Source organism: Drosophila miranda, assembly GCF_003369915.1.
Source record: "Drosophila miranda strain MSH22 chromosome Y unlocalized genomic scaffold, D.miranda_PacBio2.1 Contig_Y1_pilon, whole genome shotgun sequence".
NCBI classification, from domain to species: Eukaryota; Metazoa; Arthropoda; class Insecta; order Diptera; family Drosophilidae; genus Drosophila; species Drosophila miranda.
The window spans coordinates 3,645,323-3,717,411 of NW_022881603.1; the positions used below are offsets into that span (position 1 = coordinate 3,645,323).

Consider the following 72,089-nt stretch of genomic DNA (forward strand, 5'->3'; position numbering starts at 1 on the left):
ACCCCCGCACCCGTGCATAATTGAATAACGAAGGTGAAAATTGAAAATTGAAATGTTAACAAATTGAATTTGCACTGCTCGACTCTTTGTCCGTATCTGTCTTTCTGTGAATTAAATTTCTGTTCGGTTCGTTTCGGTTCAGCGCGCAAGTTGCTTAACGAGCCAGTGAAAGTCCATCCACAAGTCCAAGAAAAAGTACGTGCCACAACAAATTTTCTAATTGGATTAGAAGTCAACAAACTCGCAGCCAAGACCAAGACCAAGCCCAAGACAAGGGCTTCCCGTTGCCGAGTCGGGTAAGCGTAATGAACTTCAAGTTCAGCTCCAAGTCCAGGTCCAAGTGGGTCTCAACTGACAATCAAGTGGCCATGTTAGTAGAACAATGGACCGATGGGCGTCTAATTGTTACGGGGTGGAGATGGAGGCGGAGTTGCTGCTTCTGCTTCAATGAAGGTCATGGTAATGAGTCAGGAAGGTGTCATGTGATATGAATGCCTAATTTGGCCTGCTTCCTGCTTGGCTTTGAAATCAGAATCCAGCCAAGGATACTGCGAGTACAATAGGATAATTGACGGGGTTCTGACTTGCGTAAAAGGCGTTGAATGGGAATTAATGTTTAAAACAATAAAACTGGCAGGAGTCGGAAACTAAGTTTAGCTAAGGGTTAGACTTTGGCAACAGCACGGAATGGTCGAAAATTCGTTTTATTGAGTAAGGGCTACTGGAATGGGGTCTTCAGAATTCGTTGCATCGTAAGCGATATCTATATATGTATAAGAAAAATGTTAATAACATACAGCTTTGCCATTCTTTAAAATTCTATGATAAGTTCAGTTAAGGTAAATAGTAATACAACTCTAAAAGCGCTCTAAAACTCACTTTCTTTGAAATTCCATCACGACAACAAATTAAACATAAAACAAATTAAATATAGTATCCCGTAATTACCTCCTTTATTAGCATTTATAATCACCTGACTTATCTGTGTCAGAGTTTCTCCTAGATCTGGACGAGCCCCCAGACGATCCCCAGACAATGGCCCCAGGCGGCTCTCGGTATTCCCACTTCTATCGTTACCACTTACCAAACTACAACGACAACTATCCGTTGGAACTACAATTTATTTTAATTTGGCCACTCTGCTTGGCAACTTTTCAACCGAATGGCGGGACAGGGGAGGGCTCTGGCACGCCCACACTCGGCCGATAAGCCCTGGAATTATGCAAATGCAAGACGTACTCGTGTACTCGTGGAAAAATAATAGAAGATAAGAGATTAGAGAAGAGAAGAGGTCTCTTGAAGCTTATCACCCCGAGGCGTCACCTAATAATGAATACTAATTCGCTCATTAGGGTGGCGATGACATTGTCGGGAAAACATTATTTCCACTTAGCTGGGGGAGGGGTGTGGGCTTGCTACCTGCTTGAAGCAAAAGTTGGGCATGCCACACACATGAATTATTAAATTTAATTAAGTGAATGTGACACTGTCGGTTAGAGGAATGAATCCGAAAAACCTCGAGCTGCTACGCCTTCACCTCTCCACACACACTCGTATTATATGAGACTTTACGAGGTTCCTCTGCTGCTGCTGGCAGGAGATAATTAAGAATTTAATTATTTACACGTCCCCGCCCCTCGCAGATACACACAGCACTGTTTGTTAACTATGATACACACACTCACAGATACGGACACATATTAATACTTATGCAAACTGAAGGCTTTCCGCTTGATTTGATGGCAGAGACAGGAAGTGAGTAGGGGTGGAGGTTGGGCATTCAATATTCATAATTCTTCATGAAAGCTCTACCCAGGGTGAGGGGGAGTGTTTGTACTTCTTCTGGGGATTCTGCATAGGGCTTGGGGTGAAGTTTTCAATGGCTTTGCACTGCACTTTTCATTGTGTTCCGAAATGTGCCCCTGGGCTCACGGTTTATTTGTTTGCCTGTTTGTCAGTGTCAACGTCTCCTAATTGAGGGTGTTGAATCGAACCAGTCCCCAATCCAGAGTCCTCTCTCCAGTGCCATTCATTGTGTGCTTTATACGCATTGCCATTTAATTATGTACACATTTACTTTATCCCACACCCCCAAGACCATGTCCCCTTTGAGTGCTGTGCACACATCCAGTGATCACAGTTTTTCTGCTGAATTTCCAATCTGGTGGCATCATCGAATGTGCAACAGCCCCGGACAACGGACAATGCCGCCTTTCACTTTCGCTTAATGACAAACAAAAAACACACGAGTCTATAGACAAGATACAACCTAGTTTACCTGGGCCTGTCAACACGTTGTTTGACAAATGGGCAAACAATATGGCAAGAAATGTTGATTTAATAGCTGTCATTGCATTTCGCTTAATTCCAACTAATTTCCACCCCAAAACTAGGCAACAGAAAATAAATATCTGAGGAACTCAAGCTATTATAGGAAATGCGAACTTTCCTAATCTGATCCTAGCCGTATGTCTATATGAACATCTGGTGCTGTTTTGACCTATGAAACAGCACCCCTAAGCCAAATCCCTCAAAAATCTGGCTGCTCAGCATGAAATAGGATGTAGGATCTTAAGGAAATAAGTCAAATAAGTCTTTCTACTTCCTAATGGAACATTCTGATTGGCATGAACTGGGCATTTCCGTGGAAATGTCAACAGAGGCCACAAAATTAATGGAAAACGAGGGGGAAAGTTGTGAGTTGCTGCGGAGACCGCAACTCTACATTTATACCCGATACTTAGTCAGTATGGCTCTCCTCCGGCAGACGCCGCTAATAATAAACGACACGACAAAGAGTGCGTGCGAGAGAGACAGAAAATCAGTCTGAGCGTGACGTCGCCGCTGCGTGGCCACTGCAAATTGATTTCTTGCTTTTGGCTACAAAAATGATCCGATCTCTTCCAGATTCAGCAATCTGATAGATATGGTCATTATCTATGATTCTGCGTTTTTAGTTTACTCGAATGTGCAATATTGTGGATGCAACAGATTTTCGTCCTTTGTGGGGGCGGAAGGGGGTGGGGCGAAATTCTGAGATCTAACAGAAGTGCGGATACCAAATTTGGTTACTATAGCCTTAATAGTCTCTGAGATTTGTGGATGCCCCAGATTTTCGTCCTTTGCGGGGGCGGAAGGGGGTGTGGCGAAATTTGGACACGAAACGGTCAAGGTCCGATATCACAGGAGTGTGGATACCAAATTTGGTTGCTCTGGCTCTAATAGGTTCTGAGATCCTTGAACTCATATTTTGCAATTGGCAAAACCGACCATGAAACCTGTGTGTTAGCGAGAGACAGAGCGAGAAAGAATGAAATTGTTTTTTTGATTCTGGCTATAATAATTTTACGATCTGGTTGAGATTTTACACTCTAGAACATATAGTCATCTTCTACGATTCTGCGTTTTTGGTTTTATCGTATCTTTAAAAATGTGGATGCCACAGATTTTCGTCCTTTGTGGGGGCGGAAGTGGGCGGGGCGAAGTTTTGAAATATTTTTGTAGCAGTGACTTATCACAGAAGTCTGGATCCAAAACAACGTTGCTCTAGCTCTTATAGTCTTTGAGCACTAGGCGCTGAAGGGGACGGACAGACAGACAGACGGACGGACGGACAGACAGACAGCGCTCAATCGACTCGGCTATTGATGCTGATCAAGAATATATATACTGTAAGGGGTCGGAAACGATTCCTTCTGGACGGTACACACATCCACTTTTACCACAAATTTAATATACCCCAATACTCATTTTGAGTATCGGGTATAATAAAAACACATTTCGATATATTTACTTTTGTCCCGATATTATTTTCTGAATTGATTGAAACTCAGCTAATTTAATCAATTGGCATTTAATTTCAATAACTTTAATCTGAAAACCCATTTAAAGGAGCAAAAGTTGGCTTTTCCGTACTTTTTGGTATTTTTATAGTCATGTTTTCCTTTATGAATCCTTCCTTAATGTTATGATGATTCTTGATATAAGTTTTTCCCTGATGTCCTTTAATAAACCTTCTTGGTTGATTGTCAAGAAAATAGTGATTTATGGGAGAGTGTCAGGTGAAAAAGTAAAATAAAACATGGAAAAATCGTATTTCGCGATCCGTACGTTCTCGACCGGTACTTAATACAAGTCAAAAAAACCAATAGAGATAATTAATTGTGTAAATACTTGATAGAAACCCACATTAATCATCTTTTAACGCAAATTACTTGCTTTAGAATACTTTGTTGTTACGCCGATTTTTCCATTTTACTGGGTTAGGAAAAAATCATTATGAAATCTAAAAATTTGATGAAGCTAAACATAGACCTTATAAAATTCTATCGAATCGACTAAAAAACTTGGGAAAATGGTTGTTTTCTATCTTTTGTGTGTGTATAATATACTACCCATTCAGCATTTTATTTAATTTCATTACCTTAAGGAGTCGATTCGCGGGATAGTTGAGGGATTAAATGAGTAGATTCGATAGTGTATTTTTTGAACAAATTGTACATATTTTAAGTGTTAAGCTGTTTGAATAGCTGTTGAAGTTTTAAATAAAAAACTTGTTATATATGCAATAATATACATACATATGAACTATTTATTGGTAAACAAAAGCGAACGATAGATCGACTATGGCTATGAAGATCAGCTCAAGATTAATAGCAACGACTGATGGGCCCTATGCAGCAAAGCTTTCAAGAGATCGAGAGAGAGTGAGAGCGATAGAAGGAGAGCGTGGGGCTGCTGCTTCCGAGCACGAACGATGGAAAGAACGCGAGAGAAGAGATTTAATGCTGTAACTGCAGAAACGAAGAAGGCGGGATAAAGAACCGAAAGAACGGCCGCTGTCGTGCGTAAGCATCTGTGGTGAAAAAAGTTTATGTACTTATCGCGATTAAAATAGTGAACTAAAATAATAATATCAGGCTGGGAGACCAGACAGTACGAATTTTAAGTATTTCACTCATCAACACACCGTGCTAGCGATACTCCATATCCCTGTTGAGCATGGTAACATCACAACCATTTCCAAGTCGAAATATCTTGCTCATCTGCCGCTGACAGCAGTTGGGGCAGCGCCAAATGTCTGTCAAATTAAAAACACAAACCTGTGTTGCGTCTCCGTCCCCGTTCGTGGCAACAACAATGCCATAAACAACAAAGGCAAATGTTGCAACACACTCCTCATGGGGGAAGCCGCTCCCGCTCCCAGGCAAGGCGACAGGTGCAGACGTGCGAGGGTTGGGTTGTGGTGGGAGGAAGGGGAACTGGGTGAATGTGCCGTTAGAAGCGCAGCAACAGTCGATGGTCCCCCAGTTACACATCCGACCCGACCCTCTCCCAGAGCCAGAGACAGGCCCAGTCCCAATCCGAGAACCAAAGACAAACAATCGTAGTCAAATACGAAGGGAGTCAAAGGACCGGAGCGGCATGGGTGGAGCGGTACAGGGTACAGCGTACAGGGTGTGTGCCACCAGGGGGAAGCAAGAAAATATTTACAATCAAGTCGATTAACAAAAGGAAACCTTGTGACGCGCACTTTGAGCTTTTTATACCCGATACTCGAAATGAGTATTGGGGTATATTAGATTTGTGGTAAAAGTGGATGTGTGTAACGTCCAGAAGGAATCGTTTCCGACCCCTTACAGTATATATATTCCTGATCAGCATCAATAGCCGAGTCGATTGAGCCCTGTCTATCTGTCCGTCTGTCCGTCCGTCCGTCCGTCCGTCCGTCCGTCTGTCCGTCCCCTTCAGCGCCTAGTGCTCAAAGACTATAAAAGCTAGAGCAACGATGTTTTGGATCCAGACTTCTGTGATATGTCATTGCTATAAAAATATTTCAAAACTTCGCCCCGCCCACTTCCGCCCCACAAAGGACGAAAATCTGTGGCATCCACATTTTTAAAGATACGATAAAACCAAAAACGCAGAATCGTAGAAGATAACTATGTGTTTTAGAGTGTAAAATCTCAACCAGATCGTATAATTATTATAGCCAGAATCAAGAAAACAATTTCATTCTTTCTCGCTCTGTCTCTGTGATATCGGACCTTGACCGTTTCGAGTCCAAATTTCGCCACACCCCTTCCGCCCCCGCAAAGGACGAAAATCTGGGGCATCCACAAATCTCAGAGACTATTAAGGTTATAGTAACCAAATTTGGTATCCGCACTTCTGTTAGATCTCACTATAAAACGTATATCTCAGAATTTCGCAGATTCGAGAAAACTAAAAACGCAGAATCATAGATAATGACCATATCTATCAGATTGCTGAATCTGGATCAGATAGCCTATAGGAACAAATCAATTTGCAGTGGCTACGCAGCGCCCGACGTCACGCTCAGACTGATTTTCTGTCTCTCTCGCACGCACTCTTTGTCGTGTCGTTTAATATTAGCGGCGTCTGTCGGAGGAGAGCCATACTGACTAAGTATCGGGTATAACTGTAGAGTTGCGGTGTCCGCAGCAACTCACAACGTTCCCCCTCGTTTCTCTGTATTTTTTTGCGCCTTTCTTCTTTTGGCCCTCTCCCGCTGTTTGGGTTCTCCTCCGCTTCTTCTTCTTCTTGTTTTATTTTTTCCTTTTTTAATTAAAAATCAGTAAACTCACGTAGTCTCCCCATGGTACGAGAGTCTCCATCCCTCTCTGCGTAGCCCATTCAACGGCCGACTGTCATCAACGCCATTTGGCAAATCAACGTAATCATTGCATTGCCACACCGCCTCCACCGCTCCACACTCTCTCTCGCTTCTCTCACTCTCCGCTGCCGCTATTGTCTTTTCCTTTCGTACAAAAATATTTTTCATAAATATTACGAAGCTCCTCGCCCCTCATCGCCTTCTGTGGGGCAACACTTCAGACTGTTTGCCACATTTCCCCGCCAGCTACAACAATTCATAAGCAGCAGGAGCAACAGCAGGAGTGACAGCAGGAGCGGCGGGGACGTCATCATTAGGGAAAAATTTGCCGCCTACACAGCTCCTGTTTCAAGTTGTGTGTGTATGTGTGGGTGAATTGTGGAATCTCCTGCTGCTTTCTCCTCGTTCCTTGCCCCTCCAGCATCCGCCTGCTCTGTGCTTATTGTCTTAAGAGGAAGTCGGCAGGAGGATTGGCGGATTGGAGGAGGAGCTGCCACTGAGATTGGCAAGCGGATTGGGGGTACGCATCTCTCTTTCTTTTTTTTCATATAAATGCTCCCTGTTGTTGCTGCTCGGGCGGATGTAATGGAAGTATTGCATGAAGGGACTTACAGTGGTTGGAAAAAGAACCGCACAGGAAACAAGTTAAGCCAGAATGAAATTTTGATATTTACTGGAAAGTAACTGCAATGCAACTCGAAACATGGAATATAAGAAGTGCATTATGAGATGATAATGAGTGGAAAAATCATATTTTTTTCTGTCAAGATTTCTGGTTGCTTCGTTCCACTGTACCCGCACCGTTGAGCGTGCAATTGAACATTACTCTGGCCGCGTTCTATGGCCATCCGCCCTATTCGAGTACTTACGCCTAATCCTTTCTCTTTCTCTTTCCCTTCGCATACTCGTATTTTCCTACATATATATTTTGCAATTTTTCACTTTACGACTTTCACGTTCACGTTGTTTATGCAAATAGGAAAGGAATTATGAAAACGCGATTGTCAACAGCAGCAGCCTCGCTCCTCCCTCGCACACTCTCAACTTGTTGTCATGGTCCCGCTGAGATACAGTTATGATTATGACAGGGCGCCATGTTGGAAAAACACTAAGAACAACTACAAGAATCCAGCTACCCCCAGGCGCAGAGGCGACACTCCCCCCACCAAGCAGACACGTGCTGCGTACAAGCCGCACAACCGTTTGTGTTATCTCGCTTTTTTACAAAGTGTAAATTGTTTTAATACTTTTAGTGCTTTATAGCGCCATCTTGCATCGCGCAGTGGCGTCAGCTGTGCCAAACGGAGCTCCCATTCCATCCGCATCCGCATACCCATCCCCATCCCGCAACCAGCCCTTGCAACTTTCGACTAACACGTGTACGGTGGCGCGTTCAAATCTCAACTTTTACGACCTCTGCAACGAGCCCCACTGGGGGCTGGAGGATATTATCCTCGTTGTTTTACTAGAGTTACAGTTTTACGAGGGGACTACGTCCTGCTCCTCCTGCTGCTATGGCTGAACGATGACGTTGACTTTTACCTGTTGGCCATTGCCACGGAGGGAGTTCTGCTCTGCTCTGCTCTGTGCAGCTCTGCACGTTCCCTGGCAACTCTGGCAGCTGCCAACTACATTCGCTGACATTTCTACGACTGTGGACTGCGTGTCGCACTTTTAATCAAAATTGTTTCATGAGGCGGATGGGGCATCTCGTGGCAATTAAAATACTTTGGCACTCTCTTTGTTTGTCTTGTACGCCTTTTTCCATTTTCCATTGGCCGTTTCATGTTTAATGTTTTCTGTCGTCCTCTCAATTAGTTGCAACACTTTTGGGCAATTTCGTCCATCACTCTTTTCGCTGGCAGCACACAAAGAGGGAACAAATATTTGACACGAAATGCGGAAAATTAATTTATTTGTTCTTGAATCTCATTACAGTTGGCAAAACCATTTGTTCGGAAGCGACTCACGAAATGGCAACGCTGTTGGGAAAGTTCTAAGAGTAAGTTTCAAAGTTGTTTATTACCTCTTGCTAAATGTTTTAAAAATGCAATTAGTTGTATGAATTAGTTAAAGTTGTGGCAACTTAAGATGCAAATAATAATAAACAATATTTGAGTAGAACAACATTTGTTCTATTATTAAAATGCATACAAAAAACCCTTTGATTGGCCTGTTTCCTTGCGCAACTTCTTAATTTGTCTCATCCTTTCCATTGGATATTTCCCAATGGCATGTAAGGAAGCGATCCTGGGCTGGGGTACATATCTCAGTCTACTCCAGGGTCGAAATTACAGTAATATTTATAATTTGCCGGGACTCCGTATTTCGGACCGACGATGGGGGACGGGGCAGCAGTTCCGCGGACGGGAGCGATCGTAGCGTGGGACGGGGCCGTTGGTTTCACCGAGAGCACTCCGGGTATCGCCGAATAGCGCCTTCAGGACCCCACCGAACTCAGAATCAATACGAAGATCTTTACTATGCGATAATTCCGACAGGTGTCACCAAGAGTACCTAGGCTATCGCCCGACAGTACTTACGGGACCCCGCCGGCTTGAGAGTTACTATGAAGCGGAAAGGGGGACTATGCTATGCGGAAATACCGACAAGTATCGCCGAGAGTACCTAGGCTATCGCCGGACGGTACTAACGGGACCCTGTCGGCCTAAGAATTACTACGACGCGGAAAGGGGGTTTTTGCTATGCGGAAATACCGACAAGTATCGCCGAGGGTACCTAGGCTATCGCCGGACGGTACTTACGGGTACTTTATCATACAGGGGATCAGGGGAGACACCAACAGGCGTCACCGGGGGCGCTTAGACGATCGTCGGATAGCGGCCTCGGGACCCAGCGGGGTCACAAACTACGGGAGGGAATCATGCGGAGGGAACGCCGACAGGTGTCACCGAGAACGCCTAGGCAATCGCCGGACAGCCTCAGAACTCTCCCGATCCAGCGCCAGCGTGGGCGGCCAGCGTCGTCATTCTTGCGGCGGCAGAGGGCTGGCGCCGTCGTTCGGCGTCTATGCTGCGCCGGTGACTTTTGTCTCTCTTTTTCGCTGCTGGCGCGTCGTTACTTCGCTTTAGTTTTCCGCGTTTCTCTTCTGCCGTTGCTGCTGTGGGCTTACTGTTTCGGCGCTTCGTTGCTGCGTCGACGCTGGCGGCTTATCTTTTCGGCGCTTCTCGTCTTCGGCCGTCGCTGAATTGATGCTGTTGGCTACCGTTTCGGCTCTTGGTGTATTCCTCTCTCTCTTTGGCTTCCGCTGCGTTGTTGTTGTTGGGTTTTGTTTCTTGGTGTATTCCTCCCCGTTGCTGTGTCGGTGCCGTTGGATTTCGATGTTGGTGTATTCCTCTCCCTCTTTGGCTGCTACTGCGTCGTTGTCGTTGGGTTTCTGTTTTCTTCGTGTATTCCTCACCGTCTTTGGCTGCTGCTGCGTCGTTGGCGTTGGGTTTCTGCTTTCTCGGTGTATTCCTCGCCGTTGCTGCGTCGATGCCGTTGGTTTTCGGTCCTTGGTGTATTCCTCTCTCTCTTTGGCTGCTGCTGCGTCGTTGTTGTTGGGTTTTGTTCTGAAAAGCCAGTGGCGTCCGCCGTGATCGCGACTTGCCCCCCCTTTAAAGAAGATAATAAGCTACGTGGGGCTTAGAGACCCCTCGGGCCGTATAATATATAAAAATAATACCATGTAGCCTTCGTGGCCTTCCCCCTTCCCCCTTAACCTAAAACTGAAAAGTTAATGCTTAAACCTAGAAAACGAAGAAGAGTCAAAATCTTAATTCAAATAACGTAGGTCCCTCCAATGGGAAAATGCCGGCGAGTTGATGGGCGGAAAAATGTGGGTGGAGCGTACGCTCCCTCACACCCCCTCCATACTTCGGTGGTGCCGAAGAGTGACGGTGACGGCCCGGCTGCGGGTAATTTTGATGCGAAAGCAAGTGCCGTCATGGACCTCCAGTCGCCGGACTCCCAGTCGGTAGGCGCGATCGCGTAAGAATACGGTGATGTTGGATATGAGGTCCCGGGGCAACCGCCGACCTGGCCCGTTGGTCCGCCATTCGGGGGGAGCCCCTGACCATTCCGGGTCGTCCTTCACCGCGGCTACCGTAGGGTGGAGTCGGAGGATCTGCAGCAGGTCGGCCATCTCGCCATACTCCAGCGGGAGGCTCTCTTCGGAGTCGAAGTCAACTACTCCCTCATCGGGACGTTGTGGGGGTAGTCCTGCGTGGGCGGCTACGAGGGGAGGCGGGACGTTATCTGACCCCGATGGGTTGGCTGGTGCCCACTGCTGGCTCGCCTGGGGCGCGAAGCCCAGGCTCATGAGGGACCTGGAATCGGACCCTCCGTCGTCGCGTTGGGGTCCTACTTCTTCCCCCGTATCGCTTGTGTGGGACACGTCGGAGTAGTGTGGTCCAGCAGCGTCCCCGGATTCGTCCTCGTCGTGTACTGCTGGAGGGGTGGCTGCCCGACCTTGACCGGCCAGGTTCCACTCGGCCCAAAGGGGCGAGTCCCATTCGTTCCCGCGAGCCAGTGGGTGTCGGTTCCCTTCGTCCTGCAGCGTGGACGCCAGGCTTTGAGCGTCGCGTATTATCGTCTCGTGCTCGTCGGTGTCCGTGGTCGCGTTGTCGTCGTCGATGGCAGCCCCATAACTCCCGAACCAACGGCGATTCAGGGCGGCGACGTCGTGATTGGGCGCCGAGCGGACACCTGCGGTTGCGAAGCGGCCATCGGGCTCTACTTCCTCGGCGTCGGTCCCCGGGCCCTGGGTTTGTTGGTCGATCCACCCTTGGATGGCTGCCGCGCGCCGGCACCATGGCATCCTGTCCTGTTGTCGAAGTGTCGCGTCTCCGACCCGCCTCAGCTGGGCTTGACGGGAGGCGGATGGCCCATTGGGGTCGACGATCCAGCCGCGAGTCCGGTGTGTCGTTGATTCGTCGGCAGGTGCCGGGACTTCAGGCTGCTGGTCTCCGCTAGGGTGTCGCGTCGTATCACCATTTGCCCCTAGGGGCCGAGCTTGCCTTCCGTCTCTTAGACGCTTCATGTCTTCAGTCGATTCTAGGGAGAAAATGCCTGTCGGTTAGAACCTGCCTGTCTTAACTAGAAGTATTAATACCCTCCCCCTATCCTGCTTGAGCGGTGCGAGTAAGAAGATGTTTACATTGGGTGTAGTACTTATCTAATCCCATAAGGGGATGTATACGTAGCTTACGGTTTCGTGGGTCGCGCCCCTTACGGGGCGAGGACGTTACGGTAGCGCGCTACCGCAAGTGGCCCTTGCGAAGTCGGCAGGTCATTCGGGTCTCTCCAGCGTCGTCGGGTTCTCCTCGGGGTGGTCCACTCCGTGGAACGCCTTTAAGTCGGCTAAACTCGCAGTTTTTCTTCGTTTGCCTTGATGAAACTGTAGTCGAGGTTCACGGTGACTGGGTTAGTCGAGTCTGATCTTTGAAAAGGGTTGGGTTGTCCACCGGCCGCGGCATCGGCTAACGGGGCGAGTTGGTAATTCGTTGGGGGGTGAGGTGCGAGTTGGTCCACCTTGACCCGACCATGTCCTTCGGGGCAGTGGTCTTCCAGGCGTAGCGGGTCGTGGTGTAGAGCGATGCTGGTTTCCCGTGGGGTCGTTCGCTCTGATTGAGCCGCACTGCAGTGCATTTCTGATTTGGCTCGCGTCGATCGTGTTATATTTTTAGCGCCGCCGGATCTGTCTCGGTCGGGGCTTAGATGCGTTGTCCTTGTATTGCTGCGGGGTCTGGCGTGGTCGAGGCTGCGATGCGTTGTCCTTGTATTGCTGCTGAGTCTGGCGTGGTCGAAACTTAGAAACGTTGTCCTGATGTTACTGCTGGTTCTGGCGTGGTCGTGGCTTAGCTCCGTTGTCTTGGTAGGGATACTCTGGGTGGTTTTCGAGGCAGACGGACTGGCCCTGGGTGTGTCCAGCGGTGTCGCAGTCGTCTCCGTCGAATCTTTGTTGCTTTGGGTGTTCTTCGAGGCGGACGGACTGGCCCTGGGTGTGTCCAGCGGTGTCGCAGTCGTCTCCGTCGAATCTTCGTTGCTCTGGGTGTTTTTCGAGGCGGACGGACTGGCCCTGGGTGTGTCCAGCGGTGTCACAGTCGTCTCCGTCGAATCTTCGTTGCTCTGGGTGTTTTTCGAGGCGGACGGACTGGCTCTGGGTGTGTCCAGCGGTGTCGCAGTCGTCTCCGTCGTAGCTTCGTTGATGATTCTGGCGTGGTCGTATCGAATCGTGGGTTGGGTTCGGGTGGCGTTGCTGGGTCTGGCGTGTTCGAGATTCTGGTGCGTTGTCATGGTTACGTTGATGGGTCTGGCGGGTTCGAGATTCCGGTGCGTTGTCACTGGTACATTGCTGGGTCTGGCGTGGTTGGGATTCTGGTGCGTTTTCACTGGTACATTGCTGGGTCTGGCGTGGTTGGGATTCTGGTGCGTTGTCACTGGTACATTGCTGGGTCTGGCGTGGTCGAGGTTCGGGTGCGTCGGATTCGTCCGGTGGGTCGCTGTTGGATTGGTCGAGTGGGTAGGAGCAGCGGATGCAGTCGCGGGACTTTCGTCATTAAAAGTAACCATGCGGGGCCGAGTCGAGGATGATGTGGGGATCGGGTTGGTTTCCCGGATCGCCCGCTGGGTCAACTGCAAGTCCGCATTGTATTATGGCCTGGACGCCGCAAAGGAAATCGAGCACCAGTATGATGTCGTCCCCTACCATGGGTAAGACTAATAGAATCACCCGCGTTTCCTGTTGATCCAGACGTACCTTGACCGAAACTGCTTGCGTCACCTCCTTTGCTGTACCGTCCGCCATGAAGTTGCTCCCGTGTCGAGGGTAGCTGTGAGCGGTACTCCTTCGATGGTTACTAGCGCGGCGATCCTGCCTCCTTCCAAACTTAAGGGATGAGTTACTCCTGGGGGCCCTGGAGGTATGTCTCCGATCGGTTCCCTGACGAGCGGAGACTCGGCCAGTTTCCCGACTCGGATAGCCTACAGCAGTCGATCGTCCGGATGCCGCGGCGGCCACACTCCCAACAGAATAGCACTCGCCGATTCCTGCATGAACTGCTGAAATGACCTTCCTCCCCGCAATTACGGCAGGCCCGGCGTGTGTTCACCGGCCGGTCTCCATCCTGGGTCACTACGCGGCTTGCCGTCTCGGCGCTCCGGGAGGGCCCGGTGTCGTCTGGAGGAGCATGCTGTGGGGTGGATAATCCGGGTCCTTGGTATGATGGCGTTCTGGCTTTCGTATTTGGGCGGTCGTTAGCTGGGTGGGTTTGTTCGCGGTCCCGCGTTGTCTCGTACGCTACTATCAATTGGGTCAGTTCTCGCAACGTCTCGAACTCATGTCTACGGGTGAACAGTTGGTATTCCGGCCAAAGGTTCTCGTAGATCCTGTCCAGCTCCCTGTCTGGAGTATACTGAGCTCGTTGCATCATGAGTCGGAGGTCGATCAAGTAGTCCTGAAAGGCTTCTCGGGGTCGTTGGCGACGGGAGCGGATCGTATCTTCCAAGCGCTGAAAGTATCGTAGGAAGAACTCCAAGAACTCCTTCCGGAACTCGGTCCATGGCTTGCCTTGCATCTGGAACGTCCTAAACCATCCTTCTGCCTTGCCAGTTAGTAGCCCGGAGATGGCTCGTGGCAGTTGTGCTGGGCTTCCGCCATATGAGTCGACCCTTTCTTCCAACCGTTCGATGAATGCCAGCGCATCCGAGTGTCCGTCGAACTTCAGACCCCAATTGCGCAGCGGGTCAATTGCGCCAGGGCGGCGAAGGAAATTTCTTCACTTCCGGGTCGCGAAGTTCCGGCTTCCTCGGGGAAGCGGTGCTGGTGGGGATTGTCACCATGTCGCCAGTCAGTCGCGGTCAGCTGCGCGCGGGAACTCGGGAATTATGATAGATAGAGGCTGCTCCGCACAGATCCCTTCCTTCCGCTCTCGCTGACTCGGTCCCGGCGACGGGGACGTGTTCCTCGGGCTTCTCGGGCTGGGCGCGCTGTCAAAGACCATTCCGAGCTCTTTGATCCGTTTTTCGATCGCAGCCGGATGCTCACCGCGCGAGATAAAGGCCGAGATCCGGCTGCGCAGTTCGTCCACTGTCCCGGTTTCACCGAGGCCGAATTCGGCGGCGATGGCCTGCAATTCGTCCTTGCGCCGATACGAAATCCACTGTACCCCCATGTCGAAGCACGGTGGTCGAACTGGCACTTCGAGGTCTTTCGCGTTTCCGACGGTAGTATCACGTATTGAGCCTCCGGTAGAATCTTTTCTTAGGTCACGCAATGAAAACCGGAGTCCTTGTGGCTAGTAACGGAAGCAAGCGTATGTACGGTTAACACGGTTGTCCAGTGGAGGCGTCCTTGGCGTCCTTGCTGCTTGGGGTCCTGGTCGATAGTCCTTGCTATCGTTGTCCTTGGAATTATCCTTGTGGTCCTGGTCGTGCTGGGTTCGTTGATTTAAGCGTTGGATCTCGTCCCGTGTTGATGGCTGAACGCTGACTGATCACTTTGAAGGCTGGGCGTTTACTCTCGGCTATCGTTTTGTAGCCGGGCTTTGAATGATCACCCTGAAGACCGGGCATTGAATGCTCGCGCTGAGGGCCGGGCATTGACTCTTCTCGCTGAGGGCCGGGCGTTGACTATCCTCTTCTGGGTCTGAGTACGAAATATATAGCCGGGCTGGTTGGTCTTCTACCGCTGCTCGCCGCGTACGTGTCACTCTCTCTCTAGCGATTTCTGCCCAGCTTCGGCTCGGTTCTCTTTCTCTGCCGCCTCGCCGCGGCGCTCTCCTCCTCATGTGGGCGCAGCGGCCACGTGCTGACGCTATTGCTCGGGAGGTTAGGGAAGCCAGCCTCGGCTGTACGTGAATAATGGGCGACCTCACGTGCGGTTTTTTTACATAGATATACAGCTATTCTTGTCCTAATGATTCCGACTGGCCGTGCTTGCGCATGGTACAGTCCCTATTCCCCCTGCTACTCTTTCTTCTGATCGACTGTTCCACTTAGCGCCCCAAAACATAACGGAATCCCGGAGTCCCTGCTCGGGCGCCATCTGCAAGGAAGCGATCCTGGGCTGGGGTACATATCTCAGTCTACTCCAGGGTCGAAATTACAGTAATATTTATAATTTGCCGGGACTCCGTATTTCGGACCGACGATGGGGGACGGGGCAGCAGTCCCGTGGACGGGAGCGATCGTAGCGTGGGACGGGGCCGTTGGTTTCACCGAGAGCACTCCGGTTATCGCCGAATAGCGCCTTCAGGACCCCACCGAACTCAGAATCAATACGGAGGTCTTTACTATGCGATAATACCGACAGGTGTCGCCGAGAGTACCTAGGCTATCGCCGGACAGTACTTACGGGACCCCGCCGGCTTGAGAGTTACTACGAAGCGGAAAGGGGGACTATGCTATGCGGAAATACCGACAAGTATCGCCGAGAGTGCCTAGGCTATCGCCGGACGGCACTTACGGGACCCTGTCGGCCTAAGAATTACTACGACGCGGAAAGGGGAACTTTGCTATGCGGGAATACCGACAAGTATCGCCGAGAGTACCTAGGCTATCGCCGGACGGTACTTACGGGACCCTGTCGGCCTAAGAATTACTACGACGCGGAAAGGGGGTTTTTGCTATGCGGAAATACCGACAAGTATCGCCGAGAGTACCTAGGCTATCACCGGACGGTACTTACGGGACCCTGTCGGCCTAAGAAATACTACGACGCGGAAAGGGGAACTTTGCTGTGCGGGAATACCGACAAGTATCGCCGAGAGTGCCTAGGCTTTCGCCGGACGGTACTTACGGGACCCTGTCGGCCTAAGAATTACTACGACGCGGAAAGGGGAACTTTGCTATGCGGAAATACCGACAAGTATCGCCGAGGGTACCTAGGCTATCGCCGGACGGTACTTACGGGACCCTGTCGGCCTAAGAATTACTACGGGGGTCGGAGATATCGACAGGCATCGCCGAGAATGCCTAGGCAATCGCCGGATAGCACTTACGGGACGCTGTCGAACTAAGAATTACTACGAGGGTCGGGGATACCGGCAAGCATCGCTGAGAGTGCCTAGGCAATCGCCGGATAGCACTTACGGGACACTATCGGGCTAAACATTACTGCGAAAATCGCCGAGAGGGCTTAGGCAATCGCCGGACAGCCCCTTCGGGACCCAGGGAACTACGGGGATCAGGCGAGACACCAACAGGCGTCACCGGGGGCGCTTAGACGATCGTCGGATAGCGGCCTCGGGACCCTGCGGGGTCACAAACTACGTGTTTTTACCTTTTCTAAGCCACTCGAATTTTTCCGCGAACACGTCCGACTCCTACGACTGCTCCTAATCGACTTTTTGATCCACGTTTTTCTTCTCCAGCCTCAGAACTCTCGCGATCCAGCGCCAGCGTGGGCGGCCAGCGTCGTCATTCTTGCGGCGGCAGAGGGCTGGCGCCGTCGTTCGGCGTCTATGCTGCGCCGGTGACTTTTGTCTCTCTTTTTCGCTGCTGGCGCGTCGTTACTTCGCTTTAGTTTTCCGCGTTTCTCTTCTGCCATTGCTGCTGTGGGCTTACTGTTTCGGCGCTTCGTTGCTGCGTCGACGCTGGCGGCTTATCTTTTCGGCGCTTCTCGCCTTCGGCCGTCGCTGAATTGATGTTGTTGGGTACCGTTTCGACTCTTGGTGTATTCCTCTCTCTCTTTGGCTTCCGCTGCGTTGTTGTTGTTGGGTTTTGTTTCTTGGTGTATTCCTCCCCGTTGCTGTGTCGGTGCCGTTGGATTTCGATGTTGGTGTATTCCTCTCCCTCTTTGGCTGCTACTGCGTCGTTGTCGTTGGGTTTCTGTTTTCTTCGTGTATTCCTCACCGTCTTTGGCTGCTGCTGCGTCGTTGTCGTTGGGTTTCTGCTCTCTCGGTGTATTCCTCGCCGTTGCTGCGTCGATGCCGTTGGTTTTCGGTACTTGGTGTATTCCTCTCTCTCTTTGGCTGCTGCTGCGTCGTTGTTGTTGGGTTTTGTTCTGAAAAGCCAGTGGCGTCCGCCGTGATCGCGACTTGTCCCCCCTTTAAAGAAGATAATAAGCTACGTGGGGCTTAGAGACCCCTCGGGCCGTATAATATATAAAAATAATACCATGTAGCCTTCGTGGCCTTCCCCCTTCCCCCTTAACTTAAAACTGAAAAGTCAATGCTTAAACCTACAAAACGAAAAAAAGTCAAAATCTTAATTCAAATAACGTAGGTCCGGGTCCCTCCAATGGGAAAATGCCGGCGAGTTGATGGGCGGAAAAATGTGGGTGGAGCGTACGCTCCCTCACAGGCAAAACCAAGATGGGGGCCTATACCTGATTGCCACATTTTCACTTAGCCACCAGCATAATAACCGGCTATGAGGCCGCCTGCTAATGTGGCAACAAACCGCCCAAAGGCCACACGTTCCACTCAGTTCCGCTTAGGCCATGCGCCATCATTCGTCAGATTCCACCCTCCTGTGGCTGTCCGGAGTCGGGTTGCTGCTTGAAATGGGTCAATCACTAAGCGGCCTGAAATGTGTCAAATGGCCTGAAGACAACCAAACAATCAGCGAGGCAGGCAACCAGTAGCCGCTGCAGTTGCATCCACAACTCAGAAATCTGCCACTGCGGAGACTGGCTAATAAAAGTGCTTAGAACATGGCTCGAGTCGAGTTGACTCGACTCGACTCAGGCGACAGGCGGCTCCTGTGCTATCTGCACTTGCTACAGCCAAGTCCACCAGAGAGTGAGAGAGAGAGGAAGAGAGAGAGAGAGTTAGCTGAGGTGGGTTCGTGGTGAGTTTGACCTGCACCAACCTGGCCAGAGCCAGAGCCAGCGCCAAGCCCGGTTCTTCGCGGCTGTTTTGGCCAGGCCAGCAACTTTCTACTCGTGCGGCCAACTCCGAGGCGATCTTCAGTTGTTTGAGCGGCCTCGAAGCGAGCGGTTCGAGTGGTGCTACGATATATTTTTCATATACAATATACGATATACGATATAGAGAGCGCGATCTATCGCTGTGGATCAGACATCACGTCGATTGATTCTCACCGATTCGCGAGTGCACGTAATTGGAGCAAGCGGATTGCCCGTTAATTGCTGGCGACAGTAATTGTCGTCCGCTGCATACCAGTTGCGCTTTCTGCTTAAGGTGTTCCCTCGTACTGTTAATGTGTCAATTGATTGATTTGCTTTGTGCTTGACGCGTGCCTAATTCGATATTCGACTGGAAGAGCCTCTAGCCACCGGAAACCCTCCTACGAAATGATACCTAAGCTGTCGAAGAAGCGCTGGTGGAAGATCTGTCTGCCGCAGGGACACCAGGATCAGTCCAAGAACTATCGCGAGATAGTCATGATCAGCGAGTGCGCCTCGGTGCTGGCCACAACCATCTCTAGTGGCAGCACCACCACCACGGCCAGCAGCGGCAGCCCCACCCGCAACCAGAGCTGCGACAGCCTGTCCAAGAGCTCCCTGGCGGATCCGAGCAAGTTCTTCCCGCGAAATATGCCCAGCATTCGAAGGAGTCGCCGCCGTGGTGTGTCCGCAGAGAGGGAGAGAGTGGCCAGCCGGGAGAGGGCCGCCAGCAGAGAGATACCAGATCCTGTTCAGCCCGCATTGGCCCAGCAGCCGCACAAGAGCACTCAGCAGTCCCGCCTCTGCACAGTCACCAAGCTCTCACCCCGGAAGCCGCCCAAGTCTAACAGCTCCAAGAACCGCGGACCCTGCTCGCCGGTAACCAAGTGCGTGGTAAAGGCGGCCGTGCGGACAAAGACCAAACCGAGGCCAAAGCTCACACTAGCCCCTTATCAGATAGCCCTCGAACTGCCCAATGAGTCGCCAGCCCCGAGCCTGGCCATGGCAGTGGCCCAGAGCCACTCGAACTCGCAATCACACTCGAAGCATGCGAGCCAGAGCCAGAAGCTGCCCAGCAGCGACGAGCAGTTCCACTCCTCGGGAATCTCCTGCAACGGCGAGACAGACGATGACGTGGAGGTGGCCATGCTGACGGGCAGCCTGAGTCCCGCGCAGCTGTCCAAGATGCAGCAGGGTCTGCCCAACCGATCCTTGGCCATGTCTTTGCCGGTTAGTGATTTGCGCAATCTGAATCTGTGTCGAAACCGCAACGCGCTTTGGCTAAACAACAAGGACACGGATCAGCTAATCAAAGCGGACAGGAAGGATACGTTCTGTTATTTCAATAAGGCCAATGCCGACGATATCCAGCTAAGCGATATTGAAGAACAATTGGCCAGGTTTGATGGCAACTCAAAGAGGCCGCCACAGCCACAGTCACAGCCGCCAGCGACAGCCACGGCCACCGCCACAGTCGCAGTCACAGTCAGAGCAGCAGCAGCAGCCAAAATGTAAGTTTCTTTTTGGCCTATCTAAATGGCCATAACTCTTGGCGATAGGAGGGGGGGAAAACTAATTTGAAATCTATTTGATTATCTTTACATTTTTCGGTTTTAAGAGGCCATCAAATCGGGGATTAGTTGGAGAGTGGGAACCACTTTATGACCCGATTTAATGGCTCCTTAATAGCTTTATATGCGTCAAGTTCTGAGTCCGAATTGAGCAACAGTAGAGGGCTTTTGTTTCTAATAACTCCAAACGCATATTTGATGGCTTTTCCAATCAAATAATTTGGGCAAAAGTTACGAGAAAAGTTCAGATGAAGCAGGAAATGACATGCTGATATTCGCTTTGCAGATTGCAGGTTCTGTAATGGAGGCTAAAATCTCTTACGCAACTCTAGATTGCCTTTCAATAATTAGAGCTGAATGTTTCCCTGAAAACTGATTCGTTTCTAGGAAACGCCCATAAAATTTCTCACTCAATGAGTGATTGTCAAGTGCTCGGCAGTTGGGGAAACTCTTTTCCATCTGAGACATCCTGTAAGCATTATACGCGTATACCTTTCTGAGGGCACTAAAAATACTCATACAGGGTATAATCCGCAACAGATCAGTAGACTCTTTATAGCCAGGCATCTCAGTTTCAGTTGTGTTGAAAGTAAAGACTGTGCAGGTCAGCGACAGGGAGATCTTGGAGATATAATCCCCCTTAAGAGGCTCTTCAGCTCTGTCAGCTGGAGGCGACTCTTTGGACTCGCTATGAAGGTGTTATTAATGTCCAACTATTTGCAAAACTGACACCGAAAAGTTATTTATCAAGTTGCTGGCCAGCACGTGCTCTTCCAACCTCCTTCTGGCTGCTCCGCCTCCCTGTTGCACCTTTGTCAAGTTTTGTTAACTGGCAAATGAATTGCATGCAGCTAAGTGGCAACAGCAGTTGGCCGTTTTCCTTCGGGCCTTAAGCAAAGTTGGCAAAACTTCAGGTCCAGTGGCCGTGGCCAGCCCCCAGTTACAGTACGCCCCTCTCTTCCATGTCACATTGTGTTTGTCTCCTGGCCTGGAAGGAGACGCAGGCTGGGATCCGCGATCCGCACTCTCATAAATTCCATGTGTCGTCTCCATAAATTGAGTTCTTTTCCTGCCGCATGACTGAGTGCCCTTCATCGATAAGGTTTTTGGTATCTCGCAGATCTCGTGTATCTTTTAGCTCACATCGCTGGATGCTGCTCCATCTTCATTTGCATCGCGAGGACTTCTGTTCATATATCTGCACAAACTGTTAATTAGATTTCCAAAGTTAATCACTTCTTTTTTTTCTTGTTTCTTGGTGGTTGGCTTTCTGGCTGCGAGTCATAAAAATATTGATGGAAAGTGTGCGGCATAAATTCCTGCCCAGAAACTGGCTCGGTAATCGGAGCCGACTCCAGTTCTTGTCGGTTGTGTGGTTGGGCCCTTGCCCTTGCATCCACATGACCCATCAGCAATCAGTTGGGGCTATTAAGTTTCCAGTTTGAATAAACCAAAATCAATATTGACTGGCGGCTACTTAAAGCGTAATTAAGCGCATGGCCATGGTCCCCGAGAATACTTTGCATAGGCATCCGCTCTACAGCCCCAAGTCCCCCTTCGGGGCCTGGACAATGAAATAAATAAATAGAGTCTGTCGGCGTCGGCGGCGGCCTTCTCTTTGGGTTAGCCTCCTCTCGTGGAGACTGGCTTATTGAAGTTGGCAAAAAGAAGGCCCGGGTGGTCTCAGGCTCCGGTCCACCCATGGCTTATCGGTTTACGATTTGCTTTGATTTCAAAATGAGCTACGCATTTGATTTTAATTGCATTCGATGTGCACTGTAGTCGCAGATGAAGCGAAAGCGCTCCAGCATCAGCCTGGCCTCAGCTCTTTCCGCCATGATATATGGCATTTTAATTGAAATGGCAAAAAGGCCGACAAACTGAACGAGGAAGGGGTCCGAGTTTAACTGATTTGCAGACATATCAAGTAACGCCCCTTTAATATTCCTTTGCGGCTGCTCCTCTCGCTGCCGCTCTAAAAGTTTTCTTCTTTAAAATATTTTCTAATTAATTTTTTCACGGGGCGTATGAGCAATTTCTTTAGCTGTCAGCGGATGAAACAATCAAAAGCTGCTCTCACGAAGCCAGAAAGTGACACAATCTTTGCAGCAAGCGTTGTATAACCCAGAAAAAAGGCATCATAACTATCCAACTCTAGAAGACACTTGTACCTTTGTCTCAAAGGTTCTGGCAAGTCAGAACTACTCGTAAACTCAACACCCAATCGGGAATCCATAAAACGCATTAACAGAATACAAAATTTACAAGTAAATTGGATTGAAGAAGGGGAGAAGAGGAGACAGACAAGTTGATTGATTTTGTCCCAACTTGGGGGAAATTCAATTTATGTATAATCGAAAAAAAACGCAATAAAAAACTGAAAGACGAAAGAGAAAGAAAAGGCATTGTAGCGAGGAGAAAATGTGTTTATAAAATAAAATCGAAAACCGCAAATAAAGTTAGCCTATGGGTGGCTAGAGGGTGGGGCGGGACAAACGGCGGGGGAAGGCAAATTGAAGGGCGTTGTTTTGGAAGCTTATTATATTGCCAGTTCCCTCACGGCTTGATTATGATTATCTTCGCTTTGGGACTGGGCTTGATCCCAGCATACATCCATATACATAGTGTGCGCGTAGAAGCAATTTAAAGGCCATAAGTCAGAAGCAGAGGCGGAGGCGGAGGCAGTGGCAGTGGCAGAGGTCGCTGAGGCTGCAAAGCGAAGTTAAGCATTCTAGCCACGATCAGGATTCGGCATTGGGCGATAACCAGTTTGGCTCTCTGCCCAGTTTAATTTTCGTAATTTATGTTTAATTGAAAATGGAGGAGTGAGCAGCCGAATGTAATTAATTTAATGGCCATCGTTTTGTCCATTCAAAAGAGGTGGGCAGGCAGACAGAGAAACATTTTTGTGTGCTGTCATGCCACTCACTTAGTCGGAGTGTTGCCAAATTGTGGCAACTCCGATTACCAAAATATGTAATGGCAGAGCTCTAGGCTTCTGCCCACACACCGCACTTGATGTGTCATTTTGTGCTTGGTCAGAAAACCCCCAAAAATGTATTTAGAAATTGCCATCAATCAGGCGGGCGTCGGACTTAATGAGAATCAAATGTAAATTTAGCAAACTGGCACAAATGTCACTCGGAAGCTTGATGCTTGTGAAAGTGCTGGCTCGCCCGCACAGGTCTCTGTCAAGTTGATAATCGTGATTTTCTTGTAATATTTTAGCCACTCGAGAAGAGTCGAGTCGAGCTGAGATTTCCGCAAATTAATTTACCCCAGCAGTCCCCAGCTCCAGTCGCAGCTTCAGCACTGCACTCTGCGGAGAAAGCCGGACCGAAATGCATTTGGATTTGGTTATTCATGGCCCAATCCCCGATCGCAATTTAGCTAAGAAAACACGTGTTGCCTGCTGTAGACAGCAGACCTCCTCCACCTACGGCAGCACTCATAGATCGCAGATCCCAGATCCCAGTTCGGATAGTCCGGGAGAGAGGACGTGAGTGGGGTCAATTCAAACACAATCGTCAACATCAATCTTCAAGCCGAACCGAACTAAAGTGGAGTCATTCCCATATGTCTCGACGCCTACGCGACTCGAAAGCGTTAATGAGACGCCGCTGGGCCGCGTTTCTAGGGTCGGTGTTGGGTTCTGTGCCCTAGCAATTCGACTTGATAAATTGGAGCCCGGGCTGCCGCTTGCAGCCGCCTCTAACGGTTCTCTTTTGCTCTGTGCAGACGCTCTAACAAGATCCTGTTCGCAGTCTTGGCGAGTCTTCCTTTCAGGCTTCATTAGCAGTTGGCCGCAGTACTCTTAAATAGTAAAAGTTGGGTTGGGGCTCGGCTGTAGCATTTTCCCTCTCGGGTGAACAGCAGCAGCAGCACCGGGAACGGGACTGGCACTGGGACTGGCACTGGCACTGGATAGTGGCTTCCTGGTTGCACCCAAATGCATTAGTCTAATGCGAGCTGCACTGCTCTGGCTCTGGTCGCAGAGTCAGTCGGTCTGCCTGTCTATCGGTCCGTCCGGCTGCTGTGTCAAGACACTTGGACACTCAGGCCAAACATTTGATGACTTAATTGCGCATTTTAGCAGATACACATGAATGCAGGCAGCCGCAGGCGGAGCCTGCACTGAGAGAAGTCAGGAAAATAAGTGCCCGTTCCATTTATATGTCACTGTCACTCCAGTTTTGTAATGGGACAAGTTAGGAACTGCCTCAATCATTAGAGTGTGTACTCCATTGGCATCTTCATTTAATTTTCTTAAGGTGTAATTTGTTTCAAGTGCTTATGAATAGAACGGGAGCCTGAGAGTTTTTACTGACATGTGCAGGTCGCTCTTATTCTTTGGTAGATTCTTTATATAACTCTGTTTCAAGTGCATCATTGATTTCGCTCAGTGTGGCCTTGTGTCTTGTTGTCTAAGGAGGTTCTCCCGTGATGCAACACACAACTTTATTTTGACAGGCGGCGATTAGACGACGACGGGGATGTTGCCGTTTCCTAGCAGCAAAGACTATACAATACCAAGATGTTGCATGAGCGACCAAAAAGCTGTTCTATGGCGGGTCCTAACATTAGGACCCAAAAGGCACGAGGGAGCGCGCGGGGTTTCAATTCCCTTTTCGCCTGTACTTCGTCTCTACCGCGACCCCGCTGCCCATCGGTTTCGTCTGTTCGGCAATGCCTTCACCAGCAACGAAATAATTCTGGACTCTCGAGCCTCAGTACCGTCGAAGCGGTGGTCGCGGATCGCCGATGTCTTTGGAGCGGCACAGTGGGACCTTTGGCCGTCTCAGCGTGCTAAATTAGTTAGTGAATATGAGTTCAATAAATATTTGCACACTGAAAAAATGTTAAACTTTGAGTGCTTATATCTCCTAAACTAAAACTAACTTGAAAATTCGATTGGAAAATTCTCTATTAGATGCGTACATTAAATTTATCTAAAGCACTCATACAATTTTTTGACTATTTCGGCTGAGTCCCCACTGTGCCGCGCCAAAGACATCAGCGACCACGCTGCCCTACGGTTTCGGCACGCAGACACTGACATGCTTTCACACCGACTCGACGCTGACCGAGGCATTGACGAAGCCGAGGAGCATTTCGGAGGCGAAGGTAGCGTAAAAGAGAATTGAAGTACTAGCCCCGCGCGCCCGTACCATGAAGCGTCAAACGAAAATTGAAAAAGCATTTGTTCCTCATGCAACATCTTGGTATTGTATAGTCTTTGCTAGCAGCCGCTTCGCTCATCTGTGCCCCACTAACTAGCACCCTCTTGCCTCTTTTGTTAATTGAAATGTTGTTGTTGCCTGCTGTTGCTGTTGCAGATGCAGATGGAGACTCTGCTGCTGCTGCTGCTGATTCCGATGTTTGTTTGCCTCCCCGTCAGATTGCCTGTCCGTCAGATGCTTGTTGCTTTTGTCAGTTGTCATGTTCTGAGCGGGGACCTACACGATTTTGACATTGGCATGGCAATAGCCATTACAGTTACATTTAGCTCCGTCCCTGTCTGTCTGGCTGTGTATCTGTGTATCTGTATCTGCATCTATGAATGTATCTGTGTGTGTGTGCGTGTGTGTTTGAGTCATGTAGGAAGTCTTGGCGGCTGATCAAACGCCATGTCCATTTTCACATGCAAAGGTAATCCTTTTACGCCCCAATGGAATTCCAATTGGAAATGGAAAATTTAAAATTGGAAGTGGAAGTTGAACAAGTGCAGTTACAGTTGCGTGAGGCTTGTGTGAGAGCCTCCCGCGACCACTCTCCTTAGAGTGCGGCATATATGCCATCATTAATTACAAAGCCAAACATCCTTTTTGGCTGTGAAAACTGTTCGTTTGCTTGGCTGTGCTGTTGCTGCTTGCCGAAGCACAAACCAAAATCGTTACAGTTGGTTGCACAACGCCAGCCCCCTGCCACCATTCCATATTCCATTTGTTGCACTGGAGTCATGGTCAGGTGAGTGCAGAGGAGTGCAACCGCAAGAACATTGTCGAGCCGATACCCCAGGGATTGTGCTTAACTTGTACATTATTTTTCGGTAATTGCTTTTTGGCCATCTCGGGGTTGCTTTCTGAAACTAGATTCTCTGCTTTGCTTTGTTCTTCTCCGATTTCACCGAGTTTCTACGAAAACAGACTTTAAAAGATTGTAACGCACTTTAATTTAATCAACTTATTCTCCGTGTCCCTGTGTCTCTCTCAACGTATTCTTCATCTTCAATTCCCTAACATAATCTTTGCTTTGATGTGCCTTAATTTGATGGGAGGGGAGCTGGAGCTGGAGCTGGCGATGGCGAGAGTGAGAGAGAGGGAGGGAGAGAGAGAGCAATTACATTTATCATCAGCTTCAATCATCAGCCCCACCATCATCATTAAGTGGAGTACATCAAATTAGAGAAGATATTTAATTTATGTCTAAGAACTGTGGGAGTCCATTTCCATCGCCATCTTCCATCACCTGCTCGCTCCGAACTAGCATAGTATCTATTTTATCAAAAGATCTACGAAGACGAGGCTAAGCTCTGGAATTCACAGCTCACAAAGTGGTTCAAGTCCCATCGTAGATGGGAACCGGAGTGCATCACAAAGTAGGGACGGGACTGCCAATTGGAAATTGTTCTATTGGAGCATCAGCATCCGAAAAGAAATGCGCAAACAAAACGATTTTGCTAATAACAATTAAAATCGAATATATCCAACGGACAATTATCCCTCATCTGACTTCGACAGAGAAATCAATAAAACAGAGAGAGAGAAAGAGACTTGGCCATCAACTTGGACTAATGAAGCCCGAAACGAGTTGGCTAAAATGCGCATTTAAGTTTGGTAAAAAGCAGCCAAGAAAATGCCCAAAAAAGAAAGAAAGAAAAACAAGTGGCAGAGTGATGGAGTAGGTGGGCAGGGGGATGGGGGATGGGAAAAAAGAGAAGAGAATTCACGAGCACAAAACGAAATGAATTACAGAAGAAGAACAACATTTTGCATAAATTAGAACGGGCCATGCAACATGAAAATCGCTGAAACGTGTCTAAAGCTGTTGACAGCGGGACAAAAGGGGGCAGCAGAGCATGGACCACGGTGCACGGAGCACGGGGCACAGGGCAGTGGCAGTCTGGATAAAATTAAGCAAAAGCTGTTAATGATGGAACGCGAATCAGCTCAAGACACACCACAGCGCACTCGACTCAAACGACTGCCACTTGAGTGGAGTTGGTTTCACATGCCACATGCAACATGCAACATCCAGTGTGGGCTGCGGGCTGGGTGCTGTGTGCTGTGTGCTGGGTGCTGTGTGCTGGGTGCTGTGTGCTGGGTGCTGGGTGCTGTGTGCTGTGCACTGGCTGCTTCTGCTTTTGGCCTCGCCGATTAATTATGCATTTTAGTTGATGTTGAAGCTGAGGCTGATGCTGAGGCCGATGCGGAGATGCTGATGCTCTCGTACAAGTATCTGCAGAACAGACCCATAGCAGACCCGAGGACGACGTTGCATAGAGCTTATCACCAGCCTGGTCTAACGGTAACGCTTCACTAAATCACTACGCGGTACTTAAAGAGGCGTTGCAGCGGGCACACTCGTAGAGAAGGAGAGGGGTCTGCAAGATACCAGAGATATCGGCTAGAGAGAAAGAACGAGGGAGAAAGAGGAAGAGGAACTTGTGCAACGGGCCTAACTGGCTCCGGCCTTCATTCCCTGCCCAATGAGCAGCCAAACCCCGAACTGCAACTCGAATCCGTATCCGAGCTGGGCCGAAACGATCCCAACCAAGCCGTGTAGACAGGCACACAAAAATGTGTTCATGTTCATACAAAAACCCATAAAGAACGAGGGGGAACGTTGTGAGTTGCTGCGGACACCGCAACTCTACGGTTATACCCGATACTAAGTCAGTATGGCTCTCCTCCGGCAGACGCCGCTAATATTAAACGACACGACAAAGAGTGCGTGCGAGAGAGACAGAAAATCAGTCTGAGCGTGACGTCGGGCGCTGCGTAGCCACTGCAAATTGATTTGTTCCTATTGGCTATCTGATCCAGATTCAGAAATCTGATAGATATGGTCATTATCTATGATTCTGCGTTTTTAGTTTTCTCGAATGTGCCATATTGTGGATGCAACAGATTTTCGTCCCTTTGTGTGGGCGGAAGGGGGTGGGGCGAAATTTTGAGATACACGTTTTATAGTAAGATCTAACAGGAGTGCGGATACCAAATTTGGTTACTCTAGCCTTAATAGTCTCTGAGATTTTTGAATATCCCCAGATTTTCGTCCTTTGCGGGGGCGGAAGGGGGTGTGGCGAAATTTTGAAACAAACTCGTCTCGGTCCGATATATTAGGAGTGTGGATACCAAATTTGGTTGCTCTAGCTTTTGTAGTCTCTGAGATCTAGGAGCTAATGTTTTACTCTAAGCAAAGCCGCCTATGCTACGTGTGTGTTAGAGAGAGGCAGGGCGAGAAAAAATGAAATTGTTTTCTTGATGCTGGCTATAATAATAATACGATCCAATTCAGATTCCGCAGTCTTAAAGATATGGTCATTCTCTACAACTCTACGTTTTTGGTTTTCTTATATCCTTAAAATTGTGGATGCCACAGATTTTCGTCCTTTGTGGGGGCGGAAGTGGGCGGGGCGAAGTTTTGAAATATTTTTGTAGCAGTGACATATCACAGAAGTCTGGATCCAAAACATCGTTGCTCTAGCTCTTATAGTCTTTGAGCACTAGGCGCTGAAGGGGACGGACAGACGGACAGACGGACGGACGGACAGACAGACAGGGCTCAATCGACTCGGCTATTGATGCTGATCAAGAATATATATACTTTATGGGGTCGGAAACGATTCCTTCTGGACGTTACACACATCCACTTTTACCACAAATCTAATATACCCCAATACTCATTTTGAGTATCGGGTATAAAAAGAAGAAGCCGAGGCTTCTTGAGCGACAGCAACACTTGCAACCTATGACGCGATTGCATGTACAGAAAGACATTTTTTGTGGCTGTTTATGCTCGAATACCACATGTATGTGTTTATATGCATGTGTATGTTTGTTACGGGTGTATTCCGGTGCTGGTTCGGTTTCGGGTATTCGTGGTCTTTGTTCGTGTGACGTAAACGCAGTCAAAAGCGGCCGTTTAACCCGAAAGTCAGACTGGGAGTCTCAGCCGGAGAATGCATATATGTAGAAATATGAGTGGTTCCGTTCGAGCAGCAGACAATGGAACACACAACAAGGTCACGAGTTGGGGGGGCCATTGAACGAGATTTCATAATGGGGGTGCCCTGCCCCTGCCACTGCCCCTGCCCATGATCGAGTCCTGGCACGCCCCATGGGCTGGCAACTGGAATCTGGGATGCGTGCAGTTCTGGAGTAACTACAGATCTGGCCAGAGATCGTGTGCTAGACGAGGATAATCAAGCATAAGTAGACCTAATACCAGGCTTAACCTCCTGGCAATCCGCAAGGCGTTTATCTTTGGGCCAATTGTGAAAGTAATTTAGTGCGGATTGGCATTGGTTGCCTCTGGCTATGGCTCTGCCGGTGCCCCTGCCACTCCTCCTCTGTTCCTCTGCTCCTCGTACGACTCTTTTCAATTATTAAGAATTGCATGTTACCACTAACCATACAGTATATACAGTCAAAACGAGGGGGAACGTTGTGAGTTGCCTCGGACACCGCAACTCTACAGTTATACCCGATACTAAGTCAGTATGGCTCTCCTCCGGCAGACGCCGCTAATATTAAACGACACGACAAAGAGTGCGTGCGAGAGAGACAGAAAATCAGTCTGAGCGTCACGTCGGGCGCTGCGTAGCCAGTGCAAATTGTTTTGTTCCTATTAGCTATAAAAATGATCTGATCTGATCCAGATTCAGCAATCTTAAAGATATGGTCATTATCTATGATTCTGCGTTTTTAGTTTTCTCGAATTTGCAATATTGTGGATGCAACAGATTTTCGTCCTTTGTGTAGGCGGAAGGGGGTGGGGCGAAATTTTGAGATACACGTTTTATAGTAAGATCTAACAGGAGTGCGGATACCAAATTTGGTTACTCTAGCATTAATAGTCTCTGAGATTTTTGAATATCCCCAGATTTTCGTCCTTTGCGGGGGCGGAAGGGGGTGTGGCGAAATTTTGAAACAAACTCGTCTCGGTCCGATATATTAGGAGTATGGATACCAAATTTGGTTGCTCTAGCTTTTGTAGTCTCTGAGATCTAGGCGCTAATGTTTTACTCTAAGCAAAGCCGCCTATGCTACGTGTCTGTTAGAGAGAGACAGGGCGAGAAAAAACGAAATTGTTTTCTTGATGCTGGCTATAATAAAAATACGATCTAATTCAGATTCCACAGTCTTAAAGATATGGTCATTCTCTACAATTCTACGTTTTTGGTTTTCTCATATCTTGAAAATTGTGGATGCCACAGATTTTCGTTCTTTGTGGGGGCGGAAGTGGGCGGGGCAAAGTTTTGAAATATTACTGTAGCAGTGACATATCACAGAAGTCTGGATCCAAAACATCGTTGCTCTAGCTCTTATAGTCTTTGAGCACTAGGCGCTGAAGGGGACGGACAGACGGACAGACGGACGGACGGACAGACGGACGGACGGACAGACGGACAGACAGACAGGGCTCAATCGACTCGGCTATTGATGCTGGTCAAGAATATATATACTTTATGGGGTCGGAAACGATTCCTTCTGGACGTTACACACATCCACTTTTACCACAAATCTAATATACCCCAATACTCATTTTGAGTATCGGGTATAAAAATCAAAAATAAAAAAAAAAAATGGTATAAATCAAACAAATAACAGCTTTTATTCATTTCCCGCGCCCTAGTGTACTATACCCCCACCCCCTGCCCATTCTTCATTTATTTTGTGGCGGTAGGTCAGTCCATCAAAAGACCCAAAACAAGAACCAAGTTCAAATTTCAGTTCTAGCGGCCAGCAATACTAAACACACACACGCAAAGTACGTGAGAATGCATGTGCACCCATACACTAAAACATGCTGGTGGCAAAACAGAACCACACCTGAGAGAGTTCAAAAAATCTGAAAAAGCATACAATCACATATTTTTGTCGAAACATATTGCGTGTGTACTAACACATGCAAAGATGTTCTCTCTGCGCTCTCTCTCTCATGATGACGTCACTCTGGGGTACTGAACGCGCTAGCCAGTGTGTGACGCTTTCGTTGTATGAACTGGCACATCTATATACTGTATGGTTAGTGATGTTACGTATTAATTTCGTTTCGTTGTAGTTCAATTGCAGCCATTCTGTGTCGTAGTGCACTCCTGAATTTTCAGAATCCAGGCTCCCATTGCATTGGGAAACAAGTTACCGTGGGGTGTTTTTTTTTATACCCGATACTCAAAATTAGTATTGGGGTATATTAGATTTGTGGTAAAAGTGGATGTGTGTAACGTCCAGAAGGAATCGTTTCCGACCCCATAAAGTATATATATTCTTGATCAGCATCAATAGCCGAGTCGATTGAGCCATGTCCGTCTGTCCGTCTGTACGTCCGTCCGTCTGTCCGTCCCCTTCAGCGCCTAGTGCTCAAAGACTATAAGAGCTAGAGCAACGATGTTTTGTATCCAGACTTCTGTGATATGTCACTGCTACAAAAATATTTCAAAACTTCGCCCCGCCCACTTCCGCCCCCACAAAGGACGAAAATCTGTGGCATCCACATTTTTAAAGATACGATAAAACCAAAAACGCAGAATCGTAGAGAATGACTATATGTTTTAGAATGGAAGATTTCAACCAGATCGTATAATTATTATAGCCAGAATCAAGAAAACAATTTCATTCTTTCTCGCTCTGTCTCTCTCTAACACACAGGTTTCATGGTCGGTTTTGCCAATTGCAAAATATGAGTTCAAGGATCTCAGAACCTATAAGAGCCAGAGAAACCAAATTTGGTATCCACACTCCTGTGATATCGGACCTTGACCGTTTCGTGTCGAAATTTCGCCACACCCCCTTCCGCCCCGCAAAGGACGAAAATCTGGGGATATTCAAAAATCTCAGAGACTATTAAGGCTAGAGTAACCAAATTTGGTATCCGCACTCCTGTTAGATCTTACTATAAAATGTGTATCTCAAAATTTCGCCCCACCCCCTTCCGCCCCCACAAAGGGACGAAAATCTGTTGCATCCACAATATTGCACATTCGAGAAAACTAAAAACGCAGAATCATAGATAATGACCATATCTATCAGATTGCTGAATCTGGATCAGATCAGATAGACAATGGCTACGCAGCGCTCGACGTCACGCTCAGACTGACTTTCTGTTTCTCTCGCACGCACTCTTTGTCGTGTCGTTTAATATTAGCGGCGTCTGCCGGAGGAGATCCATACTGACTTAGTATCGGGTATAACCGTAGAGTTGCGGTCTCCGCAGCAACTCACAACGTTCCCCCTCGTTTTTTTTTTTTTTTTATTGGGAAAACAATTTATATTTATAAAATAACAATTATGGCTGGGAAGGTGGGGGGGGTGGGTCCGCTCCCGCGGGACTGCCGCTAGGCATTACTTCGAGGTGCGGGCTGTGGGGTCATCTTTCTGGCTTAGTTTGTCCGGCTTCGCTCCAGCCTGCGCAGATCCTTGATCACGCTTGCTGCCATGTAGGCGACCGCGTTCCAAGATTGCTCATCGGCTAGCATCTGGTCGATGAGGGTGTCCACACTCACTTCTGCAAGCGTCTCCCCTAGCCTCGTTCGTTCTTGCGAGAAGCGGGGGCATACAAAGAAGACGTGCTCTGCATCCTCGTCGACTCCAACGACTCCAGGCCCGCAGCAGCTGCAATACGGGTCGTCAGCATGCCTAAAGCGATGCAGGTACTGCTTGAAGCAGCCATGCCCCGTCAGCAGTTGGCCCAAATAATGGTCCATTTGGCCGTGCCTTCTTCGCAGCCATGGGCTAAGCTGGGGAAGGAGACGTCTGGTCCACCTCCCTTTTGCCGCTTGGTCCCAGCGCCGTTGCCACTGGGCTATAGTGCGCTTTCGCCGCTCGCTGGCTACCTCCACTCCGCTCTGCCGCTCAGCTGCCAGGAGATCCAGTGGGACCATGCCTGCCACAATAAGTGCGGCGTCTTCAGACACCGTCCGGAAGCAGCATGTAACCCTCAGGGCACATCGTCGGTATGCGCTTCTGCAGTCTCTGCTGTATGTGGAAACTATCATTGCTGGTGCCCACACTGCTGATCCATATAAGATTATGGAGGTGACCACCCCAGCGATGAGCTGCCTGCTACGCTGCCGTGGTCCCCCTGTATTGGCCATCATCCTGCTTATGGCCGCCGTTGCTGCAGTCGCTTTTGCGCTGGCGTATTCCAGGTGGGCCTTGAAGTTCAGCCTCTGATCCATCATTACCCCTAGATACTTTAGCGCAGGCTTGGTCCTGATGATCGTTCTACCGACTCTCACGCATGCCTGCTCGACCTTTTTTCTGCTGCTCATTAGCACAGCCTCCGTCTTCTTCTCCGCCAATGCTAGGCCGTTGGCTGCGAGCCAGGCCACTATCATCCCGACTGCTACGTTGGTTTTCTCCTCTACGTCTCTTACGTGTTTCGACACTGTCACCAGTGCTATGTCGTCGGCGAAGCCCACCAGGGTGCACCCTTCCGGTAATGTAAGCCGCAGGATATCGTCATACATCACGTTCCACAGTATCGGCCCTAGGACCGAGCCCTGTGGGTCGCCTCCGGTGATTTGGTGATGTTCTGCTCCTTCTTCCGTGTCGTAGATCAGGACGCGGTGCGTAAAATAGCTTCGCAGAGTCCGTGTGATTTGCTCAGATATACCCCTCCTGGTCAGGGCCTCTAGGATGCTATTCCAGCTGGCAGAGTTGAAGGCGTTTCGTACGTCTAGTGTACATACCAGGCAGTACTTTTTGTCGCCTCCAGCCCATCGCGTTCCTGCCATGGCTTCCCTGGCAAGGTTTGTCACCATCTCGATGGCGTCAGTGGTGCTCCTCTGCTTGCGGAACCCGAATTGGAGGTCGGAAAGTTCGCGACGCTCAGCCAGCTCCGCCTCCAGTCGGTTACATACCATCCTCTTGAAAATCGTGCCCATGGTATCCAGCACGCACAGCGGCCGGTATGACGATGGGTCGTTGAGCTCTTTGCCTGGCTTGGGTATCAGAACCAGCCTTTGCCGTTTCCATGCTCGTGGGACTGTCCGCTCCGCTAGGCACTGGGTGTACATTGTGGCGAATGCTTCCGGATGGGCTCTAATTATGCATTTTAGTGCTGCATTTGGGACTCCATCTGGACCTGCCGCATTCCCGATCTTCAGCTTACCCGTGGCCTCCAGTACTTCTCTGGCAGTGATGATGGTGTTGGTGTCCCTCAGGCTAGCTCCTTCTACCCTAGCTTCCTCTTGTAAGGGTGGTTGTCTAGGGAATAGGGTGCCGACTATCTCTCTCATATGCACCGGATCCTTGGGCATAGGCTGTCTGTTTAATCTCCCCATGACTAGTTTGTATGCTCCACCAAAAGGTTCCACATCGGCCGCATCGCAGAGCTCCTTGAAGCATTTGAGTTTGCTGCTTCTGATGGCCTCCTTCAGCTCTTTTCTTTTGGCCTTGAATGCCGCGCCATTTCTGCCAAATTGGGCGGAGCCTCTTGCTCGCTGGTAGGCACGCCGAGCTGCGCAGCACTCCCTCCTGGCCTTGGCAATGTGCTCATTCCACCACGGTACTGGCCGGTGCCTGCTTCCTCCGATCTTTCTTTTTTTCATAGCTGCATCACAGGCCGCTTTGACGGTCCTGTAAACGGCAAGCGCGGATGCTTCAGCATGCCCGGCGGCGATTAGGTTTTCTGCTGCCGAGAGGAGCGCGGCTCTGCTCAGGCTTTCCTCCTTGTACCCGGCCTGGAGCGCCCGCTGTATCCTTGTTGTGTTCCTGGGTGCAAAGGTTTCCGTCATTACGGCTAAGTGGTCGCTATGGGTGTAAGCACTCAGCACTTGCCACTTCGCGTGGCGTGCGAGCTCTGGGCTTGCAAAGGTGAGGTCTATAATAGACTCCCGCCCTGCTTTGCTGAACGTTGGTGTGGTTCCTGTGTTGAGGAGACAGACGTTCAGGCTTGCAAACTCGTCCAGGAGCGATGTCCCACGGGGTGTGTTCTTGGCGCGGGGTGTGTCTGTGTGTGTGTGTATCTGTGAGCCTAAATGATTTTGAACCAGTTACGTGGTGCTGCTGTTCCTGCTCCAGGTTTTTCTGGAAATACGAGTACGAGTGTTGTGGAAACATCGTGGAACGAATAGAAATGCAATCGATGCCATGGTGTTGCAGACAATTGAGATATTATTAGCTCTGTGGCATGGTTTTGGCATTTCAACCGAGGAAAACGTGCTGAAATTGCTGAATTATTCGTTAATGAGCAGCGCATAGGATTCGATTGAGAGTCGGATTCGGACTCGGATGTGGAATCGGAATGGAGCTGAGACCGGCGCTGAAGCTGAGGCTTAGACCTGAGGCTGAGACCGAGATGAGATGTTGAAATCAGCTAGATAAATCGATTCGAAATGAATTGTCTGGCAGAGATCTCTGTGGCGATATAACAGTAGGCATATAGGGAGATTTCAGATAAAGTTTAGTTGCTAGTGGCCCGTATACTCGAACTCCCATGGCGCATTTATTTGATAAGCCATTTGAAGAAAACTATAAACTGGCACAATTATGAACCGTAAACATACAGATAAATCCCAAAAGAGTCTTTAAACATTTAAAATTCCCCACAGATTTGAAAGAGTAAGCCCGATTGTGGAATGGCTATTTCTCAAGCCCATTCCCATTCGATTTAACTGTCAAACAATTTTATTTTAATTATCCTGAGATGTGCGGAACGGCGACAGGCAATCAAGGAAATGACAGACATCAAACCAAATAAACTCAAAATCTTCTTAACCCAAATATATGTACATGTCCAGACCGGCCTCTATAGTTGGTCATGCTGGCGCGGCCACGACCAGTACCGCAAATTGCCAGTGGCAGCATTTTTGCGTACTCGACATGGCGTATGTATTTTGCGCCTTTGCCGAATTGGCTTTAATGCAGAAATTGCATGCACCCATAGAGGCCATAGAGACCAATAGAAACCGTCAACAGGTTTCTCTGACGCAGCACCGCGTCGCGTCGTCGCTTCGTGTTGCAGGCTGTGGCTGTGATTCAATTCATTCAGTGACAGATTATGCCTTGACTTTTGTTTGGACAATCGCGGCGAATGGATCGTTTTAGAAAGTACCCTGTGATCGATCAACTTTTGGCACTGCCACTGGCACTGGAACTGGCGCTGAGCCCTGGCCTTGCCTACGACCCGCCCGGGCAGAGCACCAGCCCGGCTAGCCCACAAGCAAATGAAATTTGCATGGGACGAGAGCGGACAAAAAAGATAAGATATAAAACTTTCTCCCCATTCACACGTTCGGGCATGCTAACGACTGATCTGTGAACCATATGGAGGTATGTAAGTGCTAATGGCTCCTGGTCGTCCATCAGGTATACTCGCACTCTAAGTATTCTCCGGTCAGCCTCGGACGCTCACTTTCCGTAGGCTCGCTCTGTGGGACTCGCTTCGTTAGCAGAAGGTTGACCTCTGATTGTGCTGAGATGATGTCTTTAATTTGCATAAATTTACAATCATTGTGGATGAATCGCTGGCCGGGGCCTGGCAAATTGGCTTCTACTGCTCCTAAGGCTGATGATATTTCTGCTTCTCACGTTGATTAGTTAATACAATGTTGGACCGCTTTGTGCGGCCTGTTATTCATGCTCCAAAAGTTTCGACACTTGATATTAGACTCGGACAAATGTAAAGCGTTTGTGAATGAAACAGTTTAATATTTCACATGCGAGCACTCGACGTTGAGTCCAACAAATGGCTTTAATTTCAAAACAAAAACAGCAAAAAACGAGGGGGAACGTTGTGAGTTGCTGCGGAGACCGCAACTCTACAGTTATACCCGATACTAAGTCAGTATGGCTCTCCTCCGGCAGACGCCGCTAATATTAAACGACACGACAAGGAGTGCGTGCGAGAGAGACACAAAATCAGTCTGAGCGTGACGTCGGGGGCTGCGTAGCCAGTGCAAATTGATTTGTTCCTTTTGGCTATAAAAATTATCTGATCTGATCCAGATTCAGCAATCTGATAGATATGGTCATTATCTATGATTCTGCGTTTTTAGTTTTCTCGAATGTAGAATATTGTGGATGCAACAGATTTTCGTCCTTTGTGGGGGCGGAAAAGGGTGGGGCGAAATTTTGAGATACACGTTTTATAGTAAGATCCAACAGAAGTGCGGATACCAAATTTGGTTACTCTAGCCTTAATAGTCTCTGAGATTTGTGGATGCCCCAGATTTTCGTCCTTTGTGGGGGCGGCGAAATATTTTTGTAGCAGTGACATATCACAGAAGTCTGGATCCAAAACATCGTTGCTCTAGCTCTTATAGTCTTTGAGCACTAGGCGCTGAAGGGGACGGACGGACGGACGGACGGACGGACGGACGGACGGACGGACGGACGGACGGACGGACGGACGGACGGACGGACGGACAGACGGACAGACAGACAGGGCTCAATCGACTCGGCTATTGATGCTGATCAAGAATATATATACTTTATGGGTCGGAAACGATTCCTTCTGGACGTTACACACATCCACTTTTACCACAAATCTAATATACCCCAATACTCATTTTGAGTATCGGGTATAAAAAGGAAAAGTAGAGAAAAACACACGGAATTAAAGCTGCAACATGACCAAGCTCTCTGGTCCCCGCTCTGTGCCATATGCTGGAATTTCGTTTGGATGCCACTGTAGGCTGCCGCAGCAGCAGCAGCAGCAGCAGCGGCCATCTCTGCTTGGCTGCATAATCGCGCAGCGTGCCACAAATCGAGTAAAAGTACAACAGAAAGCGGCAGAAAGAAGATTCCGCGGCGAACAGTGCCGCACTGGTCGAGAGAGCTGCACCAAGACTTTATGACTTTACACGAAGTTTGGATGGTTGATGGCGGGGCCTGGTCCGGTCCGGCTGCAATTTCGGAGTTTCATCAGATTGGACAACTTCACGCATGCGCAGCTGCAGCCTGCCACTGCTACAGTCAGTGGTCACAATCGCACTCAAAACTCATTAGAAATGCCTGCAGGAACTCGACTAGAATGAGTTTTGGTCTATTTTTGTGCGCAGTCTAATTGCAAATGACTTGCATCAGATGGGGAGATGGAAGCGGGAATTATTTAGATGCCGATTAGGGGTGGAATACTATTCTACCCAACTGTTAGAGACGGTACTTTATGGTCCATAATTCTGCTAAGCATTGCTTATGGGTAATAAACAGTTTCACAGCCACAAAAGGGAGAGTTTCGCTCAGGGTAATACCATCCAAGCTCAGAGACCACAACTAATGCTCGGACTTGGTGGCTTTACCTCATATTGATTTCTCTTTCGGTCCTCCCTATTTGTAGCTCTCAACCAGGCCAAGTACTCAGCAAATACAAGCCCACGCCCGCACCGCGCTCAAGCGGCAAGCACCAGGCCATCATGCAACAGCAGCCGCAGCCCCAGCCCCTGCCTCACAGCAGCTACTACACGCAGACGGAGAGCAAGCTGCTGCAGATTGAGGCGGGCGGCACCGGGCTGACATTTCCCCCCCATCGGAGCGAGATGGCCGCCACCAGCTCCCAGCTTCAGCAGGCGTCGATGAGCAGCAATGTGGCATCTACGGCCACGTCTAGCAACCTCGATGTGCCCTCTGGCGGCAGCTCCGGCAGCGGCAGCGGGGGGCAGACCACGAGCCACTTTGTGTCGCCCCTGCAGCGGCGACACTGCCAGCCGCCGAGTCATCTGCCACTGAACTCGGTGGCGTCTCCGCTACGCACGGCCAGCTACAAGACGGCAGCGGCCGTGGCCGGTCACGGATTCCATCACAGCCACCACCAGCAGCTGGACTTCCAGCGCAACTCGCAGTCGGACGATGATAGCGGCTGTGCCCTGGAGGAATACACATGGGTGCCGCCAGGTCTGCGACCTGATCAGGTAAGGGCGTGCTTGCAGCACATACACCATATAGACTTGCAACATGATCATCATCATCATCATCATCATTAGTGTATGTCGATTTGTCGGTACTAATTAAGTGAAATCTAAATCTGCGCTGCTCTGCGCCACTGACAACTTTTGCTTTCGTTCGATATTCCACGCTCCCCAAATCGGAATCCTAAATCCAGTTCAATGTCTGGCTAAAGCCGGTGCTGGGGCTGTGGCTGTGTCTGTGGCTGGGGCCTGGTCTTTTGGCCATTGGACATCGGCCACATGCACGTTTAAGGAAATCGTTGGGGGAAACAACTTTAATTACACGCTGAAAAAATTATCGCTCCCAAATCGCTGTGCTATCTGAATTGCTATCTGCTATTGGAAAGCGAAAGCGTTTTGTAATTAAATTGCCGATACTCCTGCATTTGGCAGCAATTAAAGCTGGAAAGCTGTCGATATTTCTCAGGTGCTGGCTTACATAAGAGCCCCTGGGAAAACTGAAAATTGGTCCCAATGTTTCACTGCATTGCCTCGATTGTCTCGGGTCTCCCATGACCATTTTCCACGCCACCATTCATGTCTCCATCTGCACTGACATTCCATTAATTTGATATGATTTGTTCAGTTAAAAGAGTGTAAACTTTTTGGTGGAACTAACTCGATTCTCCCTTCCGTTTTCCACTCCGCAGGTCCGCTTGTACTTCAGTCAACTGCCAGACGACAAGGTGCCCTACGTCAACAGTCCCGGCGAAAAGTATCGCGTTAAACAATTGCTGCACCAGCTGCCGCCGCAAGATAACGAAGTGAGTATTAGCCAGATAAAAAACTGGCTAAAAGGATAACAAAAGAAAATGCAGTTAGCACCACAGGCAGGTCCTACAAATTTAAAGAAAAGCAACCAAAAAGCAAGGAAATCTTTGGCTAGACAGTAGAGAGTAGAGTTCTTATAACTGCCCAATGAGATTGATTAAAATATTTGGATAAAGGAAGAACGAAAGACTTGAGTTCACGATGCAAAAGGATACTTTTATCCTATGATCGTAAAAATATGTGGCCGATTTTTAAACCAGAGCTGCCCGATCTTATTTACTTTAATTTAGGGTTTCTTAAGAAGAAACAACACATCAAATATAATATTGCAAAATGAAGATTCCAGCAGAAACGAAAGAAAATCCAATCGAGATATAAATAATAAGTATTCAGATAGCTTTATAATTTTGCAACTCAGCTTCCCAGCAGCATCCTGCCGAACGGAGATGGCGAAAAGATTTATAATTACCTCTTCGGGGGTATAGAAAACAGAGCATAAAGAAAATCCTTCACGAGCAGTGGCAAGATTAAAAAACTTGTCAGTGCCTTTTGAGTTGCCTTAATTAAAATCCATGAATACAGCAAACTTTTCGCCCTTCTACGTGCCCGTCTGTTGCAGGTGCGCTACTGCCACTCGCTTTGCGACGAGGAGCGCAAGGAGCTGCGCATCTTCTCGGCCCAGAGGAAGCGCGAGGCTCTCGGCCGAGGAGCCGTCCGGCTGCTGTCCGACGAGCGACCCTGCAAGGGGGTAAGTTTGAAAACAATTTTTTTATGGGGTGGGGGCCCTTCCCCCACCCACTATCCCCATCCATTGCTTTAATTGTTGCAAAAATTTTCATTTTATTATGAACAAAAAGTGCGCGAAGAGCACAAGATGAAGAGTCGTTTCGATTTCATTTGTGCCTGGTCTGCCGGTCCGGGCCGGGCCGGGCCGGGCGAAGTTTTGCACCACCACCAGAGATTCTTTCTTGGCCCGGCCCGGGGACTACTGCCTGCCATGAATGGCCCAAAAGGGAACAGGGGGACACAAAAAATATGACAATGGCTGGCGAAAACAATGAGCTGTCGAGGGTAGAGGGACGTGGTAAACAGGACGCGACGGTGTTGCCAACTTTCAAACGTCTCGAAATAAAAGATGACAAAAATATTTCATTAAGTACACTTTCAGCAAACGGCAAAGTGCTGCGACGAAAACCCAACTGAAACTGAAAATGAAAAACGTTGTTGCAGAAACAATTGCAGTGACTATGGCTGTGACTGGGCCCGGACTCCGCTTGGCTCTGACAACATAATGGCTAAGAGAGTCAGCCAACGTACAAATGCAGAGGTTGGTGTTTCTCTTTTGCCTCCTCTATGGCCGTGCCGCGCACGTTGCAACGCGTTGGGCCAAAGGTGAATGGAGTTGCCTGCCAAAGACGCAATGAAATGGCATAAAAAGCACAATGGCACTGGCATAAAATATGAGAAGTGGTATCTGCATCGGGCTGCTATTGCCTCTGGCACTACCCCTGCCGCTGGCACTGGCACTATCCTTGCCCAGCTTGGCGCCCCTGCCCCGCTTCACAAATTTGCATTGTTATTAGCTGACAGGCGGAGGACTCTCTAATCTCGCTCTCTCCCCGCTCGCGGTGCGTGTCACAAGTTCAACTCCAACTTCAGCTTCAAATCCGGAACCCAGGCATCTCGATGCGCACTCGGTCACACTGGGGTTCTCTGGATTCTCTGGGTAGATACTCGTAGTTTGCAGCTCGATTTTATTGTGCTCACATTCGCCACTCGTAAAACTTATTAAAAACTTTATGCCGCATGTTGCGTGTCTGGGGCCTGGTCGGGTCGAGTCTAGTCGGGCTCGGGTCGTGTTTGTCTGCTACGTGCGTGGGTGGATGTGGTGCCCGGAGCTGCCTTCGTGCGGCTTTCTGGGTGTGTGGTGTGTGGTGTATGGTCTATGGTGTGTGGATTTTATTTGGTTTGTCCAAATTGGCAGACAAGTTCCGTTTATTATGGCCAGAGGACTTGCACTTACACTTCTCTCTGAGGTTGCAGTTCATTAGAAATCCCAAAAATAATCAGTGCGAACTTTGGCAAAGGATTCAGATACAGATGTACTTATTTACTGGCAGAATGAGAAGCGGAATTCTATACAAATTTAAATCTGAGCTCAATATTTTGCATTCCTTTGCAAACTTTAATCTTTCATTCATAAAAAAAAGAGATTAACTTTAAAAAGTATTCAAAATCCAGACTCAAGTCACAGACACATAACTGACTTGCTAAACGGACGTTTAAATGTGAACAAAGGTCCAACCCTGAGCCATCCAATCGAATGGCGTGGAAACATGAGGGAAATTATGAAGGAAAATGTATGAAAACGTTCAATGATCCCGAAAGGGAGGAAAAGGAAGCTCTCGCCTCGCACTTGGACTCAGTCAGGCGTGAATGAGTCGCAACGTGGGCCACAAACGTGTGTCACAGAAAACTGGGAATGATTTTGGCAAAAAGTAATGTGGCAAGTGGCGTAGAGAGGAGGCAAACTCCTTGACAGATTTTCCACACGAACAGCACCAGCAGCAGCATCCAGCGGAAGCTGAAATTTTGACAAGGATGTGACACTAAAGGTCGTCCTGGCAACAATGAAATAATTACAAGAAAAGCCATCTCAGCCCTCGACTCCATGAAATGTATATATTTTCTCTCAGAAAAAGGGACTACAGCAGCGGCAAAGCAAACAAAACGGAAAGCAAAATAAAAGAAAATCCAAGGAGAAGGAAGGTAAAACCCGCTGGCTGTTAAGCGAAAAGTTTATGTACTGAAAAGGGCATGATAACGAGCGTCATTAATAATTTGTGTTGCCGTGGCCCGACGCTGCCAAAGGATGGGATGGGCTTTGGATCAGGAATCGGGATGGAGATGGGGGCGAACTGGTACTGCTACTGGTACCGGGTCTGAGCAGGAAATTGTCTGTCTGACTGTCTGTCTGTCCGTCTGTCCGTCTGATGGGGAAGTTTGTCGCTAAAAGTTGGATTAATCCAGACACAAAATGGGTTAGCAAGGACACTGCAGTATCCCCCCGTCTCCGGGGTCAGCTACGGTTCAGCAAGGTTCGGGTAGGTGCTACACGGTGGCACCGCCAGCAACAATTTGTCAATAGCATAATTGTCTGTCGCAGGACTTCGGCTCCCCGGCGGCAAACAGGCAACAGGGATTAATTGGATTGATAAGATAAATGAGCAGCGATTGCTGCTATTTACATGACATTCACCCGGCTCGGCAGCTCACGATGATTCACGATGAAAAATGCCATTTTAAGTGCAGAGATTTTCTGGCCAAACTAATCAATGACGGGGACGCAGAGAGATGTGGCATTGGGCGCCCATCCTCCCTGAAAACTTTGTTACTTTGTAGACACCGCAGAAACTACTTAAAGCTCTTTGTGTGGGAAAAGTTTTTTCCAGAGTTTCTGCGGCTTGCCCGGAGCAAAGTGCAGAGACAAGTCTATTCCGACTCGAAATGCGTCATTAGCCAGGGATTGGTGGGAGCAGAGATGGCGGAGCACATGGCACTCTTTGCGTCGGGTAATTTGCTGCGCCAAAAAGCCGCCAAGAACGGGGGCGCAGTGGAGCAATCACGGGGCAGTGCCTGGAATGGGGGTGCAAATTGGCAAAGATTCTGAGTACTGGGGTCTGTCGCTTCTTGGTTAATGGGAGGAGGTCATATATCAATGCAGTTGGGCTAATTGCTCTGTGGGTGGAAATGAGATGGCAAACTGCTTACAATAAAGTTAAGGAAGAAACCGGAGACCGTTCAGGAGTAATACAGAAACCGTACGACTTAAAGTCAGGATAATCTTCGAAATCGTACATTCTTTTAACAGAGTTTCTGTATATTATTTGGCATTACACGACAACGCACTAATTTAATAACTGTCCAAGAGTTTAGCCGGGGTTTCGCTGCACAAATGTCCCCCCTTGGAGAACTCAATTAGGATCTAGGGTATAAAAGCGTCACCAAACATCCCGGACAGTCGTACCCTTTCGCCCCGAAATGTGTTCATTATGCGAACGCGTTTAAATTTAACGAGTCTCGAGCTTTGGGGTTTGCCAGCAGTCATTAAAAGCGGAGCTTCCTGCTAACAGCATTTTCCCAGCAGAAAAAGCAACAGCAACAGCAGCAGCACAGTTTTAACGAGGTGGAACGTTGTGAGTTGCTGCGGACACCGCAACTCTACAGTTATACCCGATACTAAGTCGGTATGGCTCTCCTGCGGCAGACGCCGCTAATATTGAACCACACGACAAAGAGTGAGTGCGAGAGAGACAGAAAATCAGTCTGAGCGTGACGTCGGGCGCTGCGTAGCCACTGAAAATTGATTTCTTGCTTTTGGCTACAAAAATGATCCGATCTGAATCAGATTCAGCAATCTGATAGATATGGTCATTATCTATGATTCTGCGTTTTTAGTTTTCTCGAATGTGCAATATTGTGGATGCAACAGATTTTCGTCTTTTGTGGGGGCGGAAGGGGGTGGGGCGAAATTCTGAGATATACGTTTTATATTGAGATCTAACAGAAGTGCGGATACCAAATTTGGTTACTCTAGCCATAATAGTCTCTGAGATTTGTGGATGCCCCAGATTTTCGTCCTTTGCGGGGACGGAAGGGGGTGTGGCGAAATTTGGACACGAAACGGTCAAGGTCCGATATCACAGGAGTGTGGATACCAAATTTGGTTGCTCTGGCTCTTATAGGTTCTGAGATCCTTGAACTCATATTTTGCAATTGACAAAACCGACCATGAAACCTGTGTGTTAGAGAGAGACAGAGCGAGAAAGAATGAAATTGTTTTCTTGATTCTGGCTATAATCATTATACGATCTGGTTCAGATTTTGCACTGTAGAAGATATGGTCATCCCCACCGACTCTGCGTTTTTGGTTTTATCGTATCTTTAAAAATGTAAATGCCACAGATTTTCGTCCTTTGTGGGGGCGGAAGTGGGCGGGGCGAAGTTTTGAAATATTTTTGTAGCAGTGACATATCACAGAAGTCTGGATCCAAAACATCGTTGCTCTAGCTCTTATAGTCTTTGAGCACTAGGCGCTGAAGGGGACGGACGGACGGACGGACGGACGGACGGACGGACGGACGGACGGACGGACGGACGGACAGACGGACAGACGGACAGACAGACAGGGCTTAATCGACTCGGCTATTGATGCTGATCAAGAATATATATACTTTATGGGGTCGGAAACGATTCCTTCTGGACGTTACACACATCCACTTTTACCACAAATCTAATATACCCCAATACTCATTTTGAGTATCGGCTATAAAAATCTTCCAGCGTCCTCGCTTTAAGTGCTTCCTTATCCACCGGGGAGCATTTGGGGTGGGGTGGTGTGTTGTTGCCACCGAGGCTGACACGGGCACATGGCCGGCAGCTATTTTTGCATGATTTCCGGTTGGGAAACGAGGATGGCACGAGAATAAAGAGCAGCAAAACCGCAGAGCGAGCTGAAAGGAGCAGGCACTGGCCTGGCCAATGAAGCCGGCTCCTGTTTCTGTTCCTGTGCCGTGACCGTGTCCGTGTCCGTGCTTGGGGCACTTTTGGGGCTGCGTGGTGGCGTGGGCGCCGAGCTTTAGCATTTATAGACGCTTAAATAATTTCGCCCGAGCAGCAGCCAGACGCTGCAGATTTTTATCGCTCGAAGAACTTTAGCATATTTCTCTTATCTATACGATTCACCTCTCATCCCCACTCTCCCCCTCTGACTCTACCTCTGTTTCGTCCTTCCAGTGCGAGGAGTCCCTGTCGGGCGGTGACATCGTGGTCTTTGCCCAGCGTCTGGGGGCCCAATTGTGCTGGCATCCGGGCTGCTTTGTGTGCAGCGTATGCAAGGAGCTGCTGGTCGACTTGATATACTTCCAGCGCGACGGGAACCTCTACTGTGGCCGACACCACGCCGAGACCAAGAAGCCGCGCTGCTCGGCATGCGATGAGGTGAGTGATCCACGTTCGTCAATCCTTTTCATCCGCTCTGCCGGACAATTATAATAGTGTTGAAGATATCCCATTATTGACTTATGCACCCATCTTTCTCTGTCTCTTTTTTGTCGACAGATCATCTTCTCCGACGAGTGCACAGAGGCGGAGGGTCGCACCTGGCATATGAAGCACTTCGCCTGCCAGGAGTGCGAGCACCAGTTGGGCGGCCAGCGGTACATCATGCGGGAGGGCAAGCCCTACTGCCTCGGCTGCTTCGACACGATGTTCGCGGAATACTGCGACTACTGCGGGGATGTGATCGGCGTCGATCAGGGCCAGATGAGCCACGACGGACAGCATTGGCATGCCACGGACCAGTGCTTCAGCTGCTGCACCTGCCGCTGCTCGTTGCTGGGACGCCCGTTTCTGCCGCGACGGGGTACCATCTACTGCTCGATCGCTTGCAGCAAGGGGGAGCCGCCGACGCCTTCGGACACGAGCTCTGGCCCTCAGCTGTGTCCCACCCATCGAGCCTCCACCTCCAGTCAAATCGCCCGCTCGCCCCGCCGCAGCGGAGACCGGGACAGGGAGAGGGAGTCCGCGAGAAAGGCCAACCATGGCCATGGACCGGTCAAGGGCACGGGCAGTGCCGGCGATCTGCTGGAGCGACAGGAACGCAAGCGCATGGAGGCAGCCGGCGTGGCCGATTTGCCGCTGGGCGGGGGGGTGCCAGGCATGCCACGCCCCGCCCATCCGCCACCCATCGACCTCACCGAGCTGGGTATCAGCCTGGACAACATCTGTGCGGGGGACAAGTCAATCTTCGGCGACAGCCAGCTGACCTCCTCCATGCCGGACATGCTGCTGTCGAAGGCGGAGGACTCGCACAGCTACCAGAGCATCGACAAGATCAACCTGAACTCGCCAAGCAACTCGGACCTGACGCAGAGCACCCAGGAGCTGGCCAACGAGCTGGAGCTGAACAACGATCCGGTGCGGGAGCTGCCCCACGATGGCTACGAGCAGCCCTTGGCCAACAATCGCAACACGAAGAAGGGCCACGAGCTGCAGGAGATGCAGGGGGAGGAGGACGGAGAGCAGCTGGACAACCGGCCGCTGAAGGAGGTGCGATTCCACAGCGTCCAGGACACTATGTCGCGCTCCAAGAGCTACACGGATAACGCGAATGCCCGTCGCCGGCGCCGACGTCGTAACCAGTCTCGCCGCTCCTCGGAGATGCAGATCAACCAAACGAATCTCCGACTGCACAATGCCCAAACGCAGGCCGCTGGCACCGCCACCGGCACCGGCGCCCACAATCTTCTAAACAATCTGGATAACTGCGATGTGGCCAGCATCTGCTCGACCTGCTCGTCTAGCTCTTCCAGCGACATGGACGACTACGTCTACCGCCTGCCCGCCCGCAAGCACTACGGCGGCGTCCGCGTGGCCTACGTGCCCAACGAAGCCCTCGCCTACGAGCGCAAGAAGAACCTGGCCCAGGACCCATCGTTGGCTGCGTCCGCATCAGCCGCTGTCCCCGGAGTGCCGGGAGTCATGAACGAGAGCAAGAACTGCACAATATCATGACCACCTCCCATTCTGCCGCCGCCACCCTTCAATCTGAGCAGCTACTACATCCTGGACACCATCCTGGAGGAGCAGCACCTGCTGCCGAAGAAGAAGCCCGGCTGCCTCCGTCGGGTGTGGAACTTCTTTGGCCTGGGCAAGCCACGTCTCCAGCACACCGGCAACGGACGGCTGTACAGCGTTTAGGTGGGATTGGATTGGATTGGACTGTAAATAACATATCAAAATGTATTATACACCGAAACAGACGACATATGAGATCATCGAAGTGGGGTGAAACCTTGTACAAAGCTAAAACTATATCATATTTGCATTTACATACATATACCTACACATAGGCATTATCATAACTAATTAGGTATTTTAGTGTTAGATTTAAGAAGATCGAAGCAGCGCAGACCACAAGCAGCGCAATCAACGAACAATAAATTCCAACGAAATCCCCTTCAACGGCCAACAAAAGAATCTCCTCCGAGAGAGTGAAAGTCTTTTTTGTGCAATAATTTAAAATGGAATGGCAAAAGCAGAACTCGAAAAGTAAAACCGAAACCACAAATCTTCCAAAACCCGATCAAAACAAATCGATAAAATAACCAAATTTTACCACGTTTGCAGTTTCTATTTTTTTACGACTTTTTGTCCAACCCAAATATGACGAAAGATTCTTTTCAATCAAAAATAAAATATATGACCAACTGTGTTTATTTCCCCTATTTGCGTGGCATCAGGCTCATCCAGTAGCCAGCTTTGGAGGCAAGGTTGAATCCGCGTGCCTCCTCCCACAGATCCTTGACAGTCCTGGGAGATCTTTCGATCTTGTACCTGATCAGGAGGTTGTACAACATTCCCTTGACCTGCATCAGAGAATATCGATTGCCTGGGGATAGAAATGATAATGGTAATGGTTAAACTAACAAAATATTTCCTTCGGAGAAGCAGACTCACCTATGCAGTTTCGGGGACCTACTCCAAACGGCAAATATGTGTAATGCACTATTTCATTCTTCCGCTCATCGCTGAAGCGCTCTGGATCGAATTTTTGGGGCTCGGGGAAGTACTTATCATCCCAGTACAGGCCGGCAATCGGAATACTGACGCGATCACCCTCCTTGAAATCGAATAGCTTGGTGCCATCGTCGTCGGTTAGGGTGTACTCCTTGGAGCAGATGCGATCGGTAACGGGGGCAAGGGTCCACTTGCGTAGCGATTCAGAGATGACCATGTCCATATACTTCATCTTCTGCACTGCATCGTACGTGAGGGAGCTGCCTTTAAGCGACTCCTGGACCTCCTTGGCCTCCTCGTAGAGCCGCTGCTAGATTCTGCGGGGTTCTCGAGCAGTTCCAGGGATGTGGTGCATATCAGGTTGGCATTGTTCTCGAAGGCAGCGAAGAAGAATATGAAGCACTGGGCCACGATCTCGTCGTCCGTCTAGTTGTCTTCAGACTCCTTCTTGGACTCCATCAGCAGCTGGATCATGTCGGGGCGGTTGACGTTGTGCTCTTCTCGATATTTCATCGCATCCACCACCAGCCGTACAAAGTATTCTACTTTCTGGCCATTAAAGATCTTCATATTAAAGAACTGACACAGAAAAAAATATCTATCAATTTCCATACAGTATGAACCATTTTAGAAATAACTCACAAGGAACACCTTCGGAATGAGCGTGGCGAGCAGGAACTTGTACAGCTGCGATCCTCTGGAGAAAGTGAGAGACTGACCGATCTGGTAGAGCTCATTATCATGGCTCTCAAAAGAGTTCACCTTCAGCCCGAAGGCTAGTGGTGGTGGCTATCAGATCATTCGATAGCTTGTTGCAAAGCACTTTCATGTCCACCTCGAGGCCCTCTCCAGATTTAGAACCATCCGATAGTCGGGACAAGTGTTCGAGACACTCCCCAAAACAGTCGTTCATCAGGGCGAACATGCTGCGCATCTTGGCTGCCGTAAAGACCGGCGTCAGGGTGTTTCTCATGTGCTTCCACCGCTGATCTCTCATCACGCTCAGCACGTCGTTGAGGAGACGCTCGTTGCTCTGGACAAAAACCTGATGGTTTGGAAAGTGATCAAAGTCCTTGATGCAGATCTTCTTGATCAATTCGGTATCGTTTAGCTGGATCATGGGAACGCGTAAATTAAAAAGTCCAACAATAATGCTGAAAAGTTTTTTATATTATTCCCATCCTGATCGGTGTCTTACAAATATATCACTAACAGATCTTTCGTGCGACTGCCATATTGCCAAAAAATGGACGGGGCTTCTCAAAGTAAACACCCCGATCATCGAAGACCACTTGTATATAAGCACACCCAGGACCATTAAACCATTAAAACGTTTTTTTTAAACTGTTTGCTCAATTGCGCGATGCGTTAATTCATACGCGCCGAAATTTGTATGTATACTCCATTTTGTTCTCCACAAGTAAGCTCCACACATACTTATGAGCACATACTTATGTATCGATAGATAACTCTCACTCTCTTTTGGAATTTTTTATTCGCGTTAACCTCTCAAAGAGTATTTTAGCTCTGATCAACAGCCTGAAAATATTTCGCATGAGCTCTTTTAATTGAATGATATCACAACGTACATCCGATCACTTATGAATAAACCAAGCTGCGACATGGGTCTTCGTAGAAAGAAAAAGATCTATGTGATATTATTATAATCCAGTAAAGTGTTGTTTCCAAATGGGATGATTGTATGTCTCGATTCAAACTGTGAGTGTATTTTTTTACAATTTCGTAACTGATAAACAGATGTCTCAGCATTGAGCAAAGCTCTTAGCTCAGAGAACGTTCTGATAAGAAAGCTTCAAGCTGACTCTCGCTCTCTTTAACTTTGCCTTTCTTTACCTATTAACTATCATATGATCATAAGAGTATTCATTTGCTTGGCAACGTAGTACTAATAATAATAATAATTTACAAAATGAAAAGAGGGTAGAAAACAAGACACCCCAATACTTGCGGGCAATAGGTATTCGTTACGATCAATTGAAAACCGTTTTATTAATAGAAAATTGCCTGAGCAGTGATGTCTAGTGCTTTTAAAATGAATCAATTTGAATAAGCATTTATGCCTTTTAAGGAAACCCCTTTCTGTCCATTCTCTCTTCATATACGTAATAAGCTAATGTTTTTGGCACCGAAACAAAGAGAAATCGATTTATGATTTGTTTTCGTTATCAGTTTTCCAGCCTATCAGTCGAGTACGAGAATTTTGTATACAATCAAGCTGATGCAATGTCCTGAAATTTGTATTAAATTGGGGAAATCTTCTGATGTTTGGATATTTGACGAGCGGAAAGTAACCAAGACCTGACAACAAATGTATCAATTTGTGTATAATAAATTGTCTGAAGGCCTATCAGCATTAATTCACTAATCTTTCGACCTTGCCATTGGCCTACAAAGAAGCAGCAAACTTTGCGAGCTGTCAGCTCTGTGGGATCCAGATCAATTTCAATTAAGTTAGTAAACTTTTCCCCTCTTCCCCCATCAATACATGCATATGTATGTATGTTTGCTTATGTCATCCGACTAGAACTTCAGTCTGTCATGTCACGCGTGGCGATCAAATATGATGTAAGCCCCGGGACCTGAAAGCGCTTCGACTCCAACTATTGTCTTCATGTGGAGGTTTACTGTTTGAATATTTTAGCATATTGACCGACGGCGAGTCGCACGCAGCCAACAACACAGGCAATGGAGCCCCCACTCCGGTGGGGCTAAAAACTGTTAAAACATCAAATTAGCCACAAGCGTTATGCCAGAAATATAATTAAATATTTAGACAGTTTTGTTATCGGGCAGAGTCTTGGCTCTGACTTGCAGACGTTTGTTTGGTTGGTTTTGCTGCTATATCGCTTCATTTTGTCAGTTTGGAAATTTGCAACAGCATTTCTGCGACAGACACACAGTGGTGGGTAATCAGTGGCAGAGGCAGGGGAAGGGAAGAGAAGATATATTTTAGCAGCTATGATACATCAAATGCCAATGGCAGAAGCGGAAGACGAAGAGGCACAAGTTAGTGGAGACCCACTTTCGAAATATGTTCTCAGAAAAAAAGCCTGGAATACGGCATATCAATGGCAGGAAAAGTTTCTTTGGGAAACGTCAAAGCAAACAAAAGTTAAGTGCTCAAGCGCTCAATTAGCCAATACTTGAATACAATTTTTATCGGATCTAATGAGTCTGTATCTGTATCAGACAATAGTTAATCAAAGATTTTGGTGCATCTTGGTTGAAACATCAACCAACTCTTGCTATAGCTAGGCTATACCCGTTGCAGTGTTTTCCTCCTTAGCCATCTTTCACTGTTGCAACGTAACCATATTCATATGGTTATTCAGGGTTTATTCACCCCTTTCTGCCAGGAAATGCACACATACATACAGAGATGTATATGTACATACATGTAGTAGCTTAAGTTGCTTGATGGCAACGAGTAACACTTATTTGATGAGTATGTTGGACTTAACATTATAACAGCTCCAAGTTTTACAAGTATGTTTGTGACTAATTATATGCGTGTACGTCTGATGCGTGGCTGAACTGACAACTGACTGATCTCTCTCTTGCTATCGGCTCTCTCAGAGCCGATTACTGCTCTATCCCGACGACACGACGAAAACACGACCGCTTCGTGTCTCTCTCTTTCCTTCGTTTCCTACATTCGGCTGTCCTGACGGACCATTCGCCTCGGATGGGTCTAGCCAAGGTTTCATATATTCTGAAACTGTAGAGGTCTTATAGGGACCCTCAGTATCCCCAATCTTCTCGACTTCGTACCTTCCATGAATCTTTACCCTAACCACCTTATACGGCCCTAGATACTTTCCTTTTAGCTTTAATCCAGTACCATACTGAGTACGCTTGATAGCTACTAGCTCATTAACCTCATACTGTCTATCTAGTTTCCTTTTTAAGTCAAAACTCTTCTTGTTTTCCTGCTGTAACCGTGCAATGTTTTCAACTACTTCCTTTCTAATTTTTTCGCAGTCCTTGTTCAACTCTTCGATAAGTGATTCTTCCAATATTTCTTTTATTTTTGGATCCATTCATATACGCATGTCTAGCCCAGTCAATATCTTGAAAGGTGTTACCTTGGTACTTCGCGGCTCAACACTGTTGATCATTTGCTGTACTTTTCCTAGATGCTTATACCAACTACCGAAATTACCCTGACACAATTTCGACAACATAGGCACCACTATCTTGTGCATCCTTTCGACTTGACCATTCCCACGTGGAACGCCTGTGGCAATCATTAAATGCTGTATTTTCTCCCTCTCACAATATTCACGAAACAAATTGGACATAAACGCTGCACCCCTATCCGTCACTATTCTGTTCGGATTACCAAAACTAGTCCCCTGAATTTCCAAACCCTTAACGACCTCTTCAACGCCTGTACTACGAGTAGAATATAACCAAACAAACTTAGAAAATTCATCAACGACAACCAGTATATAATTGTACTGTTTTTTAGTCATTTCCATTGGTCCAACGTTATCAATGTGATACGTTTGTAACGGCCTATCACCCTTTTCTATTGGTTGCAAATAACCCTCACGTTTTCCTGTCTTTTCATGGACAATGATACACTCGACACAACTATTTATTACGCGCCATACTTTGTCTTTTAACTTCGGAATATAATACGACTTTTCAATGATATCTTGTGTCTTTTTAACTGAAAAATGTCCTTGCTTATGTGCTATTGATATAATCTCATTTTCCAACTGAGCTGGTACTACGATAAGCTCCTTATCCGGATCCTTAAACAAAATCTGATTCTGAATATAATAATCCTCATATTCCTTGTCCTCCACAATACTTTTAACAGCCTTAACCCAATCGTCGGTTAGCTGAGCTTCTTTCAAACGATGAGCTATACTTTCGGTCACCATAAAACAAGATACACGACTCAACGCGTCAACGTGCCTCATCTTCGTTCCTGAGCGATGTTCTATAACATAATTAAAATCTTGTAGGTACATGGCCCAACGTGCTACTCTCAAAGGAACGTCTTTCTTTTTGATCGACATTGTAAATACATTACAATCTGTGACAATTTTGAACTTTATACCCAAAACGTATACACGCCATTTCGCTAAAGCTTCGATAATTGCCAGAACCTCAAGGTCATAAGCAGGATATTTCTCTTCACATGGCTTAGTCCTACGGCTCATATATTGAACTGGATGGAATTGGCTGTCTTCCATACCCCCATTTTGATGCATCAGTATGGATTTCTGTCTCCAACTTCGGGTTGTACATTTCTAAAACAGGTCTACTAATCAATGCTACCTTTAGTTGTTCAAACGAAACCTGATGTATCTCCTTAAATTCAAATTTAACATCCTTCCGCAGCAGATCTGTCAATGGTTTTGCAATAACAGCATAGCCCTCAATAAACTTTCGGAAATAAGAAGTCAATCCTATGAAACGCTGCACTGCTTTTTTATCAACTGGCACTGGGAACTTTTCGACTGCCCTCGTCTTCTCATCACTTGGTCTTATCGTATTCTTTTCTATTATATACCCCATAAAATTAACCTTTTGTCGTAACAGCTGACACTTTCTCCAATTTATACGTAGCCCATTCATTTCCGCTATCTTCAGTACTTTTCTCAACTTTAACAAATCCTCTTCTATATCTTGACTACAAATAATAACGTCATCCATATAGACTGCTGCTTCATTATTCTTTACCAAATCTCTCAACACAGCCATTATAAATCTGGTAAACACCGCTGGAGAATTTGAAATTCCAAATGGTACATATACAGCTTTCGGTAATCACAGCATAGTCTCTTGCTATCGTTCATTTTGGGTACCAACACTACTGGTGATGCATACTCCGATGTACTTGGCTTTATAATCTTCTGAGCCAGCCACTCTTCCACTTGCTTGTCCACGATTTCCTGTTCACACAACGGTAATCGTCTCGGATGCTGGAAAGCTGGTATCTCATCCACTAATACAATTTTCATTTTTATCGGCGCATCTACATTTCTCTGAGGTTGGTACTTTCCTACCATACCCCTAACCTCTCTAGCATGTGCTTCACTGAGATGACCAACATCAATTGAAAACTCCTTCTCAACTTCGTCAATACTTGACATGCAAATGCCTTTATATTTATTAAACAATTCCACGCATGAGGACGATGCTACCTGATCAAGTTTCTTATCTTTATCCTCGCCACAAACTCTACGAACAAATCTTGTTCCTGTCTTAGAAACTTGCATGTCAACATGATCCAGAATAGTCCTTCCTAAAATGGCTTCAAAACCAATATCCTCGTCTCAGTATCAATCAAACCTTGGAATACCAAATTCGAGTACTTAATATCCTTTAATTCCAAACCTGATGGAGTGAAAATACCTGACGGCTTATCAACGACTTCCTTATCTCGAATAATGTTCGTATTCGATATCTTTTCTTGTCTGGTTTCGACCTTGACATTACAGCTTGCAGCACGGTGTCCTGGTTGGCCACATTTGAAACAACAAAAATAATTTTTGGGACAATCTATCCTCAAATGCGATTTGTCTCCACACTTAAAAAATTTCCTAAAATTCTCTGCCATCGACCCTTTCACCGAACTCTCACTTTTATTACTCAGCGGCCAATTCTTACACATCAGCTTAGATCCGCCTCTAGCTTTCTGGTAAACATCGATCTGAAATTTAAGCTCCTTTAAGTTTTAGCTTGGTACAGCATTGCCTTACTTGCCCTTGCGTCTGGTATACCATCCACAAAATATTCGATTAAACTCTCATCATCTAGTTTAATTGGCTTGGCTATCTCCATTAACGCATACAAAAACTCATGCAACGACTCTCCTTTTTTCTGCTGGCGCTTTTGCAACATTCTATGTACTTCTACGGACGACAGTTTAAGACTAAACTCATCCAACAGAGCTGCCTTCAACGAATTCCAGTTACGAATATCACGCAAACTACGAGCGAAAGATTTTGCTGCACCAACTAACAACTGCTTGGCATAAATGAATAATTGTAATTGACTCCATTGAACAGTAGCTGAGCATTCTTCTAATTCCTCTATCCATTGATTGATGTCGGGGTTATTAGAACCAGAAAATTGTGACACACTACCTTCCACGTCTTTTAGCGTAAACCAAGATTTATACTCTGCCTGTCGCGTACCTGGTTGAACTGGTTACGGACTCATCCTCTGACTCTTCTTCATCCTCAACTGGAAAGCCGTGATGTATTAATAGTCTATCTTGCAAATCGCGCTTTCGTCCCGTCGTCTGCAACGCAAGCTCTCTTAACTTCTCTCGCAAATCTGCGACTCTCAGTGTCATTATCTCTTCAACTTGCATAGTGACGATTTAAATACAAAATAATTGATATTAGCTTATATCTAAGAAAATGTAATTAAATCAACTTAAACAACCTTATTACTGGCCTGTTAACAATTTTCCAGTTAACATCGACTCCGAAAACGCCTTTAAAGTCGTCACTGTTAACGATCGCTTCTCTGTTAACGCTCACCTTACTATGGGTTTACCCTTGTTAACTCTCGCTTCTGCGAAGAACTTTCCAGACTCCAAATTTTACGCACACACACCACCACATCCAGATCTCGCTTGCCTGTCGATGTCGCTGTTGCCGTCCTCTCTTTGTTGCCTTTCCTTGCTCTCGCTGTTCGCCGTTAACTCGTTGTCGCTTACCGAATCGTCTCTGCTTCTGCTGTTACAAAATGGTCGTCTCCTTGCTGCTTGTCTCTTCTTGTAGTTGTAGTCTCCGTCCGACGCAGTGCAACACAACAACAATCAATGTTCTTTGATTCTTGCTGTTTGCTGCCGTCGTTTTGTCGCTTCTGCTCTCTTTGGAACGAACGCGCTCAGATTGTCGTCTCTGTGCCGCTTGTCTCCTTGTAGCTCTAGCCTCTCAGACGCAATGCACAACAACAACAACGAAGGTTTTGATTCTTGCTGTGTTTGCTGCCGTCTGCCGTCGTCGTCTCTGTGCCGCTTGTCTCCTTGTAGCTCTAGCATCTCAGCAACAACGAAGGTTTTGATTCTTGCTGTGTTTGCTGCCGTCTGCCGTCGATTTGTCGCTCCAGCTCTCTTGAATGTCTGCTCACACTAATGCGCCTTCTTCGACAAGTGTCTCTCTCGCACTTATAGGCCAGACTGCAATTCAATTTCGCACCGCGACCGATCTCTTGTGTCACCAGTCTCGTGTTCGCCAAAGTTTCCAAATACACGCACAAATCTCACTTGCAAATGTTGTTGTCTTGGGCTTATTTTCGGACGAGCCCCCAATTTGTAGTAGTTTAAATTGCTTGATGGCAACGAGTAACATTTATTTGATAAGTATGTTGGACTTAAAATTATAACAGCTCCAAGTTTTACAAGTATGTTTGTGACTAATTATATGCATGTACGTCTGATGCGTGGCTGAACTGACAACTGACTGATCTCTCTCTCTTGCTATCGGCTCTCTCAGAGCCGACGACAGATCCCGACGACACGACGAAAACACGACCGCTTCGTGTCTCTCTCTTTCCTTCGTTTCCTACATTCGGCTGTCCTGACGGACTATTCGCCTCGGATGGGTCTAGCCAAGGTTTCATATATTCTGAAACTGTAGAGGTCTTATAGGGACCCTCAGTATCCCCAATCTTCTCGACTTCGTACCTTCCATGAATCTTTACCCTAACCACCTTATACGGCCCTAGATACTTTCCTTTTAGCTTTAATCCAGTACCATACTGAGTACGCTTGATAGCTACTAGCTCATTAACCTCATACTGTCTATCTAGTTTCCTTTTTAAGTCAAAACTCTTCGTGATTTCCTGCTGTAACCGTGCAATGTTTTCAACTACTTCCTTTCTAATTTTTTCGCAGTCCTTGTTCAACTCTTCGATAAGTGATTCTTCCAATATTTCTTTTATTTTTGGATCCATTCCTATACGCATGTCTAGCCCAGTCAATATCTTGAAAGGTGTTACCTTGGTACTTCGCGGCTCTACACTGTTGATCATTTGCTGTACTTTTCATAGATGCTTATACCAACTACCGGAATTACCCTGACACAATTTCGACAACATAGGCACCACTATCTTGTGCATCCTTTCGACTTGACCATTCCCACGTGGAACGCCTGTGGCAATCATTAAATGCTGTATTTTCTCCCTCTCAAAATATTCACAATATTTAAGTGCGCTTTGGCGAATTCCAGGCGCAAAATCCGATTCTTTTCTGAAATCAATGGTTTCTTTCGTGGAACTCGGCTCTTGAAACCATCCTTGTGCAAAAAATTTGCAATTGTTTTTGGGTGCACAATGACTCCTGAACACTTTTCGATGTGTTCCGCCAATTTTGGAGTACATCGGTGGATACATTGAGCCTGGGAAGCAGTTGGATCTTCCAACAGGACAACGATCCAAAGCACACCGCACATGTTGTGCGTGATTGGTTGCTGTATTATGCCGCAAGACAGCTTCGTTCACCACCCCAATCGCCAGACCTTAACCCAATCGAACATCTTTGGGACATTTTAGAAAGATTGGTACGGAAGTATAACATCAGCAGTCGGGAAAGCCTCAAAACCGCACTCATTCGAGCTTGGGCCGAAGTTCCGCCCACAACAACCGAAAATTTGGTGGCATCGATGCCCCGACGACTACAGGCTGTAATAGATGCCAATGGTGGACCAACCAAATATTAAAAGTATAAAAAGTATTAATATTAAGATGACTTTGAGACTATAATACAAAAGCATAGAGGCTGTACATATGTACACTTTTTTCCGTGAACATTTTATGTTTTTTCGTTGTAACTTTAGTATAGATAATTTTTTTAAAGTTTTTTTTCTGAAATAATAATAACTTTAAGTGTCCTAAATAATGGCATACCAACTTTTTTAATTTTCATTGCAAAAACCCGAAATATTTACAAATCGGTGCTGTATGTTGACTTTTTTCCTTGACTGTACATATGTAGGTACATATGAATGAGTTTGTGTGTATATACAGCTGCGCCGAAAAAAATAGCACCACGGGACTAATGTGTCTATATTAATATTTGAAAAGAATATGTTACTTTAGTTGTATTTAAAGGTTGGCATTTTGTTGTAAAACCTTTGGCAGCAACAACAGCAGCTCAGCATATTGGCATTAAAGCTCACCTAATTTTCGCATCTTTCCCTTGCGATATTGATCCACGAAGCATGCAGGATACCCCAAACATATTTATTGTTTTTTGATTCCGCATTAGAAACATATTTTTTAACGTTACCCAAAATATTAGCAATGGGGTTCAAGTCTGGAGACTGAACAGGCCAATCTATTGCAATAAGTGAATTGTGCTCGAACCACTTTCGAGCTTTCTTTCTAGTTCGTTTCATTTCCTGCTGGAAGTTACAAAAGTACTGTATTTCGTATTCTGCATAAAGCAGAATCACTGTTTCTTTGATATTAACATAGACATGTTGATCCATAATGGGGTTGTTCCATGTATTGGATTACCTACTTAGTACGAAAATCATGCCCATACGATTTTGCTTGCTTTTCTATGTCTAATGAATTTACATGTGAGTCAGGGGGTTATATTCTGCTTTCGGTAGTCGTTTCACACAAGAACAAGACCCGTTTACACCAAAAAATAAGTTTTGGCTTTAGTCGGACCACAGGATGTTTATCCATTTTCTTTGGCCCAACTTTAGTACTATTTTGCATACCAAACTTTTTTTGCCCTATCCTTCCCGTGAGAAGTGGAATTTTCCTCGGACTACGAGTATCCATTTTACGTTCTTGTAAATAAGATTTAACTTTCCTGGTACTCGACGATTTTTTAAGATCATTACTTTAGCTCTGTGGCCGACTTATGTAAATGGGTCCTCCTTGCTCTCACGAACCAGTAGTTTTACTTACAGTAGTTACTTCTTCCACGTGTTTCTTGTTGGAAACATATTTCAAAGTATTGCTAATCATTTCTTTTGAACAACCGACAATTTGCCCCACCTTAGCATAGGTCCTGCCTTCTGAAATGAAAGTTTTGATCCTTTGGCTTATTTCTTCACTTTAGTGCTTTCCAAGACCCATAACTACTTAAATTTTGTAACTTTCTTGTCACAATCACCTAAAGCCACCGATTTTTAATTCAATCAAGAACTTTCGCTCCTCTATCGCAAAATTGCCTAAAGTTATAAGAACCGTTAGAATTGAGAGAGTAAGCACACTTCTCTCAGAGAGTAGACATATAAAGCTACATTATATTGCAGTAAAGTCAGGCAAATGTTGGACAGTGGTCTTGTTTTGAAGGAATAAATACGGTCGTCCCTACTGGTGCTTTTTTTTTCGGCGCCACTGTAAACCCACATAACATAACTTTCGTTTGCTTGTCTGTTTCCTCATGTACATACACTTGCTCGCATATCTCTGCGTACACTTAGAAAACGAACTACATTTTCAAGTTTAGTTGCGGATAACTTCTAATATAAGGCACTTTGGGCAACGATTTTTTTTTTTATAATATTCTTTGCTTATTTATAAACCTATCTATATTTGTTTTTTATTCAATAAAACAAACTTAATAGGAAAAAAAATCATTAAAAAAAACATAAGACAAATTTGACACCTCAAAAGTCTGCGTACACGACTAAAATTCTAAGTTGTTAATATTTTGTGGGATCTTAATATCGTTTTAAAACATCTGCCAGACGTCTAGGCATTGAGTCAACCAGATTCCTGGGGTCCTCGGCAGTTATTTTGCCCTATTCCTCCAGGATAACTTCCTTCAACATGTTTTTAGAGCTTATGGTGTGCTTACGAATCCTGCGATCGAGTAAATCCCATAGATGTTCTATGGGATTCAGGTCTGGGGACTAAGGAGGCGATCGAAGCTCATTTTGTACATTGTAAAGCAAACAGAGCTTAACATTGTGGGCAGTATGCGTCGGATCATTGTCCTGTTGGCAGCAAAAGTAGTCTTCAAGCTGTAATTTTTGGGCACTCTGCTGAAGGATTTATTTCAAAATTTATTTCTGCAAGTGTACATGTTATATTGTATGTTATACGTACGCCTTTAACATTTTATGCTCAACTAAAATGTTGGACAATATATGTATGCAGGTATATGTGTAGAATATGTTTAGGAATCTGAGGGTGTATCCGTGTTTATGTGTGCTGCATTTTATCAAAGCTTGCCCAGCACTCGCCGATGTCCGTCAAAAGCTATGAAGCTCTCCTGCTCCACTCTCGGAGTTACTCTTCACCACTGCTTCTATTCCATTCCATTTCATTCTATTGTATTTCGTTTCTTTTTTATGCGCAAATCATGCTGCATCATTAAATCTTTTCCGCTGGGGCTGTCGTTGCTGCTGCCTTGGTCTCTTCTTTTGTGGCTGTTGCTATTTCGCTTTTGCATTTCCTTTCGCTCTCTGTTCAATAGCCAGCACTCTGTCTCTCTCTTTCTGTGGAGAGAATTTATAGCTTTCAGCGTTGATTTTGTTTGGGAATCATTCTCTTTTCCATTCTGTGTTCTGCGTTCTGCATTCTGCGTTCTCCATTTTCTTTTTTTATTCGGGTTTGTTCTTTTTTATGTGTTTTTAAGTAGTCGTAAAGCGTAACACATGATGAGATATTAAACGTTACCCCAACAGCAGCGGCAGCAGCAGCAGCGGCAGCAGCAACAGTAGCAGAAAGGATACCACATGAAGCAGGAGGAGGGATCCGGATCGGGATCACACATTGTTGCACTTTGTTTGATTTTATGGCATGTTAAATATTGGTTTTTGAATTTTTCATTATTTCCTGGACCCGAATCGACGACGAGCAAAAGACTTTGAATGGCCGTTTAATAGATTTGAGGGCTCGTAAAAAAACGAGTGAGAATGGGACAAAGAGCGTATGAAAGAAAGGCAGCAGGATACATAGTCGTGAGGCAGCCACACCTGACAGGGACGCCTGTCTGCATCATCAGGGCGTATAAAGAGACCACAAAAACGCAAGGACCTTGTCTGCCAACTTGTCAATGAGCCCTGGCAACTAAATATTTTATTAGGCAGTTGGCAGCACCAAACACACACACCCACACACATACAGAGAAAAACGAGGGGGAACGTTGTGAGTTGCTGCGTACACCGCAACTCTACATTTATACCCGATACTTAGTCAGTATGGCTCTCCTCCGGCAGACGCCGCTAATATTAAACGACACGACAAAGAGTGCGTGCGAGAGAGGCAGAAAATCAGTCTGAGCGTGACGTGGGGCGTAGCCAGTGCAAATTGATTTGTTCCTTTTGGCTATAAAAATGATCTGATCTGATCCAGATTCAGCAATCCGATAGATATGGTCATTATCTATGATTCTGCGTTTTTAGTTTTCTCGAATGTGCAATATTGTGGATGCAACAGATTTTCGTCCTTTGTGTGGGCGGAAGGGGGTGGTGCGAAATTCTGAGATATACGTTTTATATTGAGATCTAACAGAAGTGCGGATACCAAATTTGGTTACTCTAGCCTTAAAAGTCTCTGAGATTTGTGGACGCCCCAGATTTTCGTCCTTTGCGGGGGCGGAAGGGGGTGTGGCGAAATTTGGACATAAAACGGTCAAGGTCCGATATCACAGGAGTGTGGATACCAAATTTGGTTGCTCTGGCTCTTATAGGTTCTGAGATCCTTGAACTCATATTTTGCAATTGGCAAAACCGACCATGAAACCTGTGTGTTAGAGAAAGACAGAGCGAGAAAGCATGAAATTGTTTTCTTGATTCTGGCTATAATCATTATACGATCTGGTTCAGATTTTTCACTCTAGAAGATATAGTCATCTTCTACGATCTGTGGATGCCATAGATTTTCGTCCTTTGTGGGGGCGGAAGTGGGCGGGGCGAAGTTTTGAAATATTTTTGTAGCAGTGACATTTCACAGAAGTCTGGATCCAAAACATCGTTGCTCTAGCTCTTATAGTCTTTGAGCACTAGGCGCTGAAGGGGACGGACAGACGGACAGACGGACGGACGGACAGACGGACAGACAGACATGGCTCAATCGACTCGGCTTTTGATGCTGATCAAGAATATATATACTTTATGGGGTCGGAAACGATTCCTTCTGGACGGTACACACATCCACTTTTACCACAAATCTAATATACCCCAATACTCATTTTGAGTATCGGGTATAAAAATACGGGAAAATTGAAGAACAGGAAAAGGCAGATGGAGAAGAATGTATATGTGTGTGTCGTGATTGCGTAAAATTTAGTAGCTCTTGGGGCAATGTAGGGACAGACAAGTTGATGCTGATGAGCCTCATGATAATGATGATGACGATGATACGGGTGTGGACGAGGATGTGGATGCGGCTACTGCCTGATGAAGTTGCCTCTGCCTGTGCCTCCGCCTGTCAGGGGAATTGGGGATATGGCGGCAAAGTTCCTTGACTCCACCCCAGCCCTCCTTTTGGGGCATGTTTGCTCACAATTGGCTGTACGTGTGCAACATTTTTAAGTAGCTTTCCTCATGATTTCTCTCTCTCTCTCTGCCTCTGTCCTTCGTTTCGTAGCGTCAAGGAAAATGCCGGGGAAACATATGTTTTCAATTTGACTGGCAATGGAGGGCCTTGATTGAATTTACATTTACCTACGCCAAAATAACTTGGTCACGACAGTGACCGAACAAAGGCAGTAGGCAATACTCCTTAGACACGGTAATGGGACAGGGAGAGGAACCAGAGAGGGACCTCACGACGGAGGCAGAGTATGAATTATGGCCCAGCACTTATGAACGTTTTTACTGTTTTCATTTTATTTATTTGGCTTTTCATTCTGCTCTGTGACCTTTCGCCCAGCCATCCGCAGCAAGTTCAATGGCTGTGCCACTCTTACACACAGCCGCAGCCGCAGCACCAGCCCCGTGCCGTTGCAACGGCGTTGTGGCAACAGCCCCAAAAAGCAGGAGCATCTTTTATTTCGCATGTTGTGACGCTAAGTGCTTCCTGACTGCCCCTGGCTGGGGTCTGGGGCAAGGTGCCACATCAACTTTGGCTGCCACGCCATAATATTAATTGTGCCCCGCTTGAAAATGTATTTCTTTTTTATCCCCCCACTCCTATGCTCCATGCTGTACATATAATTATATATTGTATTAAGGGACATTGCTGGAGGCCAGTTAAATGCCATCAAATTTTTATGCATTGCCGTGAATGATGTGCGTGCGCTCTTAAATTTTTCATAATTATTCATAGCCCGGCATTTGCCTGATAATCGGCCTTTGTTCTTTTGCTGCTTTGGTCCAGCCTCGCAGCTATTTGGTCAGCCGCCATTAAAGCCGGCTTTTGGGGTCCCACTTGGCTTATGAGTATTTGCATTTCCGCACTTCACTTACCTTGCTCGGGGGCTGGGTCGGCGAATTATGATTATTTTTAGCAGCCAGATGATGCAGCCCACAGACAAAGAGGGTGCTGGTGCGGGGTCGGAGCCGGTGCTTGCCTCAGTTGTTGTCAGACCTTCAACTAGTTCCAGCTCCACTGTCAGCGTTTGTCATCCTCCCGAGAGTCCTGCCCCCCATCACACGGTCCGTGGGTCGCGTCTGCAGCATATGACAAATTGTCTCATCAGTCAGTGTAGAACAGAACTGAACAGAACAGAACAGAACGGTATGGAATAGAACGCAATGGAACGGAAGTGGACCGGAGCTCGAGCAGAAGTTTTTTGTGCTCACAGGAAAAACAATCATTATTATACCCGATACTCAAAATGAGTATTGGGGTATATTAGATTTGTGGTAAAAGTGGATGTGTGTAACGTCCAGAAGGAATCGTTTCCAACCCCATAAAGTATATATATTCTTGATCAGCATCAATAGCCGAGTCGATTGAGCCATGTATGTCTGTCCGTCTCTCCGTCTGTCCGTCCGTCCGTCTGTCCGTCCCCTTCAGCGGCTAGTGCTCAAAGACTATAAGAGCTAGCGCAACGATGTTTTGGACCCAGACTTCTGTGATATGTCACTGCTACAAAAATATTTCAAAACTTCGCCCCGCCCACTTCCGCCCCCGTCCCCACAAAGGACGAAAATCTGTGGCATCCACAATTTTAAGGATATGAGAAAACCAAAAACGTAGAATTGTAGAGAATGACCATATCTTTAAGACTGCAGAATCGGAATTGGATCGTATTATTATTATAGCCAGCATCAAGAAAACAATTTCATTTTTTCTCGCCCTGTCTCTCTCTAACACACTTGTAGCATAGGCGACTTTGCTTAGAGTAAAACATTAGCGCCTAGATCTCAGAGACTACAAAAGCTAGAGCAACCAAATTTGGTATCCACACTCCTAATATATCGGACCGAGACGAGTTTGTTTAAAAATTTCGCCACACCCCCTTCCGCCCCCGCAAAGGACGAAAATCTAGGGATATTCAAAAATCTCAGAGACTATTAAGGCTAGAGGAACCAAATTTGGTATTCGCACTCCAGTTGGATCTTACTATAAAACGTGTATCTCAAAATTTCGTCCCACCCCCTTCCGCCCACACAAAAGACGAAAATCTGTTGCATCGACAATATTGCACATTCGAGAAAACTAAAAACGCAGAATCATAGATAATGACCATATCTTTAAGATTGCTGAATCTGGATCAGATCAGATCATTTTTATAGCTAATAGGAACAAAACAATTTGCAGTGGCTACGCAGCGCCCGACGTGACGCTCAGACTGATTTTCTGTCTCTCTCGCACGCACTCTTTGTCGTGTCGTTTAATATTAGCGGAGTCTGCCGGAGGAGAGTTATACTGAATTAGTATCGGGTATAACTGTAGAGTTGCGGTGTCCGCAGCAACTCACAACGTTCCCCTCGTTGATTTTGATGTCCCGTTTGTTTTTCCTTCGTCTTCTTTCAATCAGTGTTTACATATTGCAAAGAATTAATAGACAGAGTCATACATGCCGCTTTTTATACCCGATAATCAAAATGAGTATTGGGGTATATTAGATTTGTGGTAAAAGTGGATGTGTGTAACGTCCAGATGGAATCGTTTCCGACCCCATAAAGTATATATATTCTTGATCAGCATCAATAGCCGAGTCGATTGACCCTGTCTGTCTGTGCGTCCGTCCGTCTGTCCGTCTGTCCGTCCCCTTCAGCGCCTAGTGCTCAAAGACTATAAGAGCTAGAGCAACGATGTTTTGGATCCAGACTTCTGTGATATGTCACTATATCTATCTGATTGCTGAATCTGGATCAGATCAGATCATTTTTATAGCCAACAGAAACAAATCAATTTGCAGTGGCTACGCAGCGCCCGACGTCACGCTCAGACTGATTTTCTGTCTCTCTCGCACGCACTCTTTGTCGTGTCGTTTAATATTAGCGGCGTCTGCCGGAGGAGAGCCATACTGACTTAGTATCGGGTATAACTGTAGAGTTGCGGTGTCCGTAGCAACTCACAACGTTCCCCCTCGTTTGTTATACCCGATACTCAAAATGAGTATTGGGGTATATTAGATTTGTGGTAAAAGTGGATGTGTGTAACGTCCAGAAGGAATCGTTTCCAAACCCATAAAGTATATATATTCTTGATCAGCATCAATAGCCGAGTCGATTGAGCCATGTATGTCTGTCCGTCTGTCCGTCCGTTCGTCCGTCCGTCTGTCCGTCCCCTTCAGTGCCTAGTGCTCAAAGACTATAAGAGCTAGCGCAACGATGTTTTGGGCCCAGACTTCTGTGATATGTCACTGCTACAAAAATATTTCAAAACTTCGCCCCGCCCACTTCCGCCCCCACAAAGGACGACAATCTGTGGCATCCACAATTTTAAAGATATGAGAAAACCAAAAACGCAGAATCGTAGAGAATGAATATATCTTTTAGACTGCAGAATCTGAATTGGATCGTATTATTATTATAGCCAGCATCAATTGTGGACGTTGACATGCAATGACTGCATCTTTCAAGAGGCGATGCAGTTACTGCACCGTCAAGTGGCCCGTGTGACACCAGCAGAAGGCTGTTACGCGCGGATCCCAGGCAAAACCCAGCCCTCCTCCCGCCCAACCGACCGAGGGGCGCTGCCGCATGACGCGCGGTGCGTAGCCGAACCAAACGCGAACATGCAAGAAAGATAGCTATTAGACTAACATTCGAGGAAAATGAGTACTAAACTTACTAAGAAACTAAGCATGCAATCAAAGTACAAATACCACTACAGTTACTAATTAATAGAAAGGTGTGTAAGGATTAATAATTTAATAAGAGGAAGAGAATTAGTGGTGGATATAATATGGTAGAGGGAATTATAATCCGAGCATAAGACCCTAAACGGTTCATGCAAGGAATAATTCGATCTACAAAGTGGAAGGAACAACGGTATAAAATTTCTAGTCAGTCTAATAGGAATCGTGAAGCTTATGCGGCTCAACAGATCAGGGCTGTCTATGTCACCCCTGATCAAGTTGTGCATAAATATCACACCAAGCATTTCTCTACGGTTAACTAAGGATGGGAGGTTTACTAATAGTAGTCTATTAGGTTAACTAAGGATGGGAGGTTTACTAATAGTAGTCTATTAGTAAACCTCCCATCCTTAGTTAACCGTCTAGTCTACTAGAGTAAGATGGGAGTCTTACACCCGCATCCCAGTTAAGGCCCCGCAGAGCAAAGAGTAAAAAGTTTTTCTGTACTGATTCTATACGGTCCTGGTGTACTTTGTACTGAGGGCACCATACACAGGAGCCGTATTCTAAGATCGGACGAACAAGCGAGGTATAGAGAGTCTTTGTTATATAGGGGTCGTCAAATTCCTTTGACCACCTCTTTATAAACCCAAGCACGCCCATGGCCTTATTTACCATGGTAGAAATGTGTTCGGAAAACTTTAACTTGGGGTCTAACATAACACCCAGATCATCCACCAGGGTAATTCTCTCAAGAGAACCACCAAATATGGTGTAGGGAGCCAACAAAGGGCTAGAACGATGAAATGTCATAACTTTGCATTTCGAGGCATTAAGGTGTAACAAGTTTGCACAACACCATGACTGAAAGTTATTGAGATCGGATTGCAAGCGAGAATGAAATGAAATGTCCTTGTACTGGACACAGAGTTTAACATCATCCGCATACATAAGTACTCGAGAGTATGTTAATACTGAAGGTAAGTCATTAATAAAGAGTGTGAAGAGTAAGGGGCCTAGATGGCTGCCTTGTGGTACTCCCGAAGAAACCTTTACTGGTAAAGAGAGGGAGTTTTTGAAGAGCACTCTTTGAGACCTAGAACAAAGATAGCTAGAAATCCATCTCAGGAGGTTGGGCGGAAACCCTAAAAGGTCAAGTTTATGCGCTAAAAGGGAATGGTTTACAGAGTCGAATGCTTTACTAAAGTCGGTGTAAATAACATCCGTCTGTAAGTTACATTGAAAGCCTTTAATAATGAAAGAGGTAAACTCTAACAAGTTCGTGGTGGTTGATCGCCGCCTTATAAATCCATGCTGAGTTGGAGATATAAGTGACTTGCAGAGATGTTGCAAGTGCGGAGTTAAAACCCTCTCAAACATTTTAGGAATAGCGGATAACTTTGCTATACCTCTATAATTTTTTGCATCAGACTTGCTACCTTTTTTATGGAGAGGAATTATAAACGATTCCTTCCAGATCGGGGGGAAGCAAGAAGAATCAATGGATAGGGTGAATAGTTTAAGCAAAGGTCCACACAGAGCCTCGGCGCAGTACCTGAGTACACAACCTGGAACCCCGTCTGGACCCGGTGAAAACACCGGCTTAACTAGTCGAAGATCATGAAGGGAACATTCATTTAACAAGGGACTGAAAATGCCGTTCGACCTCGGTAAACCGTATGGGTACGTATGACCAGAATAGGTGGTTTGGAAGAATTGGGCAAAAAGATCGGCAATTGCCTGATCATTATTTGCCGACGTATTACAAAATGATAGCGAGGATATGTGCGGACGTTCTACGCTTACTGTTTACGAAGCTGTAAAACTGTTTAGGGTCCTGAGAAAAACGTATCCTGCATCGAGATAGGTAGTTCTTATAGCATTGAGCATTAAGAACTGAAAAGTTTGACCGAGCTAATACATAGCGAGAGTGAGAAGTAGGAGAACCCACTTCTTGAAATTTTTTATAAAGTCTTGATTTTAAGTTTTTTAGACTGGATAACTCTTTGGTAAACCAAGGGGGTTTTCCAGATCTAGTCGGACAAGAAAGCGGGACACAAGAATCGAAAAATGTGCCAAGAGCATTGTAAAAAATTTTTGTGCCTTTTATGATATCAGTGCACAAGTACAAAGCGGACCAATCAAAATCCCTAATGAGGTTATTAAGCTTCGCAAACTCGGCTTTACGAAAGCAGCGGACACGTTCGGGCAGCCTACTCGACCGATCCAATACAGTTGGTCCTATATCTAGCGACACCTCGAAAGTAGGGTGGTAGGCGTCTTCAGGTATAGTGAGCGGAAGGGCTCGGGTTAACAACACTATGGTCGGATCCGATACAAAGCACAGATCAAGCAATCGACCCAAGGAATTTTTCACATGGTTGACTTGAGACAGGGATAGGTCAAGCAAGCCGTCAACAAAGTCATGTCGTGACATGGGCACTAGGATACTAGACTCGTTTACCGAAGACCAAACAGTTCCTGGCAAGTTGAAGTCACCAAGAACTATCATACGATCTTTATCAGATAGCGAGGAAGAAACAGCGGTTAAAGCGGACAAGTGCTGCTCATAAATTGAAATATCCGAAGAAGGTGGGATATACGAGCAAGTAATGAATATAGCGAAAGCGGGAAGAATCAGTTTTACACACAGGAATTCCAGTTCCTGTTGAACTTGGACTGTGAAGTGTTCCGACGTGAAGTAAGAGTCCACTGCAATTAGAACCCCCCTGCCCGTCGAGACGAACGGTCCTTTCAAAAAGTTGGGTACCGACCTGCCAAAACCTCGGAACTAAGAATGTCCGGCTTTAACCAGGTTTCAGTAAACACAATAACGTGGGCAGCAAATGCAACACTATCCCGGAAAAGAATGCTGAGCTTACTACGCAAGCCTCTTACATTCTGATAGGTTACTAAAAGAGAAGTTAGTTTTTTGGAAAGGTGGAAGCAAGACGGGAAGTTGAGGAAGAGGAAGTTGAGGTTGAGGGTGGCACACTGGAAAGATTTGGAAGGGATATGGGGGGCCTATTCTTCTTCTTAGCCTTAAACTCCTTCACCACCAAATGCTCCGGCCAAAATTTGGCGGAGCAAATGGTGTCAAATTGAGTTGGGGAGATGCTTATCTTAAACGAGGCTATCTCCCTGGCATAAGAGAAGTTAAATTTCTCCACCTTTAAACCCACGGCTTTTATTTTGCTTTGAATAAAAGCAATTACATCATTAGATGTGAGGTCAGGGGCCAGCCGTGAAACAAAAACTTGTCGTTTTGGTGGGACTCCCACCAGTGGTTTAGTCACCACAGGCCTAGTACCTGTGGTGGCAATATCCGGAGGTCCGGAACGTCTATTTACTGGTGGGATCGGGATAGACGGGACAACTAGCGAACTTGCGGACACCACGGACACGGACGCTGCAGACGTACTTGGCTGCACATTCTCTGAGGCGATGAATTCGGCTACCGAATCTGCATCGCCAGCAGCTGTCGTTGCCCTTGGAGTGGCAAACGAGATCAACTGCTGCACACTTGGAGTGGTCGGAGTCAGTTTTTCGGCGGCGCACGGCTGAGTGACGGTTGGCAATTGCAGATCCCGCGGAGTGACCTTTTTGCGCCTCGGAGACTCATTCAGCAGTTTTAAACCGCTAAACTGAGCCTCCATGGCTAGGAGCCGATCGTATTGGTTTTTAAAACCAACGGTCAGCTCCTTAAAGCCACTCCGCGTCTGCCTCATAAAAGCCACCATGTCTTTCTCCACCGCACGGCATGCCTCGCAACTGTAATGCAAGCCATTACGTTTGGCTATAGCATCACTCACGAGGCCAGAAAATCCAGCGCATTTTGCGTGCACTACGCTGTCGCAGAGCCAGCAGGGGACATTCGGCTGATCGTGGGTGATCTGCTTCTTACAGCTTTTTTTGGCACAGACCACAGCGTATTCCATTTTATTATTTATTTATATACTATTATTTGCAAAACAAATTGGTATCAGACCAATGTGCCAGACAACGCTCAAAGCGGAATTGGTAAAAAAAGAGAGCAGAGTGGAGAGCGGTTATAGCGAGAGCTACTAAGCAGAGAGCGCTATTGCTCGGAAAGTTTGAAGAGCGAGAGAGAAAGAACAGTTATTGAAGTTGAGGTGATAGCGAGAGAGTGATAAAACAACAAAAGCTACCAGACGAGAGCGGACTGCAATGCAATGTAATGCGTACTCACTCACTGCATCAACACAAACACAAGCACAAGCACAAGCCGACGCCGAAAAATAAAAAGTTAAATAATGTTTTAACACAAATCAAAAGGCATGCACTCGCATAATAGAATAGGTTTCCAGATTGTTGTCTGGTTAGGAAGTATAATTAGAATTTAGTTAGGAAAACACCGGCTGTTTATTCAAAACAAAAGGAAAAAATGCGGAGCGCATAACAAAAACACGTCTGATCACTACGAAAGATAATCGGATAAATCAAGAAAACAATTTCATTTTTTCTCGCCCTGTCTCTCTCTAACACACACGTAGCATAGGCGGCTTTGCTTAGAGTAAAACATTAGCGCCTAGATCTCAGAGACTATAAAAGCTAGAGCAACCAAATTTGGTATTCACATTCCTAAGATATCGTACCGAGACGAGTTTGTTTCAAAATTTCGCCACACCCCCTTCCGCCCCCGCAAAGGACGAAAATCTGGGGATATTCACAAATCTCAAAGACTATTAACGCTAGAGTAACCAAATTTAGTATCCGCACTCCTGTTGGATCTCACTATAAAACGTATTTCTCAAAATTTCGCCCCATCCCCTTCCGCCCACACAAAGGACGAAAATCTGTTGCATCCACATCCGTCTGTCCGTCTGTCCGTCCCCTTCAGCGCCTAGTGCTCAAAGACTATAAGAGCTAGAGCAACGATGTTTTGGATCCAGACTTCTGTGATATGTCACTGCTACAAAAATATTTCAAAACTTCGCCCCGCCCACTTCCGCCCCCACAAAGGACGAAAATCTGTGGCATCCACAATCTTAAAGATATGAGAAAATTAAAAACGCAGAATCGTAGAGAATGACCATATCTTTAAGACTGCAGAATCTGAATTGGATCGAATTATTATTATAGCCAGCATCAAGAAAACAATTTCATTTTTCTCGCCCTGTCTCTCTCTAACACACACGTAGCATAGGCGGCTTTGCTTAGAGTAAAACATTAGCGCCTAGATCTCAGAGACTATATAAGCTAGAGCAACCAAATTTGGTATTCACACTCCTAAGATATCGTACCGAGACGAGTTTGTTTCAAAATTTCGCCACACCCCCTTCCGCCCCCGCAAAGGACTAAAATCTGGGGATATTCACAAATCTCAAAGACTATTAACGCTAGAGTAACCAAATTTGGTATCCGCACTCCTGTTAGAT

The 72,089-nt window shown here is 47.0% G+C and overlaps 1 protein-coding gene and 1 pseudogene across 1 annotated transcript; one reads left to right on the forward strand and one right to left on the reverse strand.

Moving 5' to 3' along the window:
- Positions 1-18,611: 18,611 nt before the first annotated feature.
- On the forward strand, positions 18,612-48,157 carry LOC108160385 (protein espinas). The gene is made up of 6 exons (XM_033395879.1): positions 18,612-19,999; positions 38,570-39,140; positions 39,827-39,940; positions 40,567-40,695; positions 45,744-45,947; positions 46,068-48,157. The coding sequence occupies exons 1-6, from the start codon at positions 18,897-18,899 to the stop codon at positions 47,520-47,522; spliced, it is 3,576 nt and encodes a 1,191-aa protein (XP_033251770.1). The 5' UTR covers positions 18,612-18,896; the 3' UTR covers positions 47,523-48,157.
- A 60-nt stretch (positions 48,158-48,217) lies between these two features.
- LOC108160386 lies at positions 48,218-49,692 on the reverse strand (annotated as a pseudogene).
- Between the last annotated feature and the right edge of the window lie 22,397 nt (positions 49,693-72,089).

Bases quoted from the DNA above. Each gene is read 5' to 3' on its own strand.
- LOC108160385 (XM_033395879.1), top strand. From the start codon at position 18,897: ATGATACCTAAGCTGTCGAAGAAGCGCTGGTGGAAGATCTGTCTGCCG. The intron at 20,000-38,569 runs GTAAGTTTCTTT...CCCTATTTGTAG, and splicing joins GCAGCAGCAGCAGCCAAAAT to CTCTCAACCAGGCCAAGTAC. The intron at 45,948-46,067 runs GTGAGTGATCCA...TTTTGTCGACAG, and splicing joins GCTGCTCGGCATGCGATGAG to ATCATCTTCTCCGACGAGTG.